General features: G+C 33.6%; 4 protein-coding genes across 5 annotated transcripts in view; 3 read left to right on the top strand and 1 right to left on the bottom strand.

The window, feature by feature from the left end:
• LOC137813640 (uncharacterized) overlaps positions 1-1,755 on the top strand; it is an 8,100-nt gene extending 6,345 nt beyond the window's left edge. Inside the window, exons 5-6 of the mRNA XM_068615998.1 lie at positions 303-878; positions 1,525-1,755. Coding sequence (XP_068472099.1) covers positions 303-878; positions 1,525-1,578 — 630 coding nt within the window. The 3' untranslated portion in view covers positions 1,579-1,755. The remainder of the gene's footprint in view (positions 1-302; positions 879-1,524) is intronic.
• Positions 1,756-18,962: 17,207 nt separating this feature from the next.
• Positions 18,963-19,533, top strand: LOC137815549 (uncharacterized). Its single transcript, XM_068618665.1, has 3 exons — positions 18,963-19,157; positions 19,236-19,337; positions 19,414-19,533. The coding sequence occupies exons 1-3, from the start codon at positions 18,963-18,965 to the stop codon at positions 19,531-19,533; spliced, it is 417 nt and encodes a 138-aa protein (XP_068474766.1).
• A 6,557-nt stretch (positions 19,534-26,090) lies between these two features.
• Positions 26,091-26,621, top strand: LOC137815548 (zinc finger protein KNUCKLES). The gene has a single exon (XM_068618664.1). The coding sequence runs from the start codon at positions 26,091-26,093 to the stop codon at positions 26,619-26,621; it is 531 nt and encodes a 176-aa protein (XP_068474765.1).
• Positions 26,622-44,834: 18,213 nt separating this feature from the next.
• On the bottom strand, positions 44,835-62,675 carry LOC137813639 (phytyl ester synthase 2, chloroplastic-like). Of its 2 annotated transcripts, none has more exons than XM_068615997.1 (14): positions 62,158-62,675; positions 51,252-51,303; positions 51,063-51,118; positions 50,685-50,843; positions 50,180-50,284; positions 49,336-49,442; positions 48,885-49,006; positions 48,437-48,551; positions 48,148-48,278; positions 47,679-48,045; positions 46,502-46,615; positions 45,442-45,527; positions 45,248-45,357; positions 44,835-45,161 (listed from the first exon to the last, which is right to left on the bottom strand). In XM_068615997.1, exons 1-14 carry the CDS (start codon positions 62,480-62,482, stop codon positions 44,971-44,973), a joined length of 2,040 nt encoding a protein of 679 aa, XP_068472098.1. In that variant the 5' UTR covers positions 62,483-62,675; the 3' UTR covers positions 44,835-44,970. The 2 variants fall into 2 exon arrangements, with proteins under 2 accessions (XP_068472098.1, XP_068472097.1); XM_068615996.1 differs by having other exon boundaries at positions 48,148-48,281; positions 62,158-62,649.
• Between the last annotated feature and the right edge of the window lie 9,414 nt (positions 62,676-72,089).

Below are 72,089 nucleotides of genomic sequence, written 5' to 3'. Positions count from 1 at the left end.
AGGACAAACTTAGATAGCATACTATAAGTATAGTTGGTGTACTTTCACCTTGGTAATTAATTATGTAATTCATTTAGTATAATGGTAATTAATTGTACTTTCACGTTTAACACCAGAAATACAGTGTAGTCATCTTACTGGGTTAGGTATGTCTTTAATCAGTTCATGTATGTATCTCCTTCTCTGCTAAAGCATACATTTGATCTATAATTCCAAATTTATGAGTGCACTTTTTACATTTTAAAACTGTGTGATTTACTTATTCCTTATCAATTTCTGATTTCTTGTTATATATGGTGTAGACATTTTTGCGCCAGAAAGTCACCCTTGAATCTTCCGGGTCGATTTCCCCTCGGAGATCACCTGGTTTTAGAAGTTGGATTGATAAGGGGATTGCACCAATGCAAAAGAATGATGACATTTCATGTGATGGAGAAGCGCTTAATGTTGTAAATAAAACGAAATCTACTAATCAGGGAAATGGAAAGGGCTGTAGCTTGTTGAATTTACTAAACAAAGGGGATTCTTCAAACACAAAAATGGTCGGAGTCCCTTCTGCAGCAAAGCTTGACTATGAATGTGAGAGGAATGAACGAAAGGATTGCTGGGATAAAACATGTGATGGATCAAGGAAATCACCAAATTCCTGTTCAAAGGTGAAGGACAATTCTAGTAGTGGTGGTCCACTTCGCTATGCTCTGCACCTACGCTTTATTTGCCCTTTTCCTAAGAAGACCAATAGATCGGCTCAAAAAAGCAAACATGTTTCTCTTAAAGAAAAATCTGGATTAAACATGGAAGGGGAACGAAGATTTTACTTATGTAATGATTTGAGGGTCGTGTTCCCTCAACGTCATTCGGATGCTGATGAGGGCAAGGTATGTATGTGCATGTGTTGTGGTTCTGTTACTCCATTGCGTCTCCTCAGTGACATACTAAACTGTTAAAAGCAATATGCTTCAGATTGCTTGTGTGGAAAATTATTAATTTACTTTTTTCTGCTTCATTTTTATTGTACTTCTTGGGTGTTGTGTTTGTTGCTCATACTTGACACATGGAAATTACTTCACGAGTTTGGTTAAGCTTTTATAAGTTGCTTATCAACAAGTTTAAAAGAGCTAAATGGAGGGTCACAAAATAACTTTTGTAAACTTAACCTATCAAAATAAGCTTATTGAATTAAGCGCTTGTGGCATAAGCTCTTACTGAATATAATCAATGATAACCAATCTGGCTCATTAATGTGAGTGGCCATGTTTTCTAGGAGGCATATAAATTGAATACTTGTCCCATGATGTTGATTGAAACCATGCTAGGATGATAAATTCATTAAAAATGTCTAATCATTTCCCTTTTATCTATATAAGGTTGAATAGAATTCTGTTACATGTTGCTCTGATTGCTGTATGTGCAGGCAGAATATGATTGATGTCTTGGTTGGTGTGTTGTGCAATTGGAATCTATTTGTTTGCATTTCTTGGTCTGTCTAGTATGTGACAAGGTCTGTTGTGGTTTGTTTGGCAGTTGAACGTGGAATACCATTTCCCTGAAGATCCAAGGTACTTTGACATCAACTGAAGTTCTAGTTTACCTCAAAAAAAAAAAAAGCATGCTGCTTTTGCTGACCCTCTTGTACATAATCACAAGTTTGTCTTCACTCGAGTCTTGTCCTCTGGAAAAATAGCACTAACCCTTTCCTTTCCTCATGTAAATACTAAAACAATTTCAATAATATAATGGGTTAACTATTTTCAATTCCTGACCTAATTATCCAATTACCATGAAAAATGGATGTTGAAGTGCATTGTGGAACTTGATTACCCCACCCTTTGAATTATATTCTAGACCCAGAGCAGCTTTCTAAGAAGTGCGTGTGGTAAATGGTTACAATCAAACTTGAGTCTTGAGAAGCGTGAGATTAGTGAATTTTGCTTTTATTATACCTACGTTTTCCCTCGGTTGTTATTGATTTATTGTTCCTTGATCTAAAGCATGGTACTTATTACCATGTTTTAAAGGATTGGGTTTATTAAAAATATAAGGTGCACTTCAGCAGATTAAATAGTTATACTTGTTGATCGAAAATTTAATAAAATAGATTTTAAAAGTTTAATAGTTTGATGCATACGAGTTGTGTATTTTTGCTATAATATTAGCATATAAGCATACGTATTATTTATTCAGTGTCCTTCAACTCACGTCTAAAGCTTAAGTGATCTCTTTTAGATGATTGATTATTTCCGACTCAACTAGTTTACTCTTGAAAGCATGCGAGACTAAGAAAAAAAGTGTAATTTATGCTTTGTTGAAAAATCTTAAATTATATTTCAAAGTTTCTGTTAAGATAAAACTAGTCACATAGATAACTTATTTCTAGCTAAATTTTAAAAAGTCAAAATTATATGAAATCAAGTTTATAAGTGCATATTCAAAATTATTAGTTATTTTTTTTCAATTAATAATTATAACTGTGCATTTCATTGTCTAAAATTCATCTTTAATTTCACAGGGGAAATCAGGCAATTAATAAGATCAGTATTTTAGAGCTCTTTTAAAAAAAAGTATATATGAGAAGGAATGTATTAAAAAATAGTATTAATATTTCTCTTGGTTAATAATTAATAAATGTTTAACTTGTTAAAATTTGAATACTATATTAACTACCAATAATTAATTTCATATAATACTTTTCTAAAAAATGAATCTTATTTTCTCATCTCAAGATTTTTCTTTGATTAAGAGAAAAAAATAGAAAGTTAACATAACAACTAGGAGGCCTGTCCTTAAAAAGGTTAAGAAAAAATATTATCCGAGTTTGGTTAGTTATGGAACGTTGGACTAGATCTTTTGTTTACTCCACGGTTATTTTTTTTTTCAATATAGGTTTTTACTTTCTTATTTAAGTTTGTTGTTCCTCTTTATTTATGAATTGTGGTCTAGTTTCTTAAATTTGTTTATGCTCTTTTTTATTTTATTTTTAATTTTAATAATAATTTTTTATATAATGACATATCAGGTTTTATAGTGATGTCCAAAATAAAATTTTAAAAAATATAAATTAAGAGGAATGTTTGCAAAGCTTGTAAGAATTTGTAATTGATTTAACTGATGAAATAAATTTTAAAATAATTTTATAGTGAAAATATCTATTAAATGATTAAAATTACTTTTATTATTATAAATTAGTTTTAATTAAATATTAAATTATAATTTTGCTATTATTATTTTAATTTTTATTACTTATATATATAAGTTCATTGATTATGATTATGTTATATAATAAATATGTTTTTTACATGTTTTCTGACAATGTAAAAATATGTTAAAAAAACACAGTGAATTGTGCATGCATTGCATAATTAATTATTTAATGGTTATAATCGATTATTCGGTTAAATATGGATAGCACAGATGCAATGTAAACAACTTTTAGTTTACTAAGCCAATCAAACATATGAAAACGAAAACGAGGAAGGAAGAAAGTTATGTTAGAGAAAGCAAGAAAGAAAAATAATCTGAAAGAAGTAAGGAGGCAAGGAAGCAAAAGATTGTGAATAAATCTCATGCATGGAATAAATTCACATGGATAATGTGAATAACCTCTGTGCCAGTGCAATAAAAAGAGGGGCAATAAATCAATTACTGTCAATAAATATTTTTTCACAAAAACAGGATATGAGACCTAAAAAACTGTTGAAGTATTCTTCTCCTTCCTTCGGTCGATCAGGTAGCTGGGTGATGACTGTGATTCTTCTCGTCCTCCTGTTTCTCCTTCGGCACTCGGTCTCGGGTGAACACCGGATGGTGGGGGTACCTGCGAAGGCACTCCGACGTTCAAGTCAGTAAAGCGGGTGGTCAACTCTCAGGTAGGTGAACAGTAATAAATGACATACCTTACTCCTTGGAATGCGTGCTATTTATATTATTCTAATGGGCCTACCTTGTTGGACCCGTTTATCGAGGGGGATACCGCTTAGGGTTGCATTACCTAATTCTTAATGATAGATTAACTTCACTCTAATAGGGGTCGGCCGTCGGCCATCCCGGTCGTCTCGGCCAAGTCTTTTAAGATCTCGGCCAAGTCTTTTAAGGTCTCGACCAAGTGGATCATCGGTCTCGTCATCCGGCCAACTTTCTTAAGTCTCAGCCAGGTTTCCCTGATCTCGATCAGGTGGACTCGGCCTCGGACAGCCAGGTGGACCTCGACCTCGCCCATACCGGTACAGTTTTAAATAAATATAGATAGTCCACACATGAACAAAATAAACAATTGTTAATTGGTTTCATTTCCATTTAGTTTTTCAATCCATTATTGAAATGTTTCACCGTAATCAACATATTACAACACACATTATTCTTGACTTTCTTTACCTCCATTAAGATAAAAAAAAATACAAGTATATATTTTGATCAATATATTAGGCTATCTTTTTTAAGTATTCTATTATTGTCACTTTTTCCTATAAACTAAAGATATGTGAAAATTTACAGTCAACTCTTAAAGAGGATTTAAAAAAAAAAACACTTCTAAAAAAGATTAATTTTACTTAGTAAAGGATTTCCAAATGTAAGTAGTCTCTGAAACTAGATAATTTAGTAGATGATCAAGTGATTTGTCCTTTGATCTTAGATTTTATACGTATGCTAATTTTGTATGCATTTGAGTTACTCCTTAAATAAGGATCTTCATAAAGTAACCATTGTAGGTTATATGTGTTCCTTTTGTAACTTATGAGTTTTTTTTAGGTAGGCGTGTGAGAAAAACATGAAAAACGGGAGGGTTAAATTGTGTTTTAAATACTTTTTTTTTGAAAACTATCAAATGAATAGTTTGTTTGGATTCTAATTGAATAGTTTGTTCAGTTGTATTATTGGTAAGAATATGATCAAGGAAAAAAATCGTCCTAAGACAAGTTGGAAGTGGTTGTTACCATCTTTAGGATGTTATTCTATACACATAATCTTTTATCTTTTTTCCTAAATTTTCGCTAGGTTATTTTTTCAGTACCTAGGTTTTTGGGAATACTTTTTGTTAAGTGTTGGCATTCTATAAATGTTGAAAGACCTACTTGTAGAGATTTAGATCGCATAATAGGCATATAGTTATTGATATTCGATCATTGCAATATTTGAGTTCTTAGAGCTTAAATCTTTCCCAAAACATTAATATACCCATTGGGTCAAGGTAAATTTTTTTCCACATATCTATTGTTGATACACATTTCTTTTAAATAGCTTAGAAAAGCACTATAAGAAAATAACAATTTAGTTATCGAATTCAACGACCGAAAATAAGTGGTCGCAATTTGCGATCAATATAGTCATCAAATACCCATAGTGTCAAATCTGCGATCGAAATAGCGACCGACTGAATTATTAATAATGTCAGTAAGTTTTGTGACCGAATCAGCGACCAAACATACTCATAGCTAAAGTGGTGGTTGTTTTGAATAAATTGGGAAAAATATATTTGCGACTGAATATGTTTATCTTTTAGCCATCGATTTTTTTTGTGTGGCTAAACATAATTGTTTATTTTTGCCACCGAATCAGCCACCAAATTTGTTTATTTTTGTAGCCACCAATTTTGTTTTGGTCGCTAAATATAATTATTTATTTTTGCCACTAAATCAGTCACCAAATACGTTTATTTTTTAGCCACCGAATTTCTTTTGGTCGCTAAATGTAATTATTTATTTTACTACAACAAATAATAATAATAACAATTCATTTTTATTTTAAAAAACTATAAAAGAATCACACTTTAGATATTAATGAGTAGTCATCCCTTTAAAAAAAAAATTAGTTGTATTACTGGTTTCTTTTTCTATTTAAAAAATATGTTTCAATTATATTTTTAATTTCTTAAATTTAAATAAAATTAATTAAATATTTTTTTTAAAATATCAGCTAAAATAAAAAATCTAAAAATATTACATAAAAGAAATATTATTAGTAATAAAATTAATCCTTTTAAAATAAATAAATTACGATACATAATTAAATTTAAATAAAATTATCTCTTTAAAATAACTTTAATTTTATAAAAATAAATACATTTTTAGAATTAAATTGTAAATAATTTTTTAATTATTAATATTTTTTTATTAATAGCACTTTTATCACTTTTTTCTAAAAATATTTTTTTATTAATAGCACTTTTTCTAAAAAAAAAATTTAAATAAATTTTTTTAACATAGGTAATAAGTATCTGCAAGTTAAAAACCATAAAATTTGTATTAGTATGAAAAATAATTAACTAATTAAAATATTCATATTTATTGTCATGGGTATTTAAATACTTATTTATTTTTAAATTTTACAAAAATGTGTATGGTTATAGTTTTATTCACTCCTAATAATAAATAATGTAATTAAATAAAATATTGGGATTGATATGTTGATTCTAAATCAATTTTAGGACATTGAAGAGGGTAAGTTTTACAGAGCCATTAAAGGTGAGGAGGAAGCTGCAGGTGGTGGTTGTGGTGCAACGGAGATGCGAACGGAGGTGCTAGTGGAGGTGCGAACAGAGGCGAGTGGAGGTGCGAGCGGAGGTGCGAATGGAGGTGCTAACGGAGGTGAGCAGAGGTGCGAACAGAGGTACTTTGATTCAACAATAAAAGAAGTTGCCATTGCTGGTTCCCCTGGAAGTAAAGCACTAAAGCATCTTGCGCAAACACTAAACCATCATTTTTAGCAATTAAAGCTGCGAAAGAAGGTAATTTCTAGTTAATGTTGATTGCCAACAATTTTTTCCTTTGCAGATGTAATTGATGTTGTGTTGTTACACAAGGAAAACAATACTCTCTTTTTCTCCATCCTCTTCTCATATTTGATAACTTTGAACCTCAAAAACACTAAACCCTTTAAAATACTAAGAGAAATTAGTTTCCCTTCAATTTTATGGTCTAGACACGTTTTTAATGTATTAAGTTTTAAAATAATCAATTAAACTTATAACACTTGATATGGTTATTTGCAGAAATAATGTTATTTGAAAAAATAATTTGTTATTCTCGAACCTTTGAAATATCTTATAATTGATTGTTTCAAAACAAACAAACACCATATTTCAAACAAAACACTATCTATATGTTACAATTTACTAGTTATTTGCTTTTTGTGTTGTCTCTCGAGTATTTAATATTTATTACTAAAAGATGAAAGTGTTGGTGTTTTACTTTTGTTTGAAAACTTAAATGCTTGAGTCTTTTACAGTTAATCCTAACCTATCAAAGGAGGCAAGTGACATCTTTATTTGGTGCTTGACTCATAATCCTGAGTGTTACAAGCAATGGGTAAGTACAAGGGAATGCTATTTCAAAATTTATTTTCATTAGTTTCCTACACTGTTTCCCACACTTTTTACCTTGAGACACCTTTTGTACTTACTAACACAAACATGCGTTTTATACTGGTATCTTGCTATTGAATCAACAATTGATGTGAAATTCATTTTTCTTTCTTTCTTGCACTATTCATTTTTTGCATGTGAGATTCCTCTGCATTTTTCTTTTCTATAATGTGTGTACGTCCTCTTCTTTTCTGTCTCTGCCATGCTCCTCTTCTTCATACTACTAGTAATTGATGTGAGACATTATATCCCAGGTTTATGGTGTGATGGAAAGTCTTAAAGATTTGAGCCTATGCTATTCATTGTTTTGAGCCACTTCAATGCATCATGACGTTACCACTTATATGGCTCACTTTGAAAAGGAATTTTTTTTTGTCTTCCCATCAAACACATATGAGTTTCATTCCCGGATAATGATTCTGTAAGAGAAAAAAATATCATCAATAATAATTAAAATTGAAAATGAGGGTCCCCAGATGGTAAACAATTATTTTTTCGTCACCCTGCTTCCTTCTACTTCATTTATATACATCTCATTCTTCCACTTCTCTTCTTTCTCTTCCACTACTTCACCTCATACATTATCTATTTCTTTAATTCACACTCATCTTTTTAAAACTGCATAATGCATGAGGAAATGAAAATCACATGCTCCCAATAATTTGTGTTAGACAAGTTTAGTTCTTTTCTTTACACTTGTTGGAATAATATATTCCATATGTTAATAAATGATCCCTATTCCCCTTGCTGAGAAAATTGAATGTCAGACTCAACACTTAAGCCTAATAATGCAAGGCCAAGGCCAGGGTGTTCTATTCAATATTCCACTATGAACATGCTAATTGCATAAACCCAAAGTTCTGAACTATGCTTAAAACGATTGGAGATAATTATCTTCACTATCTATTTTCTGAACTTCCTTTTAGTATGTTGCTCAGTAAATATCAGCCAAACCTAATAGAATATTCTTAAAATATCTTAACTTCATAATTGTTTCCATTTCCCTCTTTACTACCACTAAAATATTTTAGGGCATCATTGGAATGTAATTGTTACAAGTTTTGGCATTGTACATATGTATGTGTGCCCTAAATGAACTGTGAGAACACAATTTTCTGTTTAACGATGATACTTATAAATTATAATGTTGTTTTACTGTGTAATTTGTTTAGTTATCTTTCTTTAAGAAGTCACTTCTGAATCCCGTCCTAATTTGTAAATAAGTAATAATGGGTTTGTGTATATTTATTTTATGAAAAAAACGATTGACCAGTAAAAGTTTAATTGCTGAAAAATAATATATATCAATATATCTCATGCTGATTCCCATCAAATGGAACTCCTGTTATCAATCAACTAAGGTTTTTCAAAATTTCCTTTTAAAGCTATAAGATAAAATTGTCTCTTTTACATTTCTATATACCATAATTTTATGTAAACTAAAAAATAAAAAATTGTCCTTAAACTATAACTTCATGTAAAACACAAGTTCTGTCATTTGGTCCTCACAGACTAAAAATCTCTGATTGTGTTTATTGTTTAATTCTTTTGAGTATGTATTTATGTGATGATGGGCATTAGGTACAAGACATTCACTAATCTTTCTCTGTTTCCATTACAAGCATGCACATATACACTAAGGAATAACTTGCAACTTTGCTACACCATTTCACTGCTAACCTGATAATGCTTGTGGTTTGGGGATAACCATTTAGGTTCCCACGACAAGGGAGGCTATGTCAAACAGACAAGGCATGGAATTCTTTTATGGTCCAAACTTAATTGAACACCCTTCTCTCTCTTGGTGGGCTTGACAAGTCTTTTCTATGTTGTACAAATAAACAAATTAAACTTCTAGCCCAACAAGGAAAATAATTTGTTTAGTAAACGTTATTTTTATTAGTTTATTTTATTTTATATGGTTCATGTATTCGCAATATTCAATTGTAAACTTAATAATGCTTATTTTCTTTACACCGTCTCTTGAATCCACAACTTATTTGATTAATGATTGTCATAAGTTTACCGTTGAAGTCACGTAAATACAATAAATATTTAAATGTCTATGTTTTAGTGACTATATGCTAACTAAACTTTTATGATTAGGCTAAAGCAAGTTTTACTTATTTTAATGATCTTTTGATTCAATATGACTTTCTTCATCTCTCTTGACTATAGGAAAAATAGATAACAACACCTCTATATAAATAGTAGCACCTCCTCCCAAGATCAGTTACAAAGTGAACCAACAAAGGTATGCTTCCCTTCCTGTCAACGCAATACTTTCATATGTGCATTTTTTACTTTCTCCATTCAGTGTCTTGTTTTCTCTCTCTTAAAACAAGTGTATGCATTAGGAATTTGTTGTAGTCAGATTGCATTAATGGAAATCCCCGAAGGTAGAAAGTGGATGTATAAAAGATTGGACAGAAACAAACATTTGATAGAGGAATTTAGAGAAAAAGTGTATGAGTTCCTACAACATGTTATTAGTCAAGAAAAGTTTCAAGAACAAGGTGAAATGTTAAGATGTCCTTGTATTAAATGTAGTTGTAAAGTTTTCAAGTATGTGGTCAAGTTGGGTGGTATCTTTATCAAGAGGGATTCATGCCTAATTATTATTGGTGGACAAATCATGGTGAAGAATTGCCACAATCCCCCAGTGAATGTTGCCAGTTCATGTTATGGAACTTGTGAACAAAGAGAAGAATTAGGTCGTTTCCATCAAATGATAATGGATCATGTGGGGCCCTCAAATGCACATTGCATGCAACCAGAGAGTGTTATTGGATCTGAGTACATGGAGGAAAATCCTGATCTTGAAACTCGAAATTTTTTTAACATGCTTGCTGCTGCATAAACACCCTTGTGGGAAGGATGTGAGAATCACTCAGAATTGTCAACTTCTTTGGAAGCTCTAAGCTTGAAATATGTCTGAAGGATGTTTCAATAGAATGGTCCAACTTATGGGGAAGACTATGCCCAAAGATCATCGAATGGTTAATAATTTTTCCAAGCTAAGAAGTTGGTGGAAAAATTGGGTTTGGGTTGTATGAAAATTGATTGTTGTCCAAAAGGATGCATGTTGTATTATAGGGAAAACTGTCATAAAAGTATAACTAATTGCTTTATTTGTGGAATGGAGCGATATTAGACAATCACTAGGAGGGGAATTGAAAAGAAAATTGTTGTTAAGAAAATGTGGTACTTTCCAATCATTCATATACCTAGAAGGTTATACTCTTCAATGGCAACTACACCTCACATGAGATGGCATAATAAGAATCAAAGAGACCCGTCTATTTTGTCTCATCCATCTGATGGAGAAGCTTGCAAGCATTTTGATATAATGCATCCAGATTTTAGTCAAAACCCAAGAAATGTCGGGTTAGGTTTATGTGCAGATGGGTTTAATCCTTTTGGTCAATATGGAAAAAGTTATTATTGTTGGCCAATTATCCCAACCCCATACAACCTTCCGCCTTCCATGTGCATGAAAAGGGAGTTTATGTTTTTGATAATCTTAGTTCCAGGTCCTTCAAATACAGAGCATAAGATTGATGTGTTCTTGCACCCACTTATACATGACTTATGCACCTTGTGGACTGAAAGGAAATTGACTTATGACGTGTCACTAAGGCAAAATTTTATGATGAAAGCTGCTTTGATGTGGACAATTAATGACTTTCCAGCTTACGACATGTTATCGGGTTGGATGACTTCTGTTAGACTTGCTTTCCCTATATGTATGGAAAGAACAAAGGCATTCTATCTTAGTCATAGCCACAAGATATCCTGTTTCGACTATCATCGTTAGTTTCTTTCACCTGATCATCAATTTAGGAAGAATAAAATGGCATTCAAGAAGAAGTTTGTTGAAACTGATCCCCCTCCTCCACGTTTGTCTAGTCTTGACATTTGGATTAGGGTTGCACACTTACCAGTTTGCACTGAATTTGAAGAACAACAAAATATTCTTGAATATGGTATTAAACATAATTGGAAGAAACAAAGTACATTTTGGAGGTTTCCATATTAGAAAACTCAACTTTTACGTCACAATATTGATGTTATGCACACAGAGAGAAATGTGTTCATGAATGTGTTTGACACTGTGATGGATATCAAAGGAAAAACTAAGGACACAAATAAGGCTCGATTGGATGTAGCACAAATATGCAATCGAAAAGAGCAAAAGTTGAAAGACAGTGGTGGTGGCAAACTTATCAAACCAAAAGCAACATATACATTTAGGAAATCCCAAAGAGTCTTTATTTTTAAATGGGTTAAAGAACTGAAGTTTCCAGATGGATATGCTTCCAATTTGGGTAGATGTGTTGACCTTACTCAAGGCAAGTTACATGGCATGAAAAGTCATTATTGTCATGTGTTCATGCAACGTTTTCTTCCAATTGCATTTGACGCATTATCAAAATCAATTTGGAAAGTTCTTATTGAACTTAGTCTTTTCTTTAGAGAATTAAGTTCGACAACACTAAATGTTGAACACCTAATTTGTATTATTGTGTAAATTGGAACAAATATTTCCACCAAGTTTCTTTGATTCCATGGAACATCTTCCAATTCATCTACCTTACGAGGAAAAATTTGGTGGTCCAGTCTAATATCGTTGGATGTATCCATTTGAGAGGTATACAATTACTAATCACTATTATAACATTTGTAGTTTATTTATTTAATATTTTAAATTATGTACATCCATATTCTCTTTTAGGTTCTTACACTCCCTAAAAAAGAAAGTAAAAAATAAAGCCAGGGTGGAAGGCTTTATTTGTGAAGCTTACTTGGTAGAGGAAACATCTACATTTGCCTCATTTATTATCCTGATCATGTTGAAACAAGAAAGACTAGGATCCCTCATAATCTTGAAGTAGGTGAGGGTTCTTCATGTGCTTTTCCTCTTTCAAGAGTGATTTCAGTGACACATATACCTTTTCGATAATTCATGCATTAAAATTGATTGTATACCTTGTCCAAATTATGTTTGACATTAATTTTATTGTGGTTTCCCATAATTGTAGTGAATAACAGGCAAGATAACTGACATACTTGGTTGTAGAAAACACAATCAGGTTTGAGTCTTTTGATCATGATTACTTTATTTGTTTATTCAAAATTGGTTGATCCACTTTGATAATTGTATTAATTACATCTTATATATGTAATATGTTTTACTTGCAGATGACACCAAGGGGTAAAGGTGGTGGTCGTAGACCACCTAATCGTGGTGGTCAAGGTATTCGTGTTGATGATATATCTTTACCCAACACCAACTGATACAACCCAAGTAGCTATGAAGATAACCAAGGAAAAAAAAGACAAAGCACATGATGAATAGTCATTCCAGAGAATAATTCATAACCCTACTAAGGATCACATGGACCTCACCAAAGGAGCTGAGCATAAACCAACACACCAATTATTCTTCCATTTGGTCTTCTTATAAGATACAAATATGTTGTTAATAATTTGGGCTCTCTTTAGGGGTCCAAATAGCAAAGATAGGCTAGAATAAGGTGTCTTTAGCATAATAGGGGGTGTAGTTAGCATTTTAGCTCATTCCTAGCCCTTTAGGAAGAGATTTTGACCTAGTTTCTAGAAGGACAAGCCTAGGATGCGGGTTTGACTTAGTCAAACGTCAAACCCTAAGGCTGCCCCTTTTTTTAGTGTTTCTCATCCTACCTTTCATGCTTGTTCTCCAAGGCTCCTTCACCTATAAATAGAAGGCCTACCTCATTGTATTTTACAAGTTGAATTTGAATGAAGTAAAGAAACTCTGCACAAATTGTGTGAGCTCTTAGTGAAGCTTATGTCCTCTTAGGTTTGAGGTCTTATCTTGAGTGATTTGGGAAGCTCTCAAGTGGCGGCCAACACACTCATCTTGGAGCACATCACACTCCAAGTGGCGTGACATTTCTCACCCACCAGCATAAGTTTTCTCATTCCATTTTCCTTTCATTTCTCCATTTCATTTTATGTGTTGGTCTCTTAGTTTCTATTCTTTGTTGCTCTTGGGTTTCGCTCATAATCATGAGTATGGTGCATCATTTGGGGGGTCATGACCACCATTGATGCTAACCTTGTGCCCATTTTCAATTCCGCAATTGCATCTCATCCTCACCATATCTTATTTTTCATATTTGCCTCTGGGAAGTGAACTTTCACACTTACTTAACCACTTGGTTAAGTTCGTGTCCAGTGGGAATCTTCCTTAGGTCCTCACCAATAATTTTTAAAATTCTAATCTTAAGTAAAAGTGTCACCATAAATGAAAACATCTAAAATCAACTCACATCACCAACATTCCCCTTCGTTTGTTCTTCCAACAAATATGTAGTCTATGAAAAAAACAGACACTCACTCACACTTAAATTCTCTCTAAAAGAAACACTCTTCTTTGTAATTCTCTCTATTGTATTTCTTTCTGTGGTGCATCTTACAAATGAGAAAGCATCCTTTTTATAGGCTTTAGGAAGCTCTTCTAGAAAGATCTACATTATGACCTTAAAATCCCACTAACAACATAATTAAAAACCCACTTACAACTTTTGACCTTTCACCTATCCAAACCTTCATTCTATAATATTCTAGTAACTTCTAATTTTAAAACACACAAACTAACATTTAAAGTTTATTCAACAAAACTCCCCTATAAACTTAAATGTTTCTACTATCCATCATGCCAATCATCTTCTTGTATTTGTCGAAAAAGACTTTCGGTAGCGGTTTTGTGAAGATATCAGCAACTTGATCTTGACTTGCCACATGCACCAATTCCACACTTCCTTTCTTCACATGATCACGAATAAAGTGAAAACGAACGTCAATGTGTTTGCTTCTTTCATGGTTCACTGGGTTCTTTGCCAACTCAATTGCTGATTTGTTGTCAACTTGAATCACAGTTGCATCTAGTTGCTTTAGCTCCATCTTACTCAACAAGTTTCTCAGCCATATCGCATGACATACACACCAAGATGCTGCCACATATTCAGCTTCACACGTTGATAGCGTCACGATCGGTTGCTTCTTTGAAAGCCAAGAAAATGCTGTGTTGCCCATAAAGAATACATATCTCGATGTACTTTTCCGATCATCTATGTCTCCACACCAATCACTGTCAGAGTAACCCACCAACTTGTAATCTTCTGCTTTTGAGTAGAACAATCCAAGTGATACAATACCTTGGATGTACCGTAGGACTCGCTTCAACGCCTTCCAATGTGAGTAAACTGGTTCCTCCATGAATCGACTTATTATGCCGACACTTAATGAAAGATCCGGCCTCGTGCATGTGAGATAACGAAGGCTTCCTACCAAACTCCGGTATCTACTTGCATCGACACGTTCTCCTCCATCGAACTTTGAGAGTTTTGCACCTGGTTCCATTGGTATTGATACTGGGTTGCAATTTTCCATCTTGTATTTCTTCAAAATCTCTTTTGCATATGTCTCCTGTGATACAAAAATACCCGTCTCTTTTTGTCTAACCTCCAAGCCAAGGAAAAACTTCATCAATCCCAAATCTGTCATCTCAAATTCCCGTCTCATTGTGCCCTTAAACTCTTCTATCATCTCACTATTATTACCCATAAAAATGAGATCATCAACATAAAGAGCAACAAATATCATGTTACCTCCATTGTTCTTTACGTAAAGAGCATGCTCGTAAGGACATTGCTTGAACCCGTTCTCCTTGAAGTATGTATCGATACGAGTATTCCATGCCCGCGGTGCTTGCTTCAACCCGTAAAGTGCCTTCTTCAATTTTAGCACCTTCTTCTCCTCTCCGATTTTCATGTACCCAGGTGGTTGTTCGATGTAGACTTCTTCTTCAAGCACACCATTCAAGAATGCCGACTTGACATCCATTTGAAATATCGGCCATTTAAATTGAGCCGCTTGGGAAATGAGCAATCGAATTGTCTCCATTCTTACAACGGGAGCAAACACCTCATCGTAGTCTATTCCCTCCTTTTGTTTGTATCCCTTCGCAACGAGTCGCGCCTTGTATCTCTCTATCTCGCCTTGAGCATTCATCTTTTTCTTGAATATCCACTTCACACCAATGGGCTGACTTCCCTCTGGCAATTCTGTTAGCTCCCATGTGTTGTTGCGGTCAATCGCTTTAATCTCCTCATCCATGGCAGTTTGCCACTTCTTGTCTCGCACCGCCTCTTCAAAGCTGATATTTTCAGCATCTGCCAAAAGACATACTAGGTGTACCTCATTTGTCGAATCATACAAATCATGCAAACTTTGAATTTTAGGTTGTCGTGGTTCATCTTCATCATCGGTTGTTTCGGAATTTATACTTGTCGGTGATGATTTTCCAACTTCAATCATAACCTCTGAAGAATTGTTCCAATCCCACTCGCTTGCTTCATTTATTTGCACATCACGACTCACCGTCACCTTCTTGCTTATTGGATCAAGTAGCTTGTACCCTTTTGTCTTCTCATCATACCCAATAAAAACATACCTTTTGCTTTTGTCTTCGAGCTTCGTTCTTCGTCGATCTGGTACGTGTGCATAAGCCACACTACCAAACACTTTGAGATGAGAAACTGTTGGCTTTTGTCCGCTCCATGCCTCTTGTGGTGTTTGATCATCTAACTTCACATGTGGACATCGATTTTGCACATAGATGGCGCATTGCACAGCTTCCGCCCAAAATTCCTTTGGCATCTTTTTGCTCTTAAGCATTGATCGAACCATGTCGAGAATGGTCCGATTCTTCCTCTCGGCCACACCATTTTGTTGAGGAGTGTATGGTGCAGTTAGAAATCGCCTTATGCCTTGCTCCTCGCAATACTCCATGAAAGTCGTTGAAGTATACTCGCCACCTCTATCAGATCGTACAGCTTTGATCTGTTTATCAGTTGTCCTCTCCACCATCACCTTGAACTTTTTGAACACCTCAAAAGCCTCGGATTTTTCTTTCAGAAAGTAAACCCAAGTTTTCCGTGAGAAATCATCAATGAAGGTAATGAAATACCTTTTACCGCTGAAGGACTCTGGAGTAATTGGTCCACATATGTCGGTATGAATCAATTCGAGAGGTTGCTTAGCCCAATATTGAGCCTTCTTTGGAAACGAGGTTCTCACATGCTTGCTGAGCACACATTCTTCACAAAATTTTCCCTCGTAGTCCATGTTGGGTAGCCCGTGCACCATATTCTTCTTCGCTAACTCTTTTAGTCCACCATGATGTAGGTGACCAAAACGGAGATGCCACAATGATGCCTTATCTTCTATGTTGACTTGCAAACATTTTTCTCGTATGCTTCTCAAATTCAGCTTGTACATCTGATTTCTTGCCATCTCGATTCGAGCAACCAAACGCCCTTTCTTGTCCTTCAAGTGTAGTAGCCGATCTTTCAAAAATATCGAGTAACCTTTCTCTGTGAGTTGTCCCATACTCAAAATATTGGTCTTGAGGTCTGGTACGTAATAAACATCTTGGAGTGACCCAATTAAGCCATCCTTTTGTAAGTAGCAAACCGTACCTCGCCCTTTGACCTCCACCTTTGATGCATCTCCAAATGAAACATGACCATCTTCAATCTTTTGCATATCTTTGAATAGGTACTCGTGACCGCACATATGGTTGCTTGCTCCTGAGTCGAGGTACCACAAAGTGTCATTGTTAATGTTGACTTCATCTTGAGCCATCAAGAGAACACCTTCATTCGTTTCGACTTCCAAGGCTAGGTTGGTTGTTTCTTCTATCTTTATATCAGCACGACAATCTTTTGCAAAATGCCCCACTTTACCACAATTGTAACATTTGTCAGAGTTACAATCCTTCGCATAGTGACCATATTTGTGACATTTGTAGCACTCGATGTTGGAATAATTCGATCGGCCGCCTCTTCCTCTACCATGTCCTCTTCCACGCCAATTTGGTTGGCTCGACTGTTCCTTCTCCTTATAGTACCCTTCATGGTTGTTGTCTTTTCCACCACGACCGTTTCCACGACTTCCACGACCACGCCCTCTATATTGAGAATTTTGATGATAGAGTACCTTTTCGTCTTTGATTGACGCCTTGGTTTGAAGTGCTTGCTCGAGTGTTTCCTCCTTCTTCTTCTTTCGTTGCTCGTGTGCCTCGAGAGAACCGGCGAGCTCGTTGACTGTGAGCGTCGCAAGGTCCTTTGACTCTTCTATCGCGCACACAATACTCTCAAAATTGTCTGTTAATGTTCTCAAAATTTTCTCCACAACTCGTGCATCGGTCAGAGTTTCACCATTTCGGTTGAGTTGATTCACCACAGCCTGTACACGCGTGATGTAGTCAGATACACTTTCTGACTCCATCATCTTCATGTTCTCCAACTCGCCACGCAGAGTTTGTAGACGCACTTGCTTAACTCGATCAGCTCCTTTGAACACCTTCTCCAATATGTCCCATGCTTCCTTTGAAGTGGACGCACCAGCAATCTTCTCAAAAATGGCCTCATCAACAGCTCTATACAACATGTACAAAGTTGCCTTATCTTTCGATCGCGTCTCTTTCAACGCCTTGGTTTGAGCTGCCGTATAACCCGTGGTATTTGTTGGTTCTTCAAAACCTTCTTCGACCACCTCCCATGAATCCTGAGAACCGAGAAGAGCTTTCATTTGAATGCTCCAATTGTCATATCTGGTCGCCTTCGTTAACCGTGGTAGCGGTATTTGACCCGTCACATTCGCCATTGGCTTTGATACCAAATTGAAAAAAACAGACACTCACTCACACTTAAATTCTCTCTAAAAGAAACACTCTTCTTTGTAATTCTCTCTATTGTATTTCTTTCTGTGGTGCATCTTACAAATGAGAGAGCATCCTTTTTATAGGCTTTAGGAAGCTCTTCTAGAAAGATCTACATTATGACCTTAAAATCCCACTAACAACATAATTAAAAACCCACTTACAACTTTTGACCTTTCACCTATCCAAACCTTCATTCTATAATATTCTAGTAACTTCTAATTTTAAAACACACAAACTAACATTTAAAGTTTATTCAACAGTCTACACATCCTATCTATGAAGGACCCCCACTTCCTACACTTCAAGAACAAGATATTGAACATCATGTAGGAGAATCAAATCCTACTACCTTTTCTATAGAGCCAACTATGAATTAACCTTCACCGATACAAGACTTTATTACACCTAACAATGAGTCTAGCAATGTAGTTGATGATCAAAGACCCCGGCTTCATGTAGAAAAAGGAGAGTAAGTATATTTTAATCTAATTCTAATTCATCAATATATTCTGATTTTCATATATCATTTTGATAATATGTTTTGAACACAGTTTTTCACCAGCAAATGGACCTTCCAATGTAATCTCACGAATCATCAAGCAAAAATATGATGAACCCAGTCCCACTTGGAAGAAGGTTCGTATTGAGCTTAGAGATAGATGGTTTGGAGAGTTTAAGGTAATTTGAGTTATGATTATATTTAAAATGTTATTTTATTTTTCTACAATGTTTGTTTTCTAATTTATTTTTCATGCAGAAAGAGAATAGGTGGGATATGGAACCCTTAGATCCATTTTTGATACAAAAGCCTCCCGTATCTTTAAAAATGCTATGAGTAAAGTTAGGGATGGTCAAGATAAGCGAACTTGGATTCCAACACTTGTTCGAACAACCTTGGATCAACATTGGAGTTCTACAGAATTCCAAAATAAGAGTGTTATTGCCAAGGCGAATTGGGCTGTTGAGAAGGGAGCCTCGGCCTACTCTGGTGGTTCCATATCTGCCGCAGTTCACTTTGAGAAAATGGTAATATTATTATATTTTTTCTCTTTCTATATTTAATTTAAATACAATCTATTATATCTTTTTATTAAATTTATATAGACTAAGGAGCTTGAACGAAAACCAACTGCTTGGGAGGTTGTAGACAGAACGAAGAAATTAAAGACTGGACAATGGGTCAGTGACAAGACTCGTGACCTTGCAGTATGTTTAAAATTGAAGTTATAATTTAATTTTACTATATGTTTTCTTCACAATTATCAATTTGACTCATTTTCAGGAGAAATATAAGAAATGTCGAGAAGTAGTCCAACAACAACAAATGCTTGAAAGTGCATCTTTGCAAAACTCTTATGTTGCATCTATTGATAACAATGAAATATACATTGATGTTGTTTGAGGTGGAAATAAAAAAGGGAATGTCTATGGTCTTGGTGTATTGAGAAAAAGGTTAATAGTTCAATAAGTGTTCACTCTGCTACACGCCAAACTTCAATATTCCATCAAATAGAAGAAATGTGTGAGATTATTCAAAAGCTAAATGATGAACTTATGACAAAACATGTCAAGGAGCGGACACTTGAAGAAAAGACGGAGTTATGGATGAAAACATGGAGAGCAAAGTGAACGCATGCACAAACAAGATGAGCTGATGCACAAGCAAAATGAGCAGATGCAACTCATCATACAACACATTCAAATGAATAATCTCATATCAGGTTCCTTAGATCCTACTACCAGTGGACATCATAAAGGAGACCACATTAGAGATGACAGTTCAGAAGAAGATTAGTTGTATGTTGAATTATATAATAGATTTGACTCTTTTAACTAGTTGTCAATAATTTTCGTTGTGTAATACGATTTACTTTTAATTTGAGTACAACTCCTTCTTAAACTATGTATTTGAAGTTCATTCCTATTTACCTTTATTGAATTTTGAGTACTATAAGCAGGTTTAAATTTTTTTTATAAAATGGTCAAAAAACCATTTTAAATAAGTATTAATAATACATATAAAAATAGCCACCAAAACCAATTGGTGACTATATTTACAAAGTTGTTGTTTAGCGACCGAAATAGAAACAGTTGCTGTAATTATAAAAGTATTTAGCCACCGAAATCAAATTAGTCGCTATAAGGGTCTTCATTTAGCCACCGATTTTTTTAAAATAGTTTGGTCGCTAATTTGGTTTCTAAATTTTGTTGACGAAATTTTCTACAACCGATTTAGCCACCGAAATTTCGGTTGCTAATTTGGTCTCTGAATTTTGGTGACCAAATTTTCTGCGACTGATTTAGCCACCAAATTTTTGGTTGCAAATTAGCGACCAATTTGTAATTCGGTCGTTAAAGGCTTTGCGACTAGGGTGTTCGCTTTCATCTTTATTTGGTGACTGTTTCGTTCGCAGATACGTTTAGTGACCGATTATAGTGCTTTTAGCGACCGAATTGGGTGGTCTCTAAAAGTGATATTTTTTGTAGTGAAGAATCATTATGAGAAATTATAGACAAACAACCCAACCAGATACGGAGAATGATGACATGCCTACCCCCCGAAAAATATTGTAGATAACGCATAACAAGAAAAATGGAAATGAAGAATCACGACAAAGAGTTGAAGTAGATCAGCAAGAAAGGGAGGCCCTACGTAGACAAGTAGATGAAGATCAACTAGAGCAGGAAGCCCTTCACCAAGAAGTCGAGGAAACTCGTCGATAGTTGGAAGACGCCTTCAGGATGCAAGAGGAGATGCAAAAAGCAAATGTTAACTTACATCAAACACTACAACATCATATAACTAGATAGTTTGAAGATCGAGGCTGAATTAATTCCAATGCCACATGACACTCAACCATTCTCTCAAGTAGTTTTTGAAGAATTCATTCAACACCATTATATTATGCCCAAAATTAACTACTTTATGGGAATAACGAATCCGAAGGAACATTTACGAGTCTTCCAAGCACAAATGATGATTCTGATGTAGTGAAGTACAAAATTAGTTTCCATTATTCCATCCACGGAAGGGTGTTATCGGGATCCTTTACTTGTTAAAGAGGTATGGGCTGACATATGAATATGCGAGACCATTTTTGGATGCTTTCAACCTTGGTCTAAGAGGGGTATTAATGTACTTGAGATGAGGATGACCTAGAATAACTTGACACTTCTCCACCCACCTTGTCATAGTTGTTGTTTTGGGGCTTTGGAGGTTTCCTCTAACGTCCTCCTCACCTAAGCATTTTTATCTCTAAGAGTGTTCATATCTTTAACGCTCTGCTTCTTAAGTTTGGAAAGCTCATTTTGAAGCTAAACTAGCAATGCTCACTAGCGTGGTTCTCTTGTGTCTCTAGTGTTTGGTTCCTCTCATTGTTGTTGAACAAGGTGTTTTGATGACTCCAAATCCAAGTGGAAAGCTTGAAGACCTTGCTACTAATTGTGTGTATGTTGTCTAGTAGTCTTTAAATTGTTAATTCACTCTTTAAGATGATCCAAAGTTAATTGAATATTAATCTTTTTGAAAAGATGAGTTTTCTAAATAGCGTGAAATTTCAACCTGTTGAAATGTCGATTCAACCGATTGTTTGACACTTAGTGGCTTTTGAAATGAGTTTGGAAAGCTTGGCTTTGTTTTGACTTTGCTGTCAAACTAATTCAACCAATTGTTTCAAGAATTCAACTGGTTGTTTTTCTGAAAACCTTGACAAAATTTTGTTAGGTGGTTCTAATTTGTTTTAAATGATTTCAATTGCTTTTGGTTTTTTATTTTAATTGCTTTGACCATTTGATTGGAGTATAAAAAGGTTATTTTACGCTCCTATGCATTAACTAAGAAAGAGAGATTATTAAAAAAATAGTTTTCAAGATTTCAAAGAGCTTTTGGATCATCTCAAGTGTGGAATATGATTGGGTCTTGTAATTATGAACTTTAATATTTGATTTACCCAGGTGTATTCTATTCACTTCTTCCTTGAGCATTGTATTTCTGTGTTCTGGTGTGGTGCAGTTTCAGAAGGTGTTTATGAAAACTGTGTGTTTTCCAAAAGTGGTGTGTGTTTCAAAATCATTACTTTTGGTGTGTGGTTTGTAATCTAGGTTTGATTACATAGTGAATTCTACTAGATGTAACTCTTGGTTAAGAGTGAACCAATATAAACATCTTGTGTGAATCTCTCTATCCCTACACTCATTAAACTGTTTCTACTTGGTTGAACAAATTTTTAATTGATTAATTCTTCATAGCTTTTCACTCTACATTCAATACTCGAAAATCTTTAAAAAACAATTAACACCCCTCTTGTTTAAGGCATCTAATTCTAACAATTGTTAGTTATGCTTCTTATAAATACCATACGATCTTCAAAGTCCAACTCAGCTATAAGGTAGAAGACAAATATTAAGGATCAATATGTTCTTACCAACACATGTCCTCAACTTGATCGTTGCTTATTTTCATCGTAATTATTAAGATGTTAATTCACACTTCACTCATTAGGATATAGTGGTGTACGTGCAAAGATAGTTTGACACTTAAATCAATAAATAAATAATAAATTACCAATATCTATATCATAAATTTAACTTATTTATAATATTTTAAAAGAATTTTTACTTAGATAGGTCTAATTTTAAAAAAAATCTCAATACTTCCTTAACGTTTTATCTAATAATTACTAATGTAATATTATTTAAGTAATTAATCAATTTAGGTGACCCCACTAAGTAGCACACTTAATATTCCCTTTTGATACAACTTTATAACTTTAATATTATTATTCAATTCGCTAGCATTTTTACATAATAATCAAATTTGATTATTGAAATTAATTATTTTCAAGACATTAAGCCTTACATGACTATTTATTGCATTGGAGATGAAAATAGGAGATATTTTGGTCTCGCGTGCCATTCTCGTATTGACGTCACAACTTGACGCAGATAACGCTAACAATGTAGTTAGATACATCATAGATACTTACAATTAAAAGAAAATAAACAAATATGGGATTTGTTTTAGATATTTATTTTATCTATGAGATGAAATCGAATTAAGATCCTAATTTTTTTTACCACAGTTCATATATAGTAATAAACAATTAAGTTATAATCTTTATTGTTTTAGGAGAATATGGAAACTTGAATAAAATATAAAAAATGTGACAAAATAAAAATTAAGATGTAATTTTATAATTATTTAATGTATTTCTCGCACACTCATGTTTCTTGAGGTTATAATATTTTTTTTTTGTATGCAAAAAAAGTAAATTTAAACTGATCATTAGAGTTTTATTCTAAGATGTATAAATAAGTAAAAAGAACATTTTGGGTACATACTAATACTTTAAAAATTCTGATTTTTCTATATATCAATCATAATAAAAATATTTACATTATGAAAACAGACAATATATTTTTCTTATACAAGCACATACTTTTCATTCCATATAACATTTTCTATAAGTTTCTCTATTAACTTATTTTTTTATTCTTTAATTGGCTTCTTATAAAAAAAATCAGTATATATTGTTAATTTAATTAATACTTACGTTTCTCTATATTTTTTTCTCAACCATTTTAAACCACCCTCTTTTAGCTTTATTCATATATTTAATTTTAGTTACTTATCATTTTAACTTAGTATTAGGGTTCAATAACTTCTATTATCTCTATTTGAAATGTGTGATCAAATGAATATTATTAAAACCATCTAACCAAAAAATTAAGAAGAAAGACGGATACTTTATTACTTTTAATATTATTAAATCAGGGAAATTGCTTATTACTCTTAATATCCTATCCTAATTTAGTTCTATCTTTAAATTAAATTTTAAATAGATTTTAATAATTAAAAACAAGTTTACATAACAATTTAAATTATATAATGTGAATAGAAATATAATTTATATATTTATAAATATTTTTTATTGTTAATTTTGATCATAGTGTATTCTGTATGTAAAAAAAGTATTTGAGTTCTACTTTTCAGTTGTTTAGTCTTTCATTATATGGTTGACAAGAAGATTGCAAAAAGGGTTATCCTATTTGATTGTTGTAAATAACAATGTTTTGCAGAATTTCGCAGCATAACTAGCTATGTGCCAAAAAGCTGAAGCCTTAATTTGTTGTTAAGTTTTGGTTTGTAGTTAGGGAAAATGATTTTTTACACTTGTATAAGAATTAGGATAGTATTAAGTATCTCATTTGGTTTGATATGTAATAAGTTAATTATTAATTAAGTAGAGAATGATTTAGTTGTGAAAAGGCATATGAAAAAAGAGAATATAGTTCTGAATTGAAGAACATTAAAGGTGATTTGATTTATTATATAATTTAAAATTAGTTGAGAAAAAGTAGATGAGAAAATGGAGAGAGGGTAATTAATGCATGAGATAAGGCGTCTTATCTGAGTCGTAGCTAGCTAGTTAAAGAAAACGTGACAGCCAAATTTCATATGACCACAAAAACCTGCATGATGCCGTTATTCTATACATCACGCGATTTCACACCCGGAGAGAGAGTGTGTGAGAGGGTGGAATATGGAGGCTTAACATCATAGAACAAACCCATTAGGGTAACATGGAAGGTGAAGCCAGACCTATCTATAGATGACATGAGCCATCTTTGCATTGCACTGAGAGAATGTGGCATCAAACGCACTTTGGCTTTGGCTTTTGGCTTGGGACTCGCAACTTTAATTAACCAAGAAGAGTGATTGAATAATTACTGCTACACTGTATGCACCACAACACAGCACAACACAACACAACACAACACAAGACCACACCAGGCAAACCTCAATCACTTTGATAATCTAATCAAATGTCCCATCAGCGTTCCCCCATAGATTAAACAATATAAACAAACTACGATTGGCATTGGAAGAGAAACCTTATTATGTCTCTCTCATACGTGGCCCCTAGAGGGAGCAAGGTAGCTCATGGCCTAACCGTATTGGTGAGGTGTCGAATAATGAGAGGGTGACATATTGAGAGAAAAGCGAGTTGCGGGGTGTGTGTATGTGTGTGCGGTGTCAGAATCAGACGGGAACACTCTCATCCTAACTGCACTCTCATTCCTCACACCTCCACACACACACACCCAGGGTACTGCTACTGTAGTCTGTACTACTACTACTACTAAGTGCTCCCACTTCTTGTCCTTTTCTGCATATCACTCACGTCACGTCCTTTTATTCCTCTTACCATTTTATCTTATTCCCACCCTGCCCCTCCATTCCAATACTATTTCTCTTTTTCACCTCCAAATACAACAACAAACTCACTCTTATTTAAATAACCAAACAAACAACTATGCCACTTTCTCTACATTAAAAGTCCTTAAGTTGCCTCACTCACTTTTCTAACAACATATTAGTAAAACCATTTTCATATATAATAAACCCAAAACCAACTCACATTAGTTTGCGTCGCCAACGCATATCTAAACTCCTTTTTTCTGTTTTCTTCATTCTCCCTAACATTACGAGTACATTACCTTGTTAGAAAAGCCATCTTTCGCGGCCATTTTTTGCACCTCAAAATCTGCTATCATTATCGGAATATGCGCATTGCTCGGTTAATTTACCACACCCATATATAATTTTGCTTCATACACAGCATTTAGTTTAATCATTATTTCTCCAATATGTTTTTTTTCATAAGCCCTATTTAAATAAAAATGAATTTCCCTCTAATGATATTAAAAAGTTTATTTTAGGGCGGGTGATGGGGAAACATTGTCGGAAGGATATTATCCAGAGGGTAGGCAAATCGGTAATTTGATATGCAAACCAATCATATTGGCCCAACCCTGAGAAAAGAAGGTTGCTTCACATACAAACCAAAACTTACAACAAGAATAAACCCTTAACCCTCTCTCCCCCTTCACATTATATAAACCATTCATTCCATTCTCTGTTCACATTGTTCACTCTCACTAACACACAACATTGCAATGGCAGACCCAACAGCCATGTACGAGTTCCTCAAGCAGCCCTCAAACGCTGGTGTAAAGAGACCACTACCACCACCCTCCACCACCGCCAACATTACTACCACCACCAACACCGCAGCCACCACGCGCACCTTCCAATGCCACTTCTGCCACCGCAAGTTCTACACCTCGCAAGCCCTCGGCGGCCACCAAAACGCCCACAAGCTGGAGCGAGCCGCCGCGAGGAGGCAAACCAACGGCCTTCTCCCGCCGCCCCCGCTGCCTCTGGAGCCTACACTCAAGCCAACCGAAACCAGGCCCAGGCCCATGCTGGAGCCACTGGAGCCCACCACCGGGCTCTTCTTCCACCCTCCCTACTGGCTCGACATGGAGCCCCTGCAGTTCCAAACCACCCACCCTTACGTGACCGCCGCCACCCTTCCCGTTCCGTTCCACGCCGCGTCTTCCACCGTACCCCAACAACAACAAGTCCTTTCCCACAATGTTGACGCTTCCGACCACGTCAACATCGACCTCACTCTCCGCTTGTGAACACGCTCATTCGTTAAGCTCCACGTTAACGTCGTTACTTTGTTTTCTTTAAAAGGTTACAAACGTTTTAATTTCTTCATTACTATGTGCTACGGAAGTGGAAGGGTCTTTCTCTTTCTTTCTTTTTTTCTATCTTTTTGTTAGGGCTGATGAGAACGGAATTTATGATGTGGTTTGGTTTAGTAATTATGAAGTGCTAGCTAGGTTCAGTCCAAAATCTCAAACTACTAATGTTTTAGTATAACTGATATCCCTTATTTATATTTACTCTCGCATGTTTTCTTAACTTGTATTACGTTGGTTTCATTTTGTAATGGTTTTTACTCTCTCTATATTTGAAATTAGATAAGGTTTTTTATTCACTGCGTGACGTTAAAGATGTGGAAGAAAGAAAAAATGAATGGATCCATGATATATTTGTTGTGATTGATTTTTGAAGCGATTGGGAGTGAGAATGGATATGTGAGTAGTAGGTGAAATAATGAATGTATCCTGGTTTGTTGTGTGTTATAGTAGTAGTTATCTTTTCTCGTTATTTCCCTTTTGGAAAAATATGGGAACAGGAGAGGGTTGGGTTTTGTTGATAAGCTGAAAGGGGGAAGTGAAAGGCATGAGGAGTGGTTTGAGATCGAGTAAAGTGGATTCCTATTCAGAAAGAGAGTTTGATGAGACCTTCGTCTCTTCTTTCTGCAATTATTATTCATAAAGGGACCTTGTCAATTTAGTTTCCTTCTTCTACCCAAATTATTATCACACCTCAAACCATTTCCTCAAACCATTTCTAAACGACACACCCTACCTTTTCACCCCACTTAACCTTAATTATTCCTCTATATATTCTCATTACAGTTAAACAACCATCTATCACATACTTATTACCCACACACGTCAACAATAATTAAACCATAATGTAAGCCCCAATTTAATTTTCAAATTCATGCACTATAATAATAATAATAATAATAATAATAATAATAAGATGATGAAAAGGAGACATCTCATGATAATAAAAATTATTAATATATGCTTTAAAGGATATATGTATATGTATGTATATATAATGAGGTTTTTTACCAAGAATAATACTGTGATCCAGCATACCTTCACGTTCATGCAATATATTTATAGAATATTTTACTATTAAACTACTGAGTCTTTATCTTTCTTCCCATCGATTACTTTTACTCTGTCAAATATCCTTTCATAATATATATGTATGTATATTATTATGTGGTAGACATGTAATAAAGAAAAAAAAAAGAGTAAAATTTTGTTCCTCCAGAACCCATATACTATGTTAATATGTTATACTACAATAACTATATTATTATTTTTATTTGATGTGATTCCGTTAAGGTAGTTTAAGGCACAGATATGAAATTTCGGTTTTGATAGATGAAACCAAGTAATTAAAATTATTTATTTATTTTTATATATAATAAAATTATTTTTTATAATAATAATTACTGAGTAGTGATAACTATAGTAAAACCAATCTTAATTTATTGATAGTATAAAAACATTTGCCTACTCTGATATATAATAATTATTTATTTTGAAGAAGTTGTGATTTCAAGGAAAAGTTCCACATGTTTTAGGATATTGTTTGAAAATATTGTGATAGATGTACAACATTAGTACAGGGGGTGGAAATCAATTTGGCAAAGTATATTTTTCATAAAACATACATTAATTCGGTAAGAAAAAGTTTTTATCTAATTTCTTATAATCCTAATATAATTAAATTAGTTTTTCTTAACATCCTAAACTCTAACACAAAATTAATATATATTTTATCATGACACGTGAGGGGATCCTTATGATGTATTTATGTAAAGAGAAATCAAGAGAAATTTCTTGATAGGGGAGTTGAAAATACAACACATTAACCCTGACAACTATATTTCTTCACAGATCCCTGGCAACAACAACATTCATACTGTTTTTTTTTTAACAATAAATAAATTAAATAAACAGAACAACTTATAAGATTCCTAACACTATCCTAAAAATTTGGGCACAAAATGATACTCAATAGGCAAACAATCCTTCAATATTCAACATATTTTAAAAATCAGAATAAAACCAGAAAGTCTTTTAGATTCTACCTCCCACAAACAAAATTCAGCATCGAATTAGTATTCGGGTATTATTATAAATAAAAACCAATAATATTTCAAATAATGTTAGCAATCAAATTTCTCACTTCTATACGCCTTAGGTAGAACATTCATCTCTCAACCAAACCACTCATTCATCAAACCTGCTAGTCTTTTGAAATCCAATTCGTTCCTTTTTTTTATATATCCTTTTCAAATCATATTTATATAGGATTCTCATTATTAGGACCAAAGCTTATTGTGTAATATTTACATGAGCTTATTCTTTCAATCCTTAATAGTGTGTTTGGATTAGGGAGTCTGGATTTGTGAGACTGTGTGAGGATTTGAGAGGAAAGTATGAAAAACAAATTGTTTGGATTAAGGTATGTAGAGTAAATATGTGGGGAATGTTTATTGAAGTTTGTGAGTAATGTGATGATTGTGAATTTTTTTTTTAATTTTTTTAAAATGTATAAATAGTAAGTTTACAAATTTATCCCTATCTTTAAAAATATTTAAATAATGAAATATGTGGTATTTTTGTATAGATGTGAGTTAATTAAAATTTTGTAAATAATTAATTAGTTATTTAATTAAAAAATATAATATTACAATTAATTAAAAATAAAAAAATGAATTACTTATCTATATACAAATTTTGTTTAAATTAAAATATTAGTAATCAAATAATTCAGTTAAAAAATATAAATTATATCTTTTTAAATTAAAATATTATTAATCAAATATTTTAGTTAATTAAAATTTAGAAAATTATTTTTAGTACCATTGAATAATTAATTTTGGAAAAATATGAATTACTTATTATTTTTGGAACATGAAAAGTTTTCATAAAAATAATTTTTTACATTATAAATTGAATTTGTAATATTAAAAATTGAAAAAAAAAACTTTTTTAAAATTAAAATTCAATAAAATGAATATTGAAGACATTTACTTTTAGTTCCACGGTGAGAATATAACAAACAACTGACAAATGTAATAATGTTTAGGATGAAAATAGTAATAACACATTAAAAACATAATCATTGTTGTTGATGGTGTTCAATCTTATTAATTCGTTATTTTAGTCGGTCCATCCTTTGATCAACCATGTCAAAACATGTGTCGAACATGTTCAACTTTGTATTATCCTCATGTTCATCATAGTTTCCTGAATGTTTTGAATCCTGTCCTAAATTTGGGTTAACATTAGAACATCATGGGGGTTGAGGTCGACCGCCTTCAACATGGTCTTTTGGTAATGGTAGGTTTTCATCATCTTCTTCATCTTGCTCGTCATACCTACCAAGTTGTCAGACACCATTTACCTGAAAGATATTAAACTTCTTCATGGTTTTCTTCTCGAAATGGGAATCCCACGATAGCATGATGGATAATTCGTTCATCAAGTCCAAGTTATAGACCATCATGATTGGTGTTATCAAAATGTCGTACAGAAGAGGCATGTTGTTGTCCTAACATTTGATCATGTGTTGCATGATGTATTGGGTCAGTTAATTGTTATATTACTTTTGGCGTACCATAATATGAAAATATCATTATGCAACAATTGAGAGAAATTGCTCACTCGAGGACAGAACATGTGCACTCATGTGTAATGAAGTAATTTGTCATTCATAGTCAAACTACCTACATTTCTTACATTTTGATCATGCACCTCTTATCTTGTTATGGTTGATAGCGCCACTTGATGATCATAATGTAGCTGCTCTGGGATGGTACTAGGGGTTAACAAAGTATCATGATACTTAATATTAGCCACATTTATCCAATCCATATGTCTTATTATAATCCTCTGTGAGTTAATCTCAATAGAAAGGTAACCTTGTGGTGTGAACTTCATATTTGAAAAAAAACACTTTGACGAGGTCCTCATAATATGAAAGTCTCAGATCAATGAATGGTTGTAATCCTTGGAAATTCAAATGTTGTTGAAACTCAAACCCAGCTACGAAAAATATGGAAAATTCATCACTTTCAGTTGTAGGACTGGTCTGCCATGAAACACTTTTCCAATACAACCATCTAATGTTTCAAACTGAAATACCACAAATAATCCAAAACGTCTTCAATCCTCATTGGTTCGATAGTAGCAATTGGAGCATCATCTACTACGACTTTACCCTTACGAGTTTTTTGCCTCTTCGTCGATGAAGATGCCATGGATAGTAAACTTAGAACCTATTATGAAAAAGTTAATTGACAATCACAAAATAATCCATATGAGAAAATAAAACAAAAATATGATACATAATTGTTAAGGAACAAAAAAAAGTGACAATTAAACATAACACAACATAATAAAACAATAATAATATTACAACTTCCATTATGTAAAATATTTATCTCAAAACTAAAATTCAATACAATTAAAATACAACTACCACAAACAACTAACCACACCACCACCAACAACTAACCACACCCCACAAACAACCTACTACACCACCACTAACTATTAACCACACTCCAGTAGCAGCTAACCATAAATACTGAAACAAAACAACATCCATAAACGTTGGATGTGAGAACTAAAATAAATAAATAAAATCCTAAAATGGGAACCCTAAACCAATATATACTCATCGAAAACAAAATTCAAAACCAAAATAACCAAAATAAAAAATCATAACCAAAATATGTTGAAAAAAAAATGAAAACCAAAATATGCTCATCAAAAGAATTGAAAACCAAAATAAATAAAAAAATACAAAATGAAAACCAAACTATGTTGATCCAAAAACTAAAAATGAAATCCAAATTAATCAAAAAACATCAAAACAAAAGTAATGAATGTGACCAAGTGAGAATCCAAAAAACATACCACAACATCGATCATGTATAACATGTACCACAACATTGATTATCAACAAAAAAACAAGGTCAACATCATCACCAAGGGATAATCAATTATCTAAAGAAAATACACAAATAATCGATTATGGGGGAGGCAACATCGATTATCCCTTGAAAATAACCCCATAATCGATGTTGTTTTCCTCTTAAATGACATACATAATCAGTTCTCATGGCTTTTTGGTGTAAACATATGTGCTTGACTTGTTTATAATCCAAAACGTGCATCCATACACACAAAAAAAACGCTCAAAACTAACATTGAAGGAACACCACCATTGTCTTTGTTTCACAATCTGCACTTCACAAAGAACCTAACTATAAGCAAAGCAGTGCACGAAGAGCCTCATAATGCACTACCTTAACTCTGTTGAAGATGGATGAAGCCTCTTCTCTACCTAGAGTTAGTGTGTGTTTGATGTAGAAAAATAGCTAGTTTGTTGTAATGTTTGTAATAGGTTTAGATGATCTTGTATGTAGGCTTGTATTTGTGTAAGGTTGTCTTTTGCTACATGATCTATCCTAGATGCCTAACCAAGCCTAGATCAAGCACATGATGTGGTTAAAGGGTTTTTGAAAAGCTTTTAAAAGTGCTCTTAAAAGTTTTAAATCAGTACAAAAAATAAATCTGTTTTATGGAGAAAGAATCAGTTTATTTCTTCTCTGTTAAAAGACTTTTCTAAAATTCTGTTAAGGCACCACAGGTAAAGCTTAGTCAGTTATTTCAGTTAAAGCTGAGCTGGCCTGTTTGCTATATTTTAATCTGTTTCACTGTGAAAGAACAGGTTTACTCTTTGGTCAGCTGAAAGGTTTTTCACAAGTTAGTTAGGGCACCAAAGGTACAACTCAGACAGTTATTTCTGTTAGCTGAGTTGGCGGCTTTCACAAAATAAATCTGTTAAGTTCAAAAATGAATCTGTTGTTTTCATAACTGCTTTTCAACTGTTTTTTGAAAAGAAGTTAGAAACTGTTTTCTATATAAAGAAAAGTCTCTCTCACATGAAAAAGAGCTGAGCAATTACGGTTTTAACAGAGATCAAACAATTTCCATGTGAGAAGAAGGATTGAAAGATTTTTGAAAGGTTTTCCAAAGAGATTTTCAAGTGTGCTTGTTCTAGGACACCTTTGATCTTGGTGAAGGTGCTGGTGCAGTTCTGCAGCAAATTGAACTACTGGTTTTGAGTTCTTGCATCTTCTTTTCAGGTGTAATCTTTCCTTTATTCTGTTTTGTAAAGTTGTAAATGTTAGTCACTCCTTGATAGGGTTTCTTGGAGTGCAAGGTGTGCTGAAATAGAGTTTTTCAGCATTGTTGGTGTTGTTCTTGTAGTGTTCAAGAACTGCTGAGTTTGTAAGTAATTGGTACTATTTTTAGTGGATTCCACCTTGGGGTAAGGTGAGACTGGACGTAGCTCTGTATGAGTGAACAAGTATAAAAACTTGTGTGCCTTTCTTCTCATCCCTACACTCATTTCTGGTTTTGCTTAATTCTGTCAAGAACTAAATCTGTTCTTTTGAAATTGAATCTGTTAATTCTGGGTTTAAGTAAAAACTGTTCTTCCTTATGTGTTAAAGCTTTCTAATCACAAACAAGGCAGTTGTATATGATGGTTTAAGTGATCTGTGAACAAACAGTCTATTCATTAAAATCTGAGAAAGAACCATTCTCCTTAGAACCTTGTGTTGAGTAAATTTGTTTGATTTCTAAGCTATAACTGTATCTTTCATCCTCATAACATTCAGCTGATCTGACTCTGTTGTAATTCTCTGTTAATCACAATTTTACATTGAACAAATTCAAATTGTGCTAGACTGCTCTGAAGAATCAATCTGTTTCATGTAAAAACAATCTGTTCTTTTTGCCTCTGGTATACTGAAAATTGTGTGTTCCTGCGAAAATTTTATAAGCTCAATTCACCCCTCCCCTCTTGAACTTAGACACTAATAGACCCAACAAACTCATCCTTCTTCATCCTATTTAACACCACAATAATGATACAACCACAAACACAATCACATTGCAAAGGTGAGTCAAGCAAGTTAGGAATCTCCATGCATGCATGCAACACCTTTCCATAGGAATTTTCACTATGTGTGCAATGTTCACGGTAGAAGTTCATCGACTTCAACAAAATAATTGAGGGTAACAAAGTAAAATGACATAACCTTACGTAACTTTCTCCGCAAATCTTCAACAACAACGTGGATGGAATAAAGCACATTTGTTGCATTTTCGTGCTTTCAAATCCACACAAACCAATGGATACAAACACAACCCATCACCTCAAAACAACTCGAAACAAACACAATGTGATGGTGTGTTTGAATTAAGGAGGGGATGTGTGGAGATTTGAGGGAGTAAATTTGGAGTTATTTGAGAGGAAACTGTGAAGAAAGTGAGGTTGTTTGGATTAAGATATGTAGAGTGAATTTGTGGGGAAATTTTTATTTTTTAAATGGTTTAAAATGTAAGTTTACAAATTTATCATTATCTTTAAAAACATTTGAATAATGAAATATGAGTTATTTTTGTGTAGATTTTAGTTAATTAAAAATTTGTGCATTATTTTCAGTACCGTTAAATAATTATTTAAAAAAAATACAAACATATTGTTGTAACATGAAAGAGATCATAAAAATAAATTTTCCATTATAATAGAAATTTTAATAATTAAAACTGTAAAAAAAATTTGAAAAATAATTAACATGTCTTGTGGGTTAGGATTATGGTTATCATTATAACTAGTTATAATGCACACAAAAAAAAATCTTTATACAATAGAAAAAATATTAAAATAATATTCCTAAAATAGTAACAATTATACCATCATATATATTAGTTAAAAAAATATAAATATTTTATTAAATAAAATAAAGTTTAGATATTTATAATTATAAAATTTTAATTAGAAAGTAATTTTATATTAAATTGAAAATAGTATTATTATTTTATATTTCATTTTTATAAATAATAATATTTTTATATGAATATATTTTTTTATCATAAATAAATATATTTGTTGTTTTATATTAAAATTATATATTTTTATTATTATTACTAATTATTGTTTATATTAATCATATCATTAAATATTTTTATTATATAAATTCATTTATTATTATTATTTATATTATATAATTAATACACATATATATATATATATGTATATATATATATATGTATGTATATATATCGATTGTACTTGAAGTTAAATTAATTTTATGTATAATTGATTATATTTAATATATAATAATAATAATAAATAATAAGTTAACATATTTTATTTATTATTTGTTTTTAATAATATTATATAAATTTATTTACTATTACAAAAACATTAAATAGAAATTAATTTTAGAGACCAACAAAAATTAATTATTATATTGACTAAATTTATATTAGAGACTAAAATAATTATTGGTACCTAAAATAGTTGTTATTATTAAAAAAATTTATAAATTAATTTATAAATTAACTTATAAATTAATATTTAATTAATTACCAAGATTTTAGCTACCAAGTTTAGAATCTAAATTAATTGGTAACTAAATAAATACCAATTTAGAAACTAGTTTATAAATTTTATTAATAATAGAAACTATTTTGTCAATAATTTTTTTAGTCTATACAATAGTATCTGATTTTTTTTTATAATTTTTGTGTAGTGTATTTTTATTATTATTAATATATATTTATAAATTATTGCATCTGGTAAGAAATAATTTGGATAAAAAATAAAAGTAAAATGATGAACTATATGAATAATCAATTTGGATGATTGATTATGGTAAAAGAATAATTGCATGAATAATAATCATGTCCAGAAAATAACTACATAAATAATTAATTTGGATATATAGTTAATTAGAAAAATTAAGTTTAATCGATTATTGTCTGTGATGAAACTTAACGGTAATCAATTATACTGACCGAAAAGAGGTAATTAAGTCAATTTCATGACTTTTCTTTGAAATTCGTTACATGTGAGAGAGAAAATGAATAAGACGTTTTCCCTCAAATTTATTCTCTTACTCGTTCATATTCATCTAATGTACTATCTATTTTTACCAATCTAATATATGAAATGCGGATAGTTACATGACGTTATGAATGATTTTAAATTAATTTTATTTTTGGAAAGGGTTTAAAACAGTGTCAAGGTTTAACAATGCAGGAGAAAAAAACATGTGCGGGTTAGTAGATAAAATGGACAAACACATATTTTCTTCAAGAGAATTAACATGGTCAGGCCTAATGCTTTCGCTAACTTTGGTGTAGACATTTGAAAAGATAATAATATATTCATAATCCAAAAAATATATAAAATTATATTACAACTTTCAATATTATTATTTTAATAACTTTTTATATCATTATTTATAAATATATTTTATTATATATTTATTTTTAAACTCATTACATAAAAATTATATAGACTCTTAAAATTCCGAAACTATATTTTCCCTTTTGAAATGTATACTGTATCAAAGAAAGTATTTACCAACCTCAGTATTATAGTAACGTAATTTTCCTCAAAATTGTCAAGAACCGTCAGAAGCACATTCATGTGTCAGCCCGTACATCAGTAACACGGGATTCAATCAATTTAATACGTGTAGGCCATTACATATAGGATATTAGGCTTTGCTTTCTGCACCCCTTTTTTCAACCTGAACTTGATATCTATGCTTTCAAGGATTTATAATTAAAACCTAGGTTTTGTACTCCTTCTTTCCCTGTCTTCATACGGTTATGTGTTGGTAATAATTGCCACTAGTGCAAGAAATGGGTACGACGGCTATGGACGTTGGTTCAAATAAGTTCATAATATATAGATGATGGTTATAATGACAATTGTTGTTTATTTGAAAATATATGAGATAGATGATGATTTTGAGGAGAATTCTCATCTATTTTTTTTTTTTATATAAACGATGAAAAAATCGTTGTCTATATATGAATATTTCATATAGACGACGAATATAACCTAATAATCATCGTTTTTATGTTTATTTACTTTATCCTCTAGCTTTCTCTTCTTCGTGTTTTTTTCTCTGTTGTTGTTGTTGTTTTGTCTTTACATTTTTACTGTGTCCCTTTGCTGTTATTGGTTCTTATCTTTCTTTTACTGTGTGATTCTACTTTTTTATGCTTTATGTGATTTTTATTATTCTGTTTTCTTCATTTTTTTTTTCCGACAAAGAATTAAATAAATTAAAGGAACACTTAAGGGTGTCCCAACCCTTATACAAACCCACTAAAAGATGGGCTAGAAATAAAGCAAAAAAAGAAAACTTACCCTCTTACAACAACTTATAAAACCTGACAGCAGAACTAATCATCTGATAAAACGAGTTACTTAGTTCAAAGGTGTCTTATCCTCACTTTCTCCACGCCTTCTCCTCGTCTTTGCATGACTACTACACCTTCTAATCTTTGGTAGCTCATCCGCAACCCCTACTCCTCCGTTACCGGATTAGTAGTTTTACAATTTTAATTTTTGTCATTATTATTTGTAATTATTATTTGTAATGAATTATTAATTAGATTAGTAGTTTACTTGTAAATAATAGAACTTTAATTAGTTAGATTATTATTTATATATCTAGGTAGATTATTAATTAAATTATTAATTAGATTATTATTTAAATGTTTAGTTAGATTAGTAGTTTAATTAATAATTTTACAGTTGGATGGTCAAGCTCAAATAACAATAAGAAAGTAGTTGTGAACACTGAGAGGGAAAATCCTTTTGAGTTCATCAGTCACAAGGTTAAAGATTTTCTTTATAGTGTGAAGGTTACAGAGCATCGGTTTGTTCGAGCTTCTGAATTTGTTAGCGAGGCTTCAAGGATATTGGAGACAAACAAAATAAAGGTTGGATGTTCTGAGCCAAAAGATGCTTGTTTACATTAATCTTTTTTATAACTACTAAACTTACTAGTATGAATTATGCATTTAATATGTAAAGTGCGCCACTTACGCTTTCATACTTTCTTTCTTTTTCTCTTTGTTTCTGCTCTGGTGTTCCTCTCTTCTTCTGCGAGTTTCATTGTGCTCTCGTACCATTGTAAGTTCGTTTCGATTCACTCTCTTTCTTCTTCACCAATGGTTTATAAATTTTTTTCGTTTCACTTATTTGTTTTTTTTTCTTGCATTAGCGAAGAGTTCTCTAACGCTTCATTTTCTCTTTTGTTTATGCTCTCGTGCTTCCTCTCGTTTTCTACGAGATTTCATTGTCTTCTTTGTGCCATTGTAAGTTCGTTTTGAGTTCTCTTTCTTCTTCACCATTGGTTTATATATATTTTTTCGTTTCTCTTATCTATTTGTTTTCTTGTATTGACGAAGGTCACCACTGCTTCATTGCTTGCTATTTGGGTTTTTGCTGCTGACACCGCTATTGCTGCCTTAGGGTTTAGGGTTTTAATTTTTTTTAAATAAAATAAATAAGAATGCGGCTATTTACCATAATCGCATTTATAAATCGCATTTACGAATGCGGCTAAATAGCCGCACTTGTAAATCTTTGATTTAAGAATCCGTGTTGATCAAGTGCGGCTATATAGCCGCCTTTATAAATGTAAAATAGCCGCACTCGTTTTGTCTTTCTGCACTAGTGTGCTAATAATGATAATGTCCTGATGAATATTTAGATCGAGTGTAGTGTTAGATCAATCACTAAAGTGGAGAAATGTTGGAATTGGAATTGGAATAACCATGTGACTTTCCTTTGTTATTTTTATCCATGCATGCAATGTTTTATTCAGTATTATTGTTCCTATTTTGGCCAAAGCAAGTTGATTGCTCGCGCAAGGTTATCTAGAGCAGTAAGCCATTATTATGATCTTACCTCTACATTAAGATGTTATAGTTCACCACGGTCTTAACTCCGCACTTTGTTACGATTGAGTCCTATGGCTGGCTTAATAGGGTTCGGAAACATGAAATCACCTTCCGGTCTCATTCATGCCCTATGGACAATCAATGATTGATCCTCATCGTTTAGCATTAAGCACACTACCAGACCCAAGGAAATTGAATACGAAAGAGAAACATGCATCTATAAACAACAATAACTCCAAAAATATCACAACCGTATCCAATCCCAACAAAGTATATTTAGCAACTCAGTGAAATCTTATAGTACAATGCATGATAAGAAGCTAAATTACAACAATAAAGATTATTCTGGTGTTGTGGCTAGCTTGGCTTCAAGGCTCTCTACTCTAGAGATTGGTCTTCATTTCTTTTGAGACTCTGGTACCTATAGGTACCTTTTCTCTATCTCTCAATGGTTTCTTTCTCGATTTCTCGAGACCTCTCGATGCTTTGTATGTTAACCATATTTATAGATTTTAGAATTAAGATTCAAAAGGATCATGGCATTGGCAATCTGCTCAGCATAAGCCAATCTGCAAAGTGGATTGGCTTTCATCATCCTTAAGCAATCCTTTTGGCTTCAATCCTTAATCTTTGAGATTTTCAAAGTTGGAGATTTGTCAGGGACTAGCTTAATATCCTTTCAATCTTGTCCAAATTTTGGTTACGAGTTAAGGTTGTATTGATTTTTGATCCAAGATAAATCTTCTAAGTCCCAAATTTGGTACTTTTAGGCTTAAGCCCTTCCTGAGCGAATTTAGACTTCATGGTTAAGTTCTTGATTCGCTCAGCCCTTCGTCATCCGCTCAGTGCTTTATTCTTTGGAAACTTCTTTTGCTTTGGCCTCAATTCACTCAACAGATGGAGATGCACTCAACGTTTTGACATTTTTCCTTCTATCGAGCCCATGCGCTTGGGTGAATTGGCTTATGATGTTTATCCTTGTTTTCTAATTTTTTTGCACTTTTATGCACAATCTTCATTACTTTCCTTCATGTTCTTCATGTGTAGCTTGACTTGAAGTGTTTTGGCATGCTTCTTAACGATAATTATGCTTATTCCTTCTCTTTTACATGCCTTTTAGCCTATTCTTTCAACTATAGTTATACAGTTACCAGGAACCTGTTAGAATGTATGGCTTTAAACTAGAGGGGCGCGGGGGGGGGGGGGGGGGGTGAATGGTTTAAAGGGGGTTTTCGCAAACTTTTTAGTCTAGAATGAAATTCCTTTGAGAAAACTTGATTCAGAATCCAGTTAGCCAAAAACACAAAGCAATTTAATACAGCACCAGAAAAACAATCGGTTGTTTCGCATAAACAATCGGTTGTTTATACCAGTTGACAAATATACAAACTGAAATTAAGGAGTTTAAGGGAGAGAGAGATTGCACACACAGTTTATACTGGTTCACTCTTAAACCAAGAGCTACATCAAGTTTCCCAGAAACCACTGGGGAATCCACTAAGTAACCAAATCTAGATTACTTACACACACCACCAAAGAAGTGACCTTGATCCCCTCAAGAAACACACTTCCTTTGGCTCAGCACATACACCACCAAGAATGTTGATCTTGACAACCTCAAGAGCACACAACACTTCTTGGCCTACCACACCAGAGTTTACACAAAGTACAAAAGGATTACACTTGTTATAGAATGAACTGAAATCAATACAAATGAAATCCTATTCCACTCTCTCTTGATTAAAGCAAGCTCAAAGCAATCTTTAACTCTTGAAAGCAAAATCAGTGAAAAACTCAAATATGTTTTTCTATGATTAAATCTCAGTTCTTGTTTGTTACAAAAGATGGTTTAAAGGGGGTTTTCGCAAACTTTTTAGTCTAGAACAAACTATTTATAGCTTTCAAAGAATGGTCAAAGCATTTAAAACAAGAGCGCATTCAGTTACGAAATCATTTAAAGGTCAATCAACACACAAAACAGTTTTCTGTTATGATTTGAAAACAAACAACCGGTTGAATGTGCGAATCAATCAGTTGTTTTGGTTTGACAGCAAGTCAACCACCAAAAACAGTTTTCAACCTTTTTCAAAACACCTAAGAGTAAAACAATCGGTTGTTTCGACAAAACAACAGGTTTTTTTTCACTTAGTTTGAAAAACACTTTCAATTCAAAAGGTTTGAAAATACTTTAGCTTTGGATTCAATCAAGAGTGGATTTACAAATATAATCTACCCCAGATCCTATTCTAAAGCACCTCAGCAATAGCAAGCACATCCAGCCTTCCATCAAACTCAAAGGATTTGGATTCTTCAAAGCTTGAACACACTTGATTCAACAGAACCCACTTCGTTCAACATGAAAAACGCACAAAAATGAATGAAGAAATGAAGAAAAGTACGAAAAACAACATAAAGCACTATAAGAAAGACACATTACAAGCAATGATAGCAGAGAAAGTTCGTAGAGAAGACAACAATGACAACAACGGAGGAGAAAACACGAATAAGAAAAGGCTTGAAGTGGGAAATAAAAGTGCATATAAACGACAATTATGACCTAATGTAGTTTATATCAAAGACATAGTTATAGGTGATGGTTGACTAATAGACCATAGTTTATAGTGTCCACCATGGGCAACAATTTCCTATTATTGAACTTTAGTCTATATGATCTGACTTCAAATAGACGACGATTATAATAAGAAATGACACTTATATGTTGCTCTTATTTTCAAAATTGCCACTGTATTTTTGTAAGACGATGTTGCTGCAAAAATAGGTGTCTATAGATGTCGTAAATCAATTTTTTTGCACTAGGGAATGAAGCACAAGGATGAGAAGCTAAGAACAACAAACATGGATCCCTAAATGTTGTTGGCCAACTTAGGCTTTGATCTTCTACCTTAATATTTGTCTATGTTTCACTCTTTGGGCTCTGGTCTTATACTTGATATATTTGTATTTTTTTCCTTAGTTTGAGCCTTTTTTCTTCGAGCCCCTCAAAATGAGGTGTTAGGACCTTTTTATTTATAAAGTTTAGTGAGGAGCTCTAACAGATTCAGTATCCACTCAGCGCAGATCAATCTGCTTAGCGGATTGGCTTTCTTCATTCTAAATAAGCCTTTTTTGCTTTAAGCTCCTTTTTGGGCTTCATTAGATTAAGAGGTTCTTGGTTCAACATAGATTCACTTCAAGCTAAGCCCAACGAATCCTTTCTTAATCATGAAGTCTTCTTTAGGCTTGGGATTCACTTCAAGCCAAGCTTAAGGGAATTTGAGACCTCTCTCTTTTGGTTCAAGTTAGCTCAAAGTCCCTTTTGAGCAAATCTGAGTTTTATTCCACTACAAGAAAAACATTAAATAGAAATGAATTTTAGAGACCAATATAATTAGTCACTATATTCACTAAATTAAAGACCATTTTATAAAATAAAAATTTATTGGTATCTAAAGTAGTTTCTATTATTAATATAAAATTATAAAGTAGTTTTTAAATTGGTATCTAACCATTAGCTACCAAGGTTTTATCTATTAACTTCTTTATATTCTAAATTAGTCTCTATTAGTCTTTTAGAGACTAGTTTATAATCTAAATATTAGTAGTTAAAACCTGGGTAACTAATTTAGATACCAATTTAGAAACCATTTTATAATTTTTTTTATTAATAATAGAAACCTCTTTAAATAACAATAATATTTTTAGTCTCTAAAATAGTATCTAATTTAGTCAATATAGTGACTAATTATTTTTGGTCTCTAAATTTGATTTCTATTTAATAATTTTCTTGTAGTGTTCATTGTGAAGGATTATTTTTGCTCAACCCATTTGAATTCACTCAACCTTCTAAACTATGATCCATCTGACCTCAATCCGTTGAGTGCATGCCTTTGGCGCTCCGTGTTTTGGAAGTTTTCAATACTTGTTCTCTGGAGACAATCCGTTTTTCCCTTTTCCATGCGTTGGGCGGATTTGTCATTTTCATCTTTTTGTTTGTTTGCTGTTTTTCCTCTATTTTGCAAGATTCTTAATATTTTCTTTTCTTCTTCTTTTGAGTCAAGTTTTGTTGTGTGGGAATTTTCATCTTTTCAGGTTGTTTTCCTATGTATTATACTTCGTTTTTCATATGGAAAAGTTATTAACGTTACTAGGATCTCTTTCATAACTTCTAAAGTACAAAGAAACAATTACTCTACAATTCAATAAAGGACAAAATACAATTTCATATAAAAGTTCAAGAATTAAAATCATATTTAACCTTATAACTTTTATTCCAATACAATAATCTTAAGAGACTCACTCTCTAATTATTAATCACAAAAATATAAAACAAATGCATCCTCCATAAAAAAATTCATCATGGATAATCATCTTAGGTTCATGTTATCCAAGTTATAACACGTAGGTATAACTCTTTTCTTTTAGGAACTTGACTACTATTTGTCCCACGTTGTAGGCATGTTTTGGTCTTTTTTTCCAGCAAATAATTAATAAAATAAAACAGGAAACACAACAAAACTTAAACCAAATCCATAACAAGAAACCCACAAACAACAAAAGCCAAACCAGAAAAATCTACTCCTCTAAACACATGGAAACTTCCTTAAAGCAGTACAAAAGGATGAAAGCCTATCACAAAATACAAATAGCTTTTCTGCCATATGGTAATCCAAAAGAATACACCACCAGCAAAAAGGAAAGCAAGAACAAGAAAAAAGTTCTCTTGTTTTGATAAAGCAACAGTCAATCCCGTAGCGCATTAAACACAACTAGGATACCCAAGATTTAAACACCTAGACCTTAACCTCCTTCATGACAAACTATAACATAGCTTAATACATATTAAAACCAAGGGTCAGCATATGACCCACGCCAAAAAGAGAAAGATTTATACATGAGTTGCCCAACATCACACCGACGTGCACACAGTCACAAAAACAACGATTACAGCAATATACAAATAACATTCTATACCAACCTTGAAACAACGTAATTAGGATCACCAGATGCAACCGAAGACTTATTTGGTTGTCATGTTAATACATTGTATTGGACATTGGATCTAGTCAACATACAACATACGAGAAGTATAATTTTGGAATCTTATGTTTCATCCATGCCCAAGAATGTACATGTGCCAAAGATAGAATTTCCTCTACATCCACTTTTTCCTGATTGAACACAATCTTATTCCTATGCTTCCAAATACCTTACATGATGGCTACCCACATACTTTTCCACAAATAGTATCCTCCTTATTAAAGCAAATACAATAAAAATGATTAAAGTGTTCCAACAACGAATAGTGATGTACTGAGCTAATTCCAAGTCATTTATAACACATGTTCCACACTTTGTATGATATGTGACAAGATAAAAATAGGTGTGATATCATTTCCTCTTCACTACCAAACAACAGACATTGTGTATCCCCAATTATACTAACCTACTGGCCAAATTATGATTAGTTGCAATTTTGTTTAGTAAAGCTCTCCATGCAAATACTTGAGCAGAGGGTAAGACTTTCAAACTCCAAAGTGTAATGAATGGATCTATTTTTTCCCTTGCACCACATTTTTCTAGCAAAGAGTATCGTATAAGTGTTGGTTTATGGGTCATTTGAAAGGCAACAATCCTCCTTATCTAAACGCAGGTTGTGTTGTGCAATACTATGCATGAACTCTGACACTTGAGGTCTCTCCCATTCGAACCATTCTCTTCTCCAATTAAACTCCCACACCCATCCTTCCTTGGACCACCTTCCAAACCAATTATAGAGATTTATTTTTAAGTATAGAATTACTAAACATTCTAGGAAACTTATTGTTTAGCTGAATATTGTCTGACTAAACATCCTCCCACAATTTGATTTTATCACCTGATCCCAGTTTCCACCCTACCTTAGACTCAAACCAGATATTTCCCTGCCCATCTTCAACCAATCGTTCCACCATCTAGAGTTGGTTTTGTTAATGTTTGATACAGTTAAATTTCTCCATGAACCATATTTCGATTCAAGAATATCATTTCATAAACCCCTCTCAGGGACCCCAATTTCCATTTCCATTTTCCCATTATTAAAATTTTCAATCCGTCTAACCCTAAATCCCCCTTCCTGTTCAGGTTTGCAAATGTTTTTCCAGTTAATCCAAACAATTTTACAACCCCAACCCCATAGTTTAGTAATCTTTTCGCAAATGAATATTGGGGCTTTGAAGAAAGAGATGCAGGTCACGTATGTCTCATTAAATCGGTAATAAATGCAAGTGTGTTGGTGTTCTAATGATAAAAAAAGTAAATAACTATATTCATTACGATTCAAAAAATAAATAAATTAATATTTCGTTGGTCAGAAATCCATATTAAGTTTTATAAACGTGAAACATATAAATGTAATTAAGAGAAGAAATTAAAAGGATTAAATAAAGATGAATCCTTTACAAAATCAATGAATATTTTACATTCCCATTTCCTTTTAGAAATTTTACAATTATGATGACTAACAAATGACCTTCTTTTGTGTGTAAAACAATCAGATTTCAAAAGTTGGAATTTCAGACTTAAAACCATTAGTGGCGTGGTATAACAGTCGATGCCCTAGAGCTCTGTAGGGGTCCATTTCTCTTTTTTCCTTCAAGTAAGTAATACATCTCTCAACCTCAGACTTCACTTCCAAATACAACTCTTGACATTTCTCCTTGTCTTCCAGTTCTTTTTCTCTTCCTGTCAAACAATATCTCATCTCATTAAAGCAAAGTTAACATCATTTTATCTACATTCTCACACCTGTAATATATGCATTACCATACCTTTCGTTTCCAATGGTTTTCCAAAATAATAGTAGAATCTCCCTGGAACTTTAGGCAAAATCAAAGGCAAATGCAATTGTTGATTTGCCACCTCACCACTTAAACCACGCCTACATTTTCAATATGCACTTTATACAGACCATAAAGAAGGACAATTTTTCATAATTTAGTATGAATAAAAAAACACAAGATACCTCAATTGTGGAACCTCATCTTTCAGACTCTCTATTTCAGACCTAAAATAAGGAATCTTCACCAAGTCATCATAATCAAAAACTACCTGAAAATACCAGATATAATTTGTTATGGAAATCCAGGTCTGGGAGAATTAAATTCATAGATTAATTAAGAAAAAAAAATAGGGATTTAGAGTTATAACTAACCTCTATAACATCTATAGAAAATATGAAAAGCCCACAATTTATAAATATTAGGAGAATTCAATAGTTAAAACTTTAAACACTTAACTAATCTTTATACATGTTTTGGCTTCTTTTATGTAAAACTTATTAAATCCATTTCTACACGTTAAACATTTCTTTTTCTCTATTATCATAACATTGTATATAGCAACCCTATGCTGACTATTAACCCTTTAAGCATTTTTAATTTAGTCTTTATTATCATTACATCATTATACTAACAATCCTGTACCTTTAAACTTTTAAGCATTTTTAATTTGGCCTCTATTCGTATAATACATTCCTAAAATCTATTCTATACAAAAAAAAAAGACGAATATTCATGTACATTTTTTATTCTAAGAGACTAAATGAAGAACAGTAACCGAATTATATATATATAAACTAATTTAATGTTTAAACTTTTAACTGTCAACATAGAATTGTTAAAAACTAGTCATGACAGCATAAACTAAACTTGTTTGCAAATGTAGAAATTGATTTAATAAATTTATGTGTAGAAACCAAATTGAAAATTTATGATATGAATTCGTGCCTCGTGTAAGGATTATATTGTGTTTATTCATAATTAAAATTATGATAAGTATAATAGTTTTTTTCTTATCAAGAAATAGGTCCTTTAGTTCACGTGCTTTTACAATATAACATTGCCTAATCCTTCAATGTTAGTGAAAAATGTGCATTTCACTCACAGCTAACCAAAATTAAACCCTAAAGTTCATAGACAAAAGTATGTAAAAATTATAAGTTTAATAGAATTATGCTTTCGATAAAAAAAAGTGCAATAACTTCATAAGGGAAATGATTGATTCAGAAAAAGACCAAAACTTACTTTACCAATATCATCTTCTCCAACTACACCAAAAGGGACAATTCTGGCTCCAAATCTTGCTGCCATTCTTACAAACTCGGATTGTTCAGGCCAGAATAACTTGTACTCTTCACCCTGATATTATTACAATGCTGGAGACTGTAAGTAGGTCTAAAAAATATAATGACACTCTTTCAAAAAAAAGCAATATATTTCAGAGCATAAATACAGAGACAGATAAAGTGAGCCTAAAGAATAACGATTATTTCTCATGAAAAAGTGTTCCCAAATTGATAAAGGATGTGAGAATGATACAATATGCACTTGGTTTCATTTTTTATGCCACATTTTTTGAAAACCAGAAGATACACCAACATCTTGTACATCTACAGTTGGTATTCCACCTTAACTCTGCATTTGCCGTAGACAAGACGGTGCTACTGCCAACATTGGCAAGTTGGATGTCAAGCATTTGATGAAGAAATCAATAATGTAATAAAATAATAAATATCATCTCCAGTGAACTAGTTCGAGTAATTTTTTAATGATAATGGGAAAGTAATAATTGGAAGCACATGGGTTTTCTTTAAAAATAAATAATATGGAATAAGCTTAGTAGGAAGTAAAAATTGGAGACCATGTCGTACGACAAGTTACTAGTTTAAGTTGTTGGAAACATCATATAGAAAGACAAAATAGAAAAAAATGTAAACTAGAGAATTCAGTTAAAATGGTTGAAATGGAGGAGTTTTTTCGGTGTTATCTATAGCAGAAAGGTGATACTCAAGCTCAAAGGAAAACTTTACCACGCAGCTATTGATAGGCCAAAAACTGATTTAGGTAGTTATAGTCCTGGATTAGGAATTTACTTTGTAGTTAATTTTATATTAATTTTGGATTACGTAGTTATATGTTTTAGTGTTGACATTTATAATGAATAAAAGATGCATAAGTTTACAGACTTGTAAAAGGGAATTAAGGTGTTAAATTGTTATTCCCTGTGTTTCGAAGGACGAAACGAAACTACTTGTTAGTGTAAATCTTGTGTGTATTAGAGGGAAACCATGTATATATACTTAAATCTGGCCCAAAAAACAGATTATTTTCTAACTTTATTAGAAAACCATCTGAGCTTATTTTTTGAGTCTAACAGATGAAATTCACTTGTAATAGACAGAGTTTGCTCATTTGGATTTACCTTCCTATGAAAAGCCTCGCGTACTCCTCCAGGATATAACAGGACATGAGACTTGGAAGATAAAAGCTTGAAGAGGTTAGTTGGTCCTACAGGGACAGCACCCATAATTCTGAGACTGTCAAAATAAGATATATCTGGCAATTTTCCTTTCTTAGATCTCATGAAAAACAAGGGATGTGCCATCGCTCTAACAAGGATGTTTCTTTCAGAAAAAAATCTACACAACAGGGGAACTGAGTCTAATCCCAGCAGCATGTGGTCGCCAACAAACAAAACAGGCCCCTCTGAAGGAATTCCAGCAAGGCCTTTTACAACCGTCCCATCCTCCAATGTTGAGAGCATTACAGTTGCCACAAGGTTATACAAACTGCAAGCATTACAAGTGAAAGGTGTCAATGGTATAACTAGTTTCATGATATACTACAATCAGTTAATCAATATATAATCAAATTAATCCAATTGTATTTACCTGTATGATTCTACTACTTTTCTCACCTCATCAGGCGTTGGGCGTATAAAATCAGATAAATAATCATGATATTTGCCACGGCGATAGTATGAAGTTCCCTTGATTATAGTTACCAGGTCAATGCTTCCTTCCTGCTAGTAGTGGATAGAGGCAACATATTAGGGTTTTTCTTCCTATTGATATTTGATATCTTTTTCTCCAACCAGAAGAAATGGATCATGATGCATGCCTGAATTTAAACACAATGTCAGGCATCCATTCAAAAAAGTTGAAATAGAGAATGCCATACCAAGAATAGGAAATGGCCACTGCAATCAAATTTACGAAGCTCGCATTTAGATTTAGGCAGTAACTTGAGTAGTCTTTCACCTTCCCGCTGACTAGGTAGTAGCAGATCATTTCCACTACAAGGGAAAATGACAAAGTAAGTTTCACTTCATACAATTGAAAAGTATGCAATGCAGTCAGGAGTGGGAAATTCCACTAGTGTCATCATTATATAATTTTGTTTTCCGATAAAATTTAAATACTTTTACCATTTAAGCTTTTATTTGTTGACCAAGTTAACCCATAGCAATTGATCAGGATCTGGTTAATAGATCAAGAGATTCTACCGTTTGCATATGCCTTACATTGAAGTCTAACTATAAGATACTTCACTACCAGCAGAGTTAACAAAGAACTTATGATTCAGTATTGCAACAGATATAAGATGTACAATGTCAAAGAGAATGAACCTGCAAAGTATCAAAGTCTGAGCTTTGATTGAATAAAGGCGTGAATGGGCATAAGCAGAAGCTGACTTAAGCATCTTTAGTTTCCACAGAAGTGTTTCTTTTGGTAATATGTCGGCAAGAATCTGAGAGTTGAATAAAGATTACATTTTCATATTGAAAGTAAATTAGAGTAAAGCTGAAACTAAAAATCAAGAATCCAAAGTATACAAACTTCAGTCAAGTCTACTTCAAAGTTCAGCATATTCCAATTTTATGAAGTTTTGGTTACAAGAAAGAAGAGAAAATACGGTGTCCAATTTGCAATTTATTCTTCTGGAAAATGCCTGGTGCATTATCATTACTTTTCATACAAAATGCTTCACATATTCAAAAGCATAAACAAAAGGTCACACGCTGTAGTTCCAATATAAATGTCTCTATTTTTGTAACTGAAGTGATAATTGAACATTACAGGCAGAGATAATAAGAAAGTTGTAAAATCCTTCACTAGCTCTCCAGCTGTAGTTTGTAGGGGAAGCCCTTGGACCACACTATCCAACACCATCCTCAAAGATTCACCTAATATTACGAGAAATGTTGAAGGTATTAATAGAGAAAAAACATGATTTTCTTGGTAAAAGAGAAAGAAAACATAGGTCCTTTCATATTTGTATGCTAAATGATCTTTTCTTAAAAATTATTCAGTGTTGAAGGATCTTGAAGCAAAAAATTTAGCATAAGCCCCTCATGACATAGAAGTTAAAGTACCTGCTGATTTAATATTCTAGTTAACTAAAAAAACTATGGTTCACAAATATTCAGTTAAAGATAAGAAAAAGAAACAAAAAATGGGAGACAAGTTAATGGATTAAAAGAAAGGAATTATGTCCATGATTTAAAGAATTGAAAAAATCAATTGACTAAGCAACAGTTACTCACTACTGAGACTAACACAACTGTTTGGTAATATAAAAGCCTACTCCAGTATCGTGTTTTAAGTTTCAAGAGTGGCCCTTTTAGTTAAAGTATTTAATCTCTTATATACAGAACAGCTTACGAGAGTTTTCATCAGAGGGAATAATAGCTTATTTTTCAAAAGTTCAGCTGCAAAAAGTAAGGTATCATTTAAATAAAATAAGATGAACTAAACACACAAGTTTCTTTTGGCTTGAATAATCATGAAAAAAGTAATTCAAGATACCAAAGAGCTCTTTAGGTGGAATTTGAACCTAAAGATGTATGCTATGGATCTTTAGAAATAAGTTGTTAGAAAAAGGAAAAAGCATAGCCTTCATTTCAGAGCAAGATACACAAACCTTGTGTCAATTTGAGAATGTTAGGCAGGCCAGGAGAGAGTGGATCAGGCAAAGCTTCCAATAATGGCGTTAGAAGTTGCAAGTCTGACCTGCTGAACGAAGTAGCTGCCAAATTGGGTACGGAAGGTGACATCAAGTTTCTCCATCTTTAATTGATATGCAGTTACAGAGAATCAACTTGAATAATATTGTACATTACATGTCATTCAAAGCTCTAGCTAGCTAAGGAGCTCATTAAATGGCATCTTTCTATTAGCACTAATGGTCCACTTCATCGACATGGTATTGAGTCCACTCGCTCACATTGTGGACTATTCCACATTTTTGGCTTTCATTTGTCAGAATATTAATTGCCAAATTTTACAGATCAGTATACATATATAACAGGGAATTAGTAGTTCCCTTCCCAGTGGCCACTGGAAATTCTGTCAAGTTAAACTCCTACTTTGAGTCATGTTTATGGTGCTGAATTTTCTGGAACAACAAAATTTAACTCGAAAGTTACCTGGGTTCGCCAAAATTAATACAAAATCAATATCAGGATTAAGCGCTGCAACAGCTAGTGCAAGGCATGCTCCTAATGATTCTCCAACAAGATATATGGGCCTGCTTCGTGAACGTTGATGTTCCGACCTAACTGTTTTCTCAACTAGTTTCACAAGCTCTGCAAGAGGGAAATATCCCAAATAATAAATTATTCTGGAATACATCATTCAAAGATTACATATAAACTAATATGTGATCCTATTTTTCAACACAATAAACATGCTCCTAAACATTTTAGGAAAGTAGAGGTAAAACAACAAAATAAATTAATGGTTGGTGAGAAAGAGTTTAATATGAGCATTAAGTAGTCTAACTAGGTACAGGAGAAAAAAAGTACCTGGAAATGGTGTTCGGTCTGCTACTGGGATATGCAAGCACCACGTATCAAAAATCCTTCATTCAAGAAAAAAAACAACAAAACTAGTATACCTTTTGGCTACAAATTCATTTCATCACCTAAAAAGTGAATTTCTAAAATAACAATTTGGTGAGTGCAATTTGGCCTTAACATTAAATGAACACAAACCTCCCCAGTTTCTGATGTTGTGAAATAAGTCCAAGTCCCACGCCATCAATCCCTGTAAAATTTAGAATGCAATTTTTGGTAACCTTGAATCATGACATGAAGAGGTTCTGCTTTTACGAATGAGATTTATAACTTTGGGTCATATGAATTTATATAGTTGTTTAACGTAGAGCTATCAAACCTTGGACGAGTTAAGATAAATAAACGTGACTTTCCGATGCATTCCATATTTCAAACAAGTAGAAAAGTTTCAATTTAGTCTTAATTTGAACCAATAGACAATTTGAAGCATATTTAGAATAAAATTGTAAATTCTAAAAATATATTTCTAACATGTTCATCGAGACAAATCTATTTTGAGAGTTGTATTTGTAAGATTAAAAATTATTTAATAGTGAAATAACCACTTGAAAAGTTATTCATAGTTATTTAAAAATTTCGATTAGTATAGGAGACCTGTACAGTGAAACTTTTTTGCAAAGACCATAAGATATTTATAATGTTGTACATTTTTATCATTCCTAATCCCACCATTAAAAGTAGTTTTATAAAACGTAGCTTTTAAATATTTTCCATGAATTTATAAGCTTTATAACTTACCAGAATGATTCATAGAAAGAGCATGCTTAAAAAAGGTAGCTAGATTATGAGAACAGAAGAAAAACATGCCATACGGTGTTTTAAAAACACTTTGAAAAAATAAATAAAAAGATACATAAATAAGAGATTATCATAAGTGTGTTTTACCACTTCATCATAATTTCATAATGATTTATATAAAAATTTAATATATTTTTAACTTAAAATATTATTTCCTTTCTAAAATATAAATAATATATGAAAAAAAAACTTCAACTTTTCTCACTGAATTTTATAGATTACATCATTTTCTGAAATTTAAAAGTTATATTATAGTTAACAATAAAATAATGACTTAAATAAGATTAAATAATTTATAAAAAAAATTACGATTTTATTATGGAATGCATTGATATAATTTGCGCCACACTATAATCTGTTCCTACCGGTTGCCCTAAACGTCTTTGTGCACTAACAACAACCTCCGCGTCCAAGAACCTCTCTACTCCCACGGTGCTTCCTTCTAGTGGATCACCTGAAAAACAAGAGACAAAGGGTGTTCTCGCGGTCGTTTGCACTCTGACGCTCAAGTCAAACTTCGGGCAATGAAACACCAAAAAACTCTAAACTCTGAGAGCTCTGTGTGTCCTTTTCGCATTAGAATTGCGTCCCTTATTATGTTGGTTGTTACCCTTTATATACTCTAGTGTTTCTGCCCTTTTCGCTGACTATAACTAGACTTACTGTAGGTGTGTCTTAGCGTCACCGTCACCCGCTCTGAGGGTCATCTAGTGCGTAAGACTCCCTGCCCGGAGTGCAACTTCCATGGGATGACCACTTGGGTGTCAACTCATGCACCCAATCTCTGGGCCATCCACCATGGGAGTGCCCTAGCTATCTACATGTCATGCATGCAGATCACCCCTGGGACGTGACCCTCCGTGATCTAGGCTTCTCCCTTACCGAGAGCTGGAATGTCGCTTGGAAACCACCTTTTTCAGCCCATCTTTACTGCTTGATTTAACGAGGTCTGAGGCCTCCACGCCCTTGGTCTTGATGCCGCCCCCTCCTCGGCTACCCTCACTCGCGAACTTCGTGAGATACTGGCCCGTCCTCCCATTCTTCCAGTGGATCCACGGGACCCCACCATAACTGTGATTGACACTGAAGTCCGAGTACTGGTCGCTTATAAATTTTAAATTTGATATCATAATTTGTGTAACATGTATTAGATTTTAACTTTACAAATCAAATTGTAAAGTTTGCATTAAATTAAATCAATTTATGACACCCTTAATTCGGCAAGGACAATTATTCTATTATTCGGTATGGAACCTGATAGCTTCACACTCTCATTTTTAAATTACAACTTACAACTTCATAAATTATTATTTTATTATAATATTCTATTTATATTTATTTTCATTATTATAATAGAATATTTTAATATAAAAAGTAATTGTCAAGTATATGTGGATAAAAAAGATAGGATCAAACAAATTTTTTTAATACAAGCATTTCTGCTTGTGAAGAGGACAAAATGACAAAATGGTACATTTAACCAAGCAGATGTCTTGTGTTGATAACTATAGTATGTTCCTTGTTTGGTCACAAATTTGAAGTTTTTTATTTGGTAGCTTTTATTTATGACTTTAATATGTATGCTACTGTTGGTATCTTTTTATATTATATATATTTTCGTATTTTTCAGCTGAAAAAAAATATTTAATATATGTACTGCTCGTACTTTTAAACCTTCTAAATTAGCTATCCGAACCTAATTAAAAGCAATCCTTTCCTTTTCATGAAGCAGAATGTTCACTACACAACATCAATAGAGGAAAATTTAACAAAATGGTGTAATCCATTTTTGAAAATTATATAAATGGGAAAATAAAAAAAAATATGGAATTGGATGTTTATGAGTTAAAGTACTTTGTTTTTTTTTTCTTCTTAGTTTTATAACAAAAAAGTTAGTAACACCGTGACAATTTTGGAAGAAGTTGTCTTCCCTGTTGACAATTTTGTATGGACACTAAATGAAACAGTTTTACACACTTTTGATAACTTCTATTCATACAACAGGTATCCTTTTATTTCCTCACATAACATCTTTTTTTCCTCACATCACATGTCTACAGTAATTATCACTTTACTCAGATTTTTTTCCTCACATGGCTACAACAATTCTTGAATAACAATGTTTGATCATATTAAGTTTGAATTTAAATTTAATATTCATTGATGTGGGTGGAGATTGCAACTGGTAACATTCACGATCTATTAACAATTCTTATTTAAATAGACTCCTACTCTTCTCCCATTCAACATTCTGAGTAAAATGTTTATTTAGTTGAGTCAATTTTCTAAGTGATTAAATGTGTCCATGTATCTTCAAAGGTCATTTCTCTCTTTATATATTTAGTGTGATATTATTATTTAATTTATATTATATTATATATGAATTTTGTTTTAAGATCTTACGAATATTTTTTTATTATAACTTTTTTAGTCTTATAATTTTTATATTATATTACTATATATTAATATATTTTTTTTGGGTCTTACTAATACTTTTACATTATATTATATATAAATATTTTTTATATTTTTCTATTACTTATTAATATTCTATATTATATTGTATATGAGTATTTTTTAAGATGTTATAAATACTTTTTTATTATATTTGTAATATGTAATGCTCGTACTTTTAAACCTTCTAAATTAGCTATCTGAACCTAAAAACACTCCTTTCCTTTTCATGAAGCAGAATGTTCACTGCACGACATCAATAGAAGTTCAGTAAAATGTGTTTAATCAAAATTAAAGTGACTAGTCAAACCAGTGAACTCCGCAAAAACAAAGAAAGCTAGCCATCAAAATCATACACGTACAAATTTTCCTCAGGACGTTTTCAGTGTAAGACTAATTTTCATATGAGAAATTATTTCCTTTTTTTTAATATATTCTCACGCATTCACACTCACGCACACAAAGTGAATTCACCACAAAAAAAAACTCTAAACAGTATTTATTTCCTATTTGGCGAATTCGCCAGAATATAAAACTAACCTTAAATAAACTCATAAAAAAATTAATGATTGATATTACATGCATATATCACTGATCATTAATATATTGTAAATATCAACTGTTAAATTTCCACATTAAAAAAAAAATCTTAATTGTTGAAATATAAAATATAATGTATTATAAATATAATATTAACTATATATTAAATTTCCCAAACTTATTTACTTTTTAGCTTTTTATTTAGTTCCCTGCACTTTCCGAATCTTATCAAGCGACTTACCGAATCTTATCTATACACTCACAGGTTTACTACCCGTTTAACAATTGTTTTTAAAAAAAAAAATTGTTAGGAATAGAGAGTTAGGGTTCCCAAATGGAACACTAGAGCAAGAAGAAGAAAAAAAAAATAAACAAGAGGAAAGGGCATACACGAAAATAAATAAAAAGAAATCTTACAATCAGATTCCATGTAAGACCATTTATAGACATTGTGCTTGAGTTCTTAAAAGCTCCCAGGGTTAATTTTGTGAATTCACATTTTTATGGGTGTAGGGAGGAACTTGGAGGGGCGTGGGAAGAAACACTCGAAGAATTTTTTTTTCCCACAATGTAGGGGTGACAATGTGTGTTGGCCCGCCCCATATTGGCCCATCCTGCATTTGCTTGCAAAATTTGGGTCGAGTTGGTCTGTCTCGCTTAAGTAATATGGGCTGAATCTATTGGTCTGTCTTGCATAAGGCATGGCCCGTGGGCCAGCCCACATAAGAAAATTAAAATTTTATCAAAAATAAAAAATATTAATGTACTTGTAATATATATATATATATAAAACAAAAGATGGAGGAGACAATTTTGTATTTTTTATTAGGGTGTTTCTTTCTATACCCCATTAAATTTCTTCTTGCACCTCATTGTTTTCAGAATTTAATTTCCTTAACACAAAAGTCAATTTTGGAAATGGAAGAGAACAAAAATATTCCAAAATAACTTTTTCGAAATCTAGATCAACTATTTTGGCTTTTGAAATTCGATTTCTAGAATTGATGTGGTGTAGGAAGAAATTTGAGGGGTACAAAAAAAATACTTTTTTTATTATTATGCGGGATAGCAGACTGACCCATCCTGCCCCATACTTAGGTTGTGCGGATAAAGGATTATGCGGGGTGAGTCTAAAAGAGGTTTGTAGACCAAAATAGTGAGCATGTCCCGCATTTTTCATAGTAGGTTGCAGGCTGTCTAGCACGACCCATCCTGCATTGTGACCCCTACCTCAAGGATTGAAATGAGAAAATTTCTTTTTTAGGTCATAGTAAAACTTCTAAATTGCATCTTTTGAAATTGATGTTTCTACTTGACCAACACCTTTGTCATTGTCATCCTTTTCCACTTTCACTATAATACAATCTAGAATGGCCTTTAGTTCTTTTTCTTCCATCTTGTTTTTTGTTGTAGAAGGTAAGTCAATAGCTACAACTGCCGCTCCCACATGCTTCTTTAGTTGTGATATGTGGAAAACATCATGGATGCGAGAAGAGCTTGGTAGATCTAGTTTGTAGGCCACTACTACGATTTTGTCAACTATTTTGAAAGGCCCAAAAAATTTAGGACATATATTCATGTTTGCCCTCTATGCTACAGAGATTTGCCTATAGGAATGAAGTTTGACATAAACAAAATCTCCTATGTCATAGGTCCTATTTGTTATGCATTTATCTGCCTTTTGCTTCATTTTATGTCGTGCTCAACATTTCCTCTCATTTAGCCAAACTACGATCCACCAATTCCATCTTTGATTCTCTTGGAAGGTAAGGAAGATACATTGGAGGATTTTTGCCAAAAAATATCTCATATGGAATGGCACAAGTGGTTCTATGATAAGTATTTTTGTACCACCATTCTGTCAATGGCAACCATTTGCTCCATCTTGAAGGTGAATCAACATACGCTCAACTTATATAGGTTTCCAAAAAATTGTTCACAATTTCAGTCTAACCATATGTTTGAGGATGATAGCTAGTTGAATGTTGTATTTGAACCCCTTGTTAAGCCATTAATTCTATGAAAGATTGAGTTACATATTTAGCTGTGTAAGGATGAGATAAGGCCATGAAATGCAACCTTACTCAACCTGTCTATCACCACATAAATCACTTGTTTACCCTAAGAAGTGGGTAAACCTTCAATAAAATCCATAGTGATGTGTTGTCGCACTTGTTCTAGAATTGGTAGTGGTTGCAATAGTCCCGGACAAGCAGTTGTTTCATACTTTGAACGCTAAGACTTCAGAATGTGAAATGAAAGTTTTAATGTCTTTAATCATTCCTTTCTAGTAAACCACCTAATGGAGAACCATCAAGTCACCACAACTTTGGGCTAAGAAGATCGAAGAATATAAAGCTTTGATTAGAGCATCAATTTCTAGAAGTCTTGTAAATTTGTATAGAGTAGTGTAGTTTGATAATTTTTGTGTAGGATTTAATTAGGCATTATTTGGGCTTGTACTTAGGTTTATTTTTCATGGGTCATGTATTGGGCCAATTAGAGTAGGGTGCAAATAAGAGAAAAGATTCTAACTAGAGTTATAATTGGGTCTCCTTGGACCCAATGCAACTCTAGGTCTTCAAGGGTGCACAAATAAATGACTAGAGTACAAATAGAAAGCATGGAATGGTAAAGAGGCTTGAAGGTTCATCACATGTCATCCCCTCAATGAAGAGGATTTCCAATAACTAAGAAGGGTCACTTGTCAACCTTTAATTTAAAAGGATTTGCTCCAATGAGAGCAGAATATCAACCACAAAACTATATAGAAGAAATCTCTTGGCTTAACTTGTATGAATTTGTAAATAGTAGAATAGTCTTTCTTTGAGCTTTGTATTTTTTTAGCCAATTTTTATAATAGGTTGAAAATAATCCCAAAATACTCTAAAAACCTTCACTTAACATTAAGGCAAAGGTTTCTAAAGCACCTTAAAAGTCTATACGATTTTAACTTGCCTTTATCTTTACCATGGTTAAACTTAATTAAGTTGAAGGCATCCAATAGACATTTTTTAGGAGCTTTGGAGCCAATAAATAAGAGTCCCTCCTCTAATATTTTTTAGACTTGGATAAATGAATATTGTTTTCTGAATTTTAAGTAAAATTATCTTAAATTCTATTCTTCCTATATGCTTTCTAGTGTACATAGAAATTCAAGAAAGTTGATCTAACCTCTTTCTTGACCTTACCACCTAAATCCACACGCCTTTTCCAATTCCTTCCAAACTCATTTTTGGTTCATCCTCCATTCTCCTTCAAGACTTCTACTGCCGCTATTACTCCTCTCCAAAACATAGGGTTGGTCATGGATTGGATTTTTCAAAATCCAATCTAGATCCAATCCAAATCCAAATAAATGGATTGGATTTAAAATCCATATCCATTTTAACTAGATCAAATTTATTTGGATTTTAAAAAAAATCCATTTAAAGTGGATTAAATCTAGATTAAATCCATTTAAAGTGGATTAAATCTAGATTAAATCCACTTTGTTAATTAGACTAAATCCACTTTGTCAATTACATTAAATCCATTTTCATATGGACACAAACTAACTTGGCTCGAACTAGGCCTAAGCCGACTGAACCTGAATGTAGACCAACTCGGCTCGACATCGGCCCGTGCCCGGACGGCTCGACATCGGCCCGGGCCCGAATGACTCAACATCGGCCCAACATCGAACGACTCGACATCGACCCGAGCCCAAACGACTCGACATCGACCCGGGGTCGCTTTGCTCGACATCAGCTCGGGCCAAAGCCCGAAATACTTGACATTAGCCCGGGCCCGCTCGACACGACATCGGCCTAAGCCCGAACGACTTGAAATCGGCCTGGGCCCGCTCAACTCAACATCAGTCCGAGCCCGGACGACTCAACATTAGCCCGAGCTCGCTCGGCTGGACATCAACTCGGGCCCGCTCGACTTGACATCGGTCCGGGCCCAAACGACTCGACGTCGGTCCGACCCTGCTCGTCTCGACATCAACCCGGGCCCGAACGACTCAACATGGGCTCGGGCCCGCTCAACTTGATATCGTCACGGGCCCGCTCAACTCGACATTGCCCTTGGCGACTCGACATCGGCCTGGAGCCGAACAATTCGACATCGGCCCGGGCTTGCTCGGCTCGAATTCGGCCCAGGCCTGCTCGGCTCAACATGGGCCTGAGACTTCTCGACTCGACATGAGCACGGGCCCGCTCGGCTCAACATCGGCATGGGCTCGCTCGGCTCGACATTGGCACGGGCATGCTCGGTTCGACGTCGGTCCGGGCCCGCTCGGCTTAATATCGGCATTGGCCCGCTCTTCTCGACATCGACCTGGACCTGCTTGGCTCGACATCGGCCTGGGCCTGCTCGGCTCGAATTAGTGTTGGTCCGATCATCTGGATATCGGTCCGGGCCCCCTCGACTCAATATCGAACCTGAAAGACTTAGCTCGACATGGGCCTGGACCGGCTCGACTAGACATATGCATGGGTCAACTCGGCTCGATATTGGCCCCGACTGACTCGGGTGGACTCAATATCGGTCACTCAGCTTAACTTGGCCTAGGGTTGACTTGGCTCGACTTTGGCCCGAAATGACTTGACTCGACTTTGACCCGTACTGACTCGATTCAACTTGGGCCCGGACGACTCAGTTCGACGTGGACTTGGGCTGACTTTGCTCAACCTGGGTCCAAATTGTCTTGGCTCAACTTGGATCGGGTCAAGTCAATATCCAACCCAAAATGCAATTTGGATAAACCACAAATGTATCCAATCTATATTTAATCCATATCCAATTAAATGAATTAAATTTAAAATCCAAAAATATGGATTTGGATTTGAGACAAATCTATTTAAATGGATTAAAATAATATAAATTTGAATAATTATGGATTGAATTTTGTAATTTGGATTTTTTCCACCTTACCAAAAGATAAGAACAACATTCCATCATTATGTGTCCTTTTCCTATCGAACAAAATATGCAGTGGTATGTTGAAATAACCTTTCACTCTTATATATAGTCCGGAAATTAGGCATTCCCGTGAGAGCACTAACTGGTATTTGAGGGTCCTGATCCGTTGGTGTAATTGATTCTATAGACATAAAATATTGGTCTTCTTCTTCTGTTTCTGAATTTCTAGCACATGCACCTGGAATTTCTTATGTGTGAGACTATGTTCTAGTATGTAAGGTTCATTGCATAAGTAGCAAAGGCCCTCAGCCCTTCTTTCGTTCATAAATGTAGTAGTCAATGTTTGGATCGAAATTGAGGTTTAACTATATCTGTGAGTTTGGATATTGTATTCTTGTCAATATACCCCGATTTATGACCCATAATTCCCTTATTCTTGGTAGCATAACTAGTACAATTGGAAATTGAAGATGTATCGATTGCTTCATACATTCTTGTCTAAAGAAACACCTTTTGTACTGTTGTAGGTTGGAACATACAAACCAGCATTTGAATGCATTTCTTTAAACCCTCAAAAAAGCAGCCAAGGGTATATGGTTCTAAGAGATTTAAACAGTTAATAATGACATTAAAGGTCATGCTAATCATCCATCATGGTGATTTGTTGTACTCTCATTTGGTCAACACAAATATCTCCAAATCCTTATCTAACCAAAGCGTTATAAGTCTTCCAATATAATAAAGAGAAATTGGAATACTTTGCTATTGTTGTATGCCACTGAAGGGTCCCTCAAGATGAATAATTGCTAATTGAACTTGAATATCATCAAGTGAGTTATCTATGAGAAAGAAATTATCACTTGATACAACCACTAGTCTAAGTAATCACCATAAACTTTGGGAAGTCCATTCTTAATATTTTTTAATATTTATATTTTTAAATTGAATTAAGATTAAGAAACTTTATTTTACTAATTTGGAGTATTTAAAATAATTTTAGTAAAATATTTTATTTAATTAAGATATTTAAAAAATAGTTAATACATTATTGAATTATAATAAAACTTTTGATAAGAGAACAAAGAATTATGTGAAACTAATCTAAGCGGGATAAATTTAGAGTTACTACACTACAACATTTCCGGTCGCTGTCGCCGTCACGCTCTCGCATGGAAAAATGCAAAAGATAAGCTCTTAAAATAGAGAGTAATCATAATCCGATTGGCTATATTCCTATTTTTAGTAAAGGAAAGAAAAACCTGAAAGGTTTGATAAATGAAAGATAAGAAAAACAAAACAAAGAAAGGAGTCAAAATGATTTTTTTCTTATCAGCAGGAGTCAAAATGATATGAAAAAGAAATTAAAGATGTCAGTATTACCAAAGTAAAGCGAAAAAAAAATCATTTATGAAATTTTATTTTATTTTAAATTTTTATTGTGCTAGATTATTTTTTAAATTTTTACATAATTTTTTATATATTAATACAATATTAATAATATAATTATTAAAAATTTATGAATTATATTTATAATCTAATCGTTATGTAAAAGTAAATAATAATAAAATATTTATTATAATTATTATTATTTACGTAATACTTAAAGTATAATTAGTTATTGTAGTTTTTTTGCAATTCTTTTATACTGAGGGTGGTTCGATAACAAAATTTATTCTCGTATATTAATTTTCTCTCTCTAATCTTTCAATTGTTTTCCGTCCGTATGCAGGGCATGGATGGAAACAAACACACATTATTTGAGCTTGCTTATGTATATGCCATTTTTCATTCTGAGTATTATTTGGCTTTTATGCATTTTTCATTCTGACTATTATTTGGCTTTATGCATTTTTCAGAAGAATAGTGATAATTTGACACCTAATTTTTTTTTTCTAAATTACACACTTTCTTTGAGTGTTAGATTACTTATGTGATAGAGATATTTTTATAAAATAATAGACATAAAATAAGATGAATGCAATTTGGAGGATTGGATTTCAAATTATCACTACTCTTCCATAATAGTTTTTTTTACGCAAATAATTAAGAATATGTTAATAATATTTCTGATCAGAGCAGAGCACATAAATAACGGAAAAGATAGTACAAAATAAAAGATTAATAAATTATTTAATTATTACGTTTTACATAATTAATTCAATGAAACACAATTAAATGAAAAGAGAAAGTTTTAATTTAAAAAATACAGAAAATAATTGTAAAATGACAATAGAAATTAATTATAAATTTAATGTTAATTAATTAAATTAATCAATTTATTCAAATGATAAATTAATTGAGTAACAAAAAGGAAAATAAAATGATGAGAAGAAAAAATACTTACCCGGCAAAAAGAGCAGAAGAGGAGAGCTATCCAAACGCGGAGCGCACTCCAACGGCGAAAACCACCGCGGCGGACCACCGTCCGGTACGATCAACTCCTTCGATTGCTCCAAATATTCCTTCCAACCGTTCATGCATCGCTCATCCTTCTCTTTCTTCTCTTCTGCGCGCCTCACCTCTGCCGTCGCCGCAGGAGCACGCTCCCCCGACATCGTGAGCCGCGTAGTAATAATTGAGGTCCGGTAGGAATTCGGTTTTCCGACCGGCGACGGCGGATCACCGCTGAAGGACGCGGGGGGAAAGAGACAGGCTGCGGTGGTTGCCATGGCGGTGGAAGATTCGAAAATATATGAACAGGTTTGAGGAAGTTACTAAGGTAACCGAAGAGAGAACAAAGAGTTTGTGAGTGTAACAACAAATGAGGACTCTATTATTTATATTTAGAGAACGAAAATCTGAGAAAGAAGTGAAATGTATTAAATTAGAGTACCATGAAACTGTTAGAGGAAAATGGACACTTAAATTTAACTAAGACATTCAAATATATTAAAATTTGAATTAATCATATTTTAAATTATTTAACTTTTAAATATTTTCTTTTAATAAAATAATTTTAATTTAATATATAATATATATTTTAGATAAAATATGTCAATCAGTGTTCAATTTAAAAATCATTGAGATATCAATTAATTGTTAAAAATTTATAAATATCAATATTGATAATATTTTGTAGTAGATTTTGATTGATATTATTTTTTTACAATTTTTCATTTTATATTTGTAATTTTTCTTCTCAATTTACGTTAAACAGACTATATTTAAAGTTATATTTAAAGTTATAAAATGTTAGATTAAGCACGAGTTAGGCTCATGTAAGGTCGGACTAAGTTAGTCCAGTTTCAAGTCAACCTCATCCTTTGCCGACTTGAGTTAGTTTGGACTCAGTTTGAGTCGATTAGACCAAGGTCTAGGACCAGCTAAGTTTGCTTGGGCTTAGGTTGAGTCGGGTCAGTCCAAATTTAGGTTGAACCAAGTTAGGGCATGTACACATTTAGTCAAGTTGGAGTGGATCACGTTCATTTTATTCCAGGCTGACCCACGTTCATTTTATTCCAGGCTGACCCACATTTAGTTGAGTTAAGTTGGGCCCATATTAGTTATAGTCCAATTAAGACTAGTTTGGGCCAAACCTGATTAAGATCAAGTCAAGTCGAGTCAGTTTGGACCATCTCAAGCCGAGTAGGGGCAAACTCACATTTAATTGAGCCAGGGTGAATCAATGTTCATCGGAGCTAGTGCTGACCCATGTTTAACTAAGTTGGGTTAGGTCCAGGTCGATCCTACTCCTATCAATACTAGGTCAGGCCAAGCTCGATCAAGACCAAGTCAAGTCAAGTCTTTTAGGTTCTTAGTTGAGTTAAGTCAGTCCGGCTCGATCGAGTCGAGTCTTCTGGGCGAACCGAGTTAGTTTGGAGCAAGGTTGAGTTGAGTCAGTCTAGGCCCAAATCAAGAGTTAGGGCAAATCCAAATTCACTCAAAAGACACACATTTTTCTTAAAAACATTTGATATTTTTGCAAATATTGTGAAGGAAAGTATCTTAAGGACTTAAGTGAACTTGGTAGATATTCAACGGGTAGAACCGTTGTGAAAAAAAGTAAAAGTTGTGTGGTGAAAGAAAAGTTATTCAAAATAAAATGAAACTAAGAACCAAAAAAAATAGAGATGATGCATTTTTTGAGTTACCTAATGAACAAATGAATTACATGACTTTCATAAAAAAATAAACAAAAAATAAAAATATCAAGAAATAGTAGAAATTATGAAACATGTGTCTTATAAATGATTTAATTTGACATAATTGAGGTTTACTCTTTTTAAGATGTAATATACATTGTTTGAAAGAAATTGCAAGAAGAAAAAAATGTATAATTAAGGTTGTGAAGGAAGGAAAAGGAAATTGGAGACTTGAATGAACTTGGTAAAAATCAATTAGTAGAACAATTGGAAAAATAATGAAAAATTGTATACCCTACAGAAAACGACATAAATGACCAAATAAATTACTGAAAATAAGTTTTAATTTATTTAATAAATTAAGTATGTTTTAGTGATTTAAAACGGACAGAAAGATAGGGATGAAAAAAAAATGTACTTACTCTTTCTCATCTTCCTACCCAATTTAAAAAATTAAATATTACTCATACTCTTTTCTAGTTAATGTAAATATTTTTCATCAAAATGGAAACGAGTTCAGATAATACCTACACGAATAAATTTATTTGTCATCAGGGACAAAATTCTAAAACTCATTGTTGAAAAAAATAGATGTTAGAAAAATTGATAAAGATTATAAAGTGATAAATTTTACAAATTAAACTTGAAATTCATTTATTAAACTCACAATTTGTAAAAAAATCAATAATAAATTATTGTAAAATGACATATATTTTAACATTCCAATTCAAAAAATATAATTTAATTAATGTATTATTAAAAATTGTTTTTCGTATATTATTGTTAATAGATAATTATTTTTAATTTAATTAATAAATTATATTGGTCGAAGTTGAGTGAGTGACTTCACTCGGTATCAATAGCCAACCGATCGAAAACACTGGTTATATTAATAGACAATAAAAAGATATGCGATAAATAAGGTAATATGCTATAAATCCGATAAACATGCGATAAATCATGTAATATTGTTTTATTAAACATACATATTAGATACGATCCATTAACGAAATAACCCAGTATTAGCACTATAATTAGGCATGGTTATACAAGAGTCAGGTACGCTTTTATCAATATATCATTCACTGTTATACAGAGTACTTACTTGATTGTTGGAGAACCTTTTGCAGGTTTACTCCCGACCGAGTTCCAGAGAGCCAGTACGAGAAGGAGGAGGAGGAGTGACCGAGTCCTGTACAACAAATACGAGAAGGAAGGAGAAAGAGGAGCGACTAATGGATAAGAGGCCATTGTTCAAGTCAGTAGCAGGTATTGTCTAGGCCCTATACAAGTACAATTGGCGCCGTTGTGGAACTGAGATAGAATCAAAGAGCAACAAATGGTTTCAACAAGGCAGATGGCAAGCGTGAGAATGATAGAGGCCGAAAGGTATGCTCCAAAACTTACAAAGAGAGATGACAAAAATGTCCCAAAAGAATAGAGATGAGATGCAAGCCCTCTGCTACACGAACAAGGAGGAAATACGAAACTTCCAATAACAAAATGATAAAATGAAGCAAGAACTTGCTGGGATCACACCCGGATCAGGACCTCGAAGGCCAGATCCAGAAGTGAGGAGTCCATCACCCGAACCAGGGCCTCAAGGGCCAGATTTGGAAGTTGGAAGACAACCGTCCCCGGGGAGGATACACAAAATCAGGAGAAGTGATGGAGGAGGGCCAAGCACACCTCACCATGGAAGCCAAGACCCAAGACTAGACCGTGATGAGCATCTAGACTCAAGAAGGGAGCGTCTAGGACATGATGAGGGGAGGCTACACATGGAGCGTCTAGGAGGGAGCCTAGACCGTCTAGGACCTATTACTAGGTCAATGGCTAAGCACATTCACGCCCAAATGGATTTACCCTAGTGTAGTGTTAGAAAGCACAAACTTGTCTTATATGTGATTTACCCTAGATTTTGTGCACATTCTAGAAACTTGCTTACTTGGTCGGTCATGTGCCCATGTGCTCCATGTGGAGTCATTTCCATTTCATTTGAGAAGCATTTCATATTCTCTTAGCTTAGGATTCTTAGACTATAAAAGGAGAAGCCATCTCTTGTATTTTTCAAGATTAATGAGAGTAAAGTTATGCTGCCAACATTGTGCCATACTTTGCTTTTCCCTAGTTTCTAGGATCTAATCTTCACCTTCATCACCTACCATAGGGCTGGCCGAACCTCCCTCTTTCCATACACATCATGCACCTTCAAGATCACCATAGCTACTAGGAGGATCTTGCACATTTACATCCATAGCTTCCGCACCATTTTTCACATGATTCCGAGAAGAGCTCCATGAATTTGCCATCATTTGGTATCATGAGCATAGGTTCTTCAAAGATGAGTAGTTCTTGGTCTTTTCATTTTGAGTTCTTCTTTATTTTATGTTGTTCATCTTGTTTTCATACTTGTCTTGCTGTTTTTTAATTTTTACTTTGTTTTGGTGTGCTATTTGGAAAATCCAATCGGTGCACTTTGCTTAATTGATCTTGAGCAATCCTTGTGCAATTTGTGATAGGATTCCATACACCTTGAGTTGCTGTTTTTTATTTTTTTTTATTTTAGGTATTTGAGTCTTTATTGCACTTTTATTTGGTTCATTTTATGCTCTTTGAGTCTTTTAATTTCTGAATCCATATATGTTTTGTCAAGTCATGTTCATCCACAATGTCATCAAATCATAGTAGTCCTTTGTTTGGCTTGATTGTTTCTTGATTTTGGATATTTTTGCTTGCTTTGAAACTGCTATGATTTTGATCTTTTGGTGCCTTTTATTTTTAGCTTGAGTTCATATTTGTGTTTAGATCTTACACAAATTCCTTTTCATCAATTCCATTGTGTTTATCTTTTGGTCTCTTGCTGTTTTGTCCAGTTTTTACAGAATCCCCTGTTTTACATACTCTGTGCTGGCTGTTTTGTTTCAGAAAATTATTTCCCTACATAGGAAATTTTTGATTCTCTGGATTATGCAAGATTGAGGTGTTACAGAAAAGACAAAAAAGGAATCAGCTCAAAAGAGTCAATAGAAAAAAACTGATAAATATTTTAAAAACAGTGTGCAAATCTGGGCGCTACAGTTGGTGTAACTGAACACTGATTTTGCAAAATTTATTATAAAAAAATGGCTCATGCGTTTGGAGTGAAATCAACGCCAGATTTTAGTTAAGATCTTGAATATTTTGCATATAAATTTTCAGAGGCAAATATTACAAGGGCAGCTCAGCATAAATTGGGGAAAATCACGTTCTCTGGCCCACAACAATTTTTCAGTGGTGCTGTTTTTTGATTTTGAAATCTATTCTAGTGCTATTCTTAGGATTCATTTTGTGTGCCTACCTTTATTTGAGTATCTTTATTTGCTTGTCTAATATTTCTTGGAACTCTTTCTAGTTGTCACAATCTAACTCCATTTGTGTGGTATTGTTTTTCCAATTAAATTGTTTCTTGCTTTCATTCTTTGGCCTCTAAATTTGGTGTTGGAATTTATTCTCATTTGGTGCTTATTTGAGTGGAAATTTGACTTGAGTAAGGTCTAGTCTTCTTGATAGGTGCTGGAATTGGAGAATTAAGTCCTTAATTCTAAGGGGAACAAAGGCAAAGGCAGAATCAAACACTTCTCAAAACACCACAAACACTTGGAGGGCCCAACAAGGAAAGACAACCAAGAAAGTGCCAATAGCAAAAACAAAAAAAGATCAACAAAGGGAGTTTTCTTAATTTTCTTTGCAACTTAAATTGTGTTAATTACTTCCTTAATTACGTGATTAGACGGTGAGTGTGTCTTCAAGGGCTCCAAGTGTCCAAGAAGCCTCACCTAGGGCCGACTAGTGTAGAGTTTTCTAATTAGCAATTGTTAATTGTTTTTAATTACATTTCCTTGCCTAATTAGCTACGCTTTTCATGTGTGATTGCCTTGTTTAAGCTTTGTTAATTCGTTTTGCTTGGTTAATTAGTTAGCTTGCATTATTTTCTTGCATTAAAATTTGATTTCTCAACTTATTTGTGTTCTAAGTGGTTTACTAAGAGAAAGCTTTGTGTGAAGACATTGAGGGATAGTTTTTGGCTAAGGCAAAGGCTTGGTACTTAAGTAGTCCTCAGTGACTCACCTCCCTTACCTGGAAAACTACCTTATTTGACTTTCCTAAATTTTCTCAAGGTAAAATACTTGTATACACAAAGCTCTAGTCATGTCTTCTTCTTCTCATTCTGCAAAGTCTATTGAAAGTGAAGTAAAATTTATAAAAACTCTTTTGAAAGAAGTTTCACAAGCTGTGCAATTGATTTCATTTAGACAATTGGAGAATGAGAATAAAATTAATGAGTTGACTAAAGCACAAGAAAAGAAGTCACAAAAATAAAATAAAAACTCATACTCATGCATCTAGAAGTAATGAGTCTCTAGGGGAGGGGAGCCTTAGAATCAATGATTATTACCAACCACCCCCTAGAAGAAATAGGCAAAGAGAGCAAGAGGGGCCAAGGGAGGTTAGAGTAGACCTACCTCACTTCCATGGTAAGGAGAATGTAGAAATCTACCTAGATTGGGAGATGAAAGTAGAACAACTCTTTACTTGCCATAGGGTGAGTGAAGAACGCAAGGTACCCCTAGCCACCCTTAGCTTCCAAGGGAACGCCATGTATTGGTGGACCTCTCTCGAAAGAGAAAGGCGTCTTCATAGGAAACCTCCCATTACATATTGGAATGACCTTAGGGGAGCCCTAAGACGCCGCCACATACCTTCCTACTACCATAGGGAGTTGATGGACAAGCTCCAAAGACTCCAACAAAAGAACATGAGTGTGGAAGAGTATAGGCAGAAAATGGAGCTCTATATGATGAGAGCATCCATTAGGGAAGAGGAGGACACCACCATAGCTAGGTTCCTTAGTGGCCTATCACTTGAGATAAGAGATAGGGTAGAACTCCTACCTTACCAAGACTTGAATGACTTGGTTCAACTTTGCATTAAAGTTGAACAACAAATCTTGCGCAAAACTTCAAGTCAAAGGGTGAGTTCCTACTCTAGCTTTTATCCCAAGAAAGAGTTTAGAAGGGAGGGTAGCACATCAAAAGAAAAACCAAAAGAACCTACCAAACCCTTAACCAAAGAAACCTCCACCCCACCCATCCGAGCTAGAGATGTTAAGTGTTTCAAGTGCTATGGTAGAGGGCATGTGCAAGCACAATGCCCAAACCAAAGGACTTTGTTTCTTAAGGGTGTAGATGAATACACTAGTGGCGAGGATGAGCCTAGTGAGAGAGAGGAAGGGGGAGAGGATGAGAGGGTAGCTCCACTAGAGGGAGAATTGCTTATGATTAGGAGAACCCTCAACAATCACCCTAGCACATCCATGGAAACACAAAGAGAGAACATATTTCGTACAAGATGCAATGTTTTAGAAAACATATGTTCCCTCATTGTGGATAGTGGATCTAGTTGTAATTGTTGTAGTGCCAGAATGGTGGAAAAGCTTAATCTAAAAGTAGTTCCTCACCCAAAACCTTACAAACTTCAATGGCTTAATGAAAATGGGGAACTAAGTGTGGATAAGCAAGTGGAAATCAAGTTTTCCATAGGGAACTACAAAGACAAAGTTTTATGTGATGTAGTGCCTATGGAAGCTTGCCACATCTTATTAGGGAGACCATGGCAATTTGACCAGAAAACCTTGCATAATGGTCTCACTAACGAGATTTCCTTCACCCACAAGCATTAAAAATTTGTATTTAGTCCTTTACCACATTCTCAAGTGGTGAAAGACCAAATACAAATGAAACATAAGAAGGATGAGGGAAAAAAAAAAAGAGCGCTAGAAAAAGAGAAAATCCTTAGGGATATGAAGGCGTGGGAGAAGAGTGTTCCTTCCTACAAGGTTGCTCAACAAGAAAAGCCTTTTGAAAACGTTTTGGAAAATTTGCTTCTTGTTGAACAACGAAGCCTTGTCTTTTGTAAAGGAACACTTACATGCTCTGCCACAAGTAATGAACTTATGAATCTACCTCCTCCAATAGAAAAACTTTTAAGTGAATTTGAAGATATATTCTCTAATGAGGGACCCATTGGACTCCCTCCCATTAGAGGTATAGAACATCAAATTGACTTCATTCCGGGGGCAAGCCTACCAAATAGGCCCGCTTATAGAACAAACCCTGAGGAAACCAAGGAGATAGAATCACAAGTTCAAGACTTGTTGGAGAAGGGTTGGGTTCAAAAGAGCCTAAGCCCTTGTGTTGTACCTGTCTTGTTGGTGCCCAAAAAGGATGGAAAATGGCGCATGTGTTGTGATTGTCGAGCAATCAACAACATCACCATCAAGTATAGGCATCCAATCCCAAGGCTTGATGATATGCTTGATGAACTACATGGGTCAACCATATTTTCCAAAATTGACCTTAAAAGTGGATATCACCAAATTCGAATCAAAGAGGGTGATGAGTGGAAAACCGCTTTTAAGACCAAATTTGGATTATATGAGTGGTTGGTGATGCCCTTTGGGCTCACTAATGCCCCTAGTACATTCATGAGGCTCATGAATCACACCTTGAGAGATTGCATAGGTAAATATGTAGTAGTTTATTTTGATGATATCCTAGTGTATAGTGAAACCCTAGAAGACCATCTAAGTCACCTTAGGGAAGTTCTTCTAGTGCTTAGGAAAAATAGTCTTTTTGCCAATAGGGATAAGTGTACCTTTTGTGTAGATAGTGTAGTTTTCTTAGGTTTCATTGTCAACAAGAGGGGGGGTGCATGTAGACCCCGAGAAAATCAAAGCCATCCGAGAGTGGCCCACTCCACAAAATGTAAGTGATGTAAGGAGTTTTCATGGGTTAGCTAGCTTCTATAGAAGGTTTGTGCCTAATTTTTCAAGCCTAGCTTCTCCTTTGAATGAACTTGTTAAAAAAGATGTTGCATTTTGTTGGAATGAAAAGAATGAGCAAGCCTTCCAAAGGCTAAAAGCTCAACTCACCAATGCACCAATTCTATCTCTTCCAAATTTTTCCAAAACTTTTGAGATAGAATGTGATGTATCGGGGGTAGGCATAGGTGCGGTATTGTTGCAAGGTGGACACCCCATTGCATATTTTAGTGAAAAACTCCATGGTGCCACCCTCAACTATCCCACCTATGACAAAAAGCTCTATGCTCTTGTGCGAGCCCTAAAGACTTGGGAACACTACCTTGTGTCCAAAGAATTTGTCATCCATAGTGATCACGAGTCTTTAAAATATTTAAAGGGCCAACACAAGCTCAACAAGAGACATGCTAAATGGATGGAATTTCTTGAACAATTTCCTTATGTAATCAAATACAAGAAAGGAAGCACCAATATAGTGGCCGATGCTCTTTCAAGGCGACATACACTCTTTTCAAAATTGGGTGCCCAAATTCTTGGATTTGATCACATAAGAGAGCTTTACCAAGAAGATCAAGAACTTTCATCCATCTATGCCCAATGTCAACATAGAGCGCAAGGAGGTTACTATGTGTCCGAGGGATATCTTTTTAAAGAAGGAAAACTTTGCATTCCCCAAGGCACACATAGGAAACTCTTTGTCAAGGAATCACATGAGGGGGGACTCATGGGCCATTTTGGAGTTGATAAAACTCTAGACCTTTTTAAAGAAAAATTTTGTTGGCCACACATGAGGAATGATGTCCAATGACATTATTCTAGATGCATATCATGTTTAAAAGCAAAATCTAGAACAATGCCTCATGGACTCTACACCCCTTTGCCGATTGCAAATGCTCCTTGGGAAGACATTAGCATGGATTTCATTTTAGGACTCCCTAGGACTGCAAGAGGCCATGACTCTATCTTTGTGGTAGTAGACCGTTTTAGCAAAATGTCCCATTTTATTCCTTGCCAAAAGGTAGATGATGCTCAAAATATTTCTAGACTCTTCTTTAGAGAAGTGGTGAGACTTCATGGTATCCCTAGAAGTATAGTATTCGATAGAGATCCCAAGTTTATAAGCCACTTTTGGAAAACTCTTTGGGGCAAACTTGGAACAAGACTACAATTTTCAACTTCTTGTCATCCTCTAACGGATGGCCAAACCGAAGTAGTCAATAGATCTCTTGGGACTATGCTTAGGGCTATCATGAAGGGCAACCATAAATCCTGGGATGAGTATCTTCCCCACATTGAGTTTGCTTACAATCGAGTAGTTCACAAGACTACTAA

Source organism: Phaseolus vulgaris, chromosome 1 (genome assembly GCF_000499845.2).
Source record: "Phaseolus vulgaris cultivar G19833 chromosome 1, P. vulgaris v2.0, whole genome shotgun sequence".
In the NCBI taxonomy this organism is placed as follows: Eukaryota; Viridiplantae; Streptophyta; class Magnoliopsida; order Fabales; family Fabaceae; genus Phaseolus; species Phaseolus vulgaris.
The sequence above is the reverse complement of the archived record's forward strand: the minus strand, read 5'-3'. Positions and strand labels throughout refer to the sequence as shown.

Bases quoted from the DNA above. Each gene is read 5' to 3' on its own strand.
- LOC137815549 (XM_068618665.1), top strand. From the start codon at position 18,963: ATGAGTAAAGTTAGGGATGGTCAAGATAAGCGAACTTGGATTCCAACA. The intron at 19,158-19,235 runs GTAATATTATTA...AAATTTATATAG, and splicing joins CAGTTCACTTTGAGAAAATG to ACTAAGGAGCTTGAACGAAA. The intron at 19,338-19,413 runs GTATGTTTAAAA...ACTCATTTTCAG, and splicing joins ACAAGACTCGTGACCTTGCA to GAGAAATATAAGAAATGTCG.
- LOC137815548 (XM_068618664.1), top strand. From the start codon at position 26,091: ATGGCAGACCCAACAGCCATGTACGAGTTCCTCAAGCAGCCCTCAAAC.
- LOC137813639 (XM_068615996.1), bottom strand. From the start codon at position 62,482: ATGGCAACCACCGCAGCCTGTCTCTTTCCCCCCGCGTCCTTCAGCGGT. The intron at 51,119-51,251 runs GTTTGTGTTCAT...TCTTGAATGAAG, and splicing joins CAACATCAGAAACTGGGGAG to GATTTTTGATACGTGGTGCT. The intron at 50,844-51,062 runs GTACTTTTTTTC...TCCCTCTTGCAG, and splicing joins AGACCGAACACCATTTCCAG to AGCTTGTGAAACTAGTTGAG.